Source organism: Phyllostomus discolor, chromosome 8 (genome assembly GCF_004126475.2).
Source record: "Phyllostomus discolor isolate MPI-MPIP mPhyDis1 chromosome 8, mPhyDis1.pri.v3, whole genome shotgun sequence".
In the NCBI taxonomy this organism is placed as follows: Eukaryota; Metazoa; Chordata; class Mammalia; order Chiroptera; family Phyllostomidae; genus Phyllostomus; species Phyllostomus discolor.
This window is the reverse complement of record NC_040910.2, coordinates 27,633,953-27,706,041: the sequence shown is the minus strand read 5'-3', so window position 1 is coordinate 27,706,041 and position 72,089 is coordinate 27,633,953. Positions and strand designations below refer to the sequence as shown.

Genomic DNA, 72,089 nt, shown 5'->3' with positions numbered 1-72,089 from the left:
CTTTTTCATCTCATGTCACATAGTTACTAAAATTCTGCAGCACACCAAAAAAAATATATATTTTTGCCCATCTAACAAAAAATGGTATAATTTTGATTCATTCTCACTGGATGGCTATTGTGTTGGTTGTTGTCATTTTTTATTCGACAATCTATTGGAAAAGAGGTCATTTCCTTTGATTAAATAGTCAGGTATTAACATGTTTTAAAATTCTTGTGGAACATTGGTTAAAAATCACTGACGTACATTGATATTCAATATTTTTAAAGGAAATATAGGGAAACCGTATCCCTTAGATGAATGTATTAAAGAGATTATTACCAGGCTTGATTCTCCCCTTGGGATCTCAAATGGCAAAGATAGTACTATACTTTCACCCAGCTCCCAAAAGTCAGCTTTATTTCCGCTGCAGGAGAAGTTTTCATTCAACTAGATAATTGAATCAGCACTGGTTGCTGTAAACAGAAAATTATATACATACACATACACACACTTTTTTTTTAAATCAAAGTAAGACAAAAATCCCCTTTTGAAGGAAATGAATTGTTTGGTTTTGCAGACATCTTAATTTTCCTTTTCATCCCACCTCATGAGCAATGCTAAGAAATTAGTATTTAGATTTCTTTTTAGGAGGTCTCTAGTACAGGTCACCTCCATATTCTCTTTTGAGTGCCAAGGTCTAGACTGACCAGCAAAGCAGAATTTCTTCTTGTATGCTGAAAATGTGTAATGTCCACCACTATCAGCCACATCTGTGTTAACCTTCTTACCTACACAAAGTGGGGAAGTGGTAGGGCTCATGATAGTAAATAAAAACAATGAACATTTATTAATTCACTGTGTGCCATATGCTTTACATTAATTTCATTCAATTCTGAGAACTAACAGGTGATAATGGTAACCCACTAATTATGATAATAAAGAATGATCAGAAAGTTTAAGTAAATAATGTGAAATCTGTAACACACATTTATGATCTTACAGCCTTTTTTCCTATTTTTCCCTTTACTTCCCTGGAATCACAAATATCATTTTAGCTACAAACAGCTAATTCAATACAGTAAGCAGTTAACAATCTATTCTGGTCAGTACTGTGTTTGGGACTATAGGGGGGTCCCGAGGACGAGTGAGGCTCTACATCCCATGCTGATAATATATGTTGCTGGCAATTATGTCAATTTCATGAAGTACTCTCCTAGTTCAGGCAGCATAGAAAGGCTTCTAGTTGTGTTTATAAAATGTCCTTTACCTATAGCACTGGTGTGACCCTACAAAGGGACCCACGGCACCTTTCCCATCTTGCATGTGCACCTCCAAGGGTAACTCTCAGAGTGTGAACCTCCTAAGTGACTCTGTCAACATGACCCGCTTGGTTTTCTAACATTCTAATACTAGATACAAGGCATTTGACTAACTCCTTAAATATTATTAATTCCCTTTACATTTCATTGCTGTAATGAGGTCCACCATCTCTACTAACAAACAGCTATTTCTTAAGGAAAAAATAACCCGCGGATAATAATACATGGTTGTAGGATCTGAGAGGTAAAATGTGTGTGTGAGATTGATACAGTACCGAGGTCTTGACAGACAATTGTCCGAGGCCACATGAAAGCATGAAACGAGCATGTGAATCTGGACGGAGCCGATTTAACCAGTTCTATCTAATCCTAATTCAGGCATTTGCTAAATGTGTGGCAAGTTATTTGATTTCTCTGAGTCTCAGTATTTCTATCTGCAAAATGAGGCTAATAATACCTACCCTGAATAGTAGTTGTAAAGATGAGAAATAACATTAGTAAAAACCCAGCAGAGAGCATACAACAGGTGCTTAATAAATAGTAACTGCTTATTCTCATCCATCATTGCATTGCACATTGGCCAAAGTAGCATTTTAACTGTGAGAGCATTCACTTGGTCTGTGATAAACTAGCTGACCAGTTCAAGTATGAGTCCAATTACCACAAGGGTATACAGAGATCAAAATAAATAAAACTGTAGAGATGTTTTCCACAAATTTCTTCCCATACAGCTGTCTTCCAAATACAAACTATAAGACTCTGGATTAGGTAAGAGGGCAAAAATTGTATTTTTCACATTTATGGCTTTAGTCTAGAAAATAATAATAGTGATAATGACCTTGAACTCTTGTGGAATTTCCCTAACTAATGCGTAAGTATATCACTAGCATGGAATGGATATTTTTTGGTATCACTGAAATAAAAAGGATTGAATTTAAAAAGGCAAATTTCAGAGGTCTGCTTACTATAAAGTGCCTATGGTTGTCATGTAAGCCTAGAACAGATCAAGGTCATTCATATTAAAACATAAGGCAGCATTATTAAACAAAATATCTCAGGTAGCGTCCTTATGAACTACTGCCTCAATTGACCAAAATGCTAGCTTGCACAGTGGAAACTCAACTGCTTTTAGCTAAAGATCAATTTTAGAATAACACATGCCAGTTCCCAGCAACTGTTCGTTTAAAAGCCTGAATCTAGATGCACAATCATATATACATTCAATTTTTCTTATAATTACTGTACTTAGATGGTTTCTTTACTAGTATTGGGAATAAATATACTTAAATAACACAGAGAGCACAGTGAAAGCGACCACTGATCACCTGACTGTAAGAATCACCAGGGTAAAGGGTTATCTGCTTCCCAGGGAATAGCAATCCGATGATTAGCCTTCATTTCCGGCAGTCGGTCTGCAGTTCAGAACCTGCTTTCAGTGCTTTCACTGATTAAGCTTCCAAGCAGCTTTTTCATGATCAGCAGAAATGACTGGCATTTAATTAAAATAGGCTCTTCTAACTATAAATAACTGAATAAATAGTTTTAAACATATGGCTAACACTGTTGAATCAGTAGCTAACTAATAATGTAAGAAGCAGAATTATCAAAACACTTTTGAGAACACAGTTCTGCTGGGAGGGTTCCACGGAGGAAGTGCCTCGTTTTCAAGAAAGGAGTGATGTTTCTTTCCTCTTCGTTCAATTCTTTCCTGCCTTTCTTTCTTTTCCTAAAGAGAAGAGGGGAAACTATACATTTATATACATGTTTAAACAGAACAAAATAATCCATTATAAGAAATTTAAATGTCATTTCCTAGTTTACTAATAGACAGGCAGCTAGGGAATACTGCTACTTTATAGGTAAACTATCATTAAGTATTAATATACCACTTAATTTTTTAAATATTAAAAGTGATATTTTAAAAAATTATATAACACAGAGAAAAAGACCTATAGTTCCATAACTCAAAGACAGTAATTATTCTAAGTTAGTGATAGTTTTCTGAAAACAGGTTCAGAAAGGTGCAATGGCTGAGCAGGCCATGGCACAAGGAACACTTCAGATTTTTTACAGATGTTTGGACACTGAGACTCATGTTTCTTTGCTTATTATTGAGGTTGAGCACACTTTTATTTCGTTAGCCTCTTTGTGAACTTTTTGCTAATCATTTAGTTCATCTAACTGTATGGTTATCAATCCTTTTTTAGTCCTTGATTTTTACAAAAAATAAGATATTTCAGCCAGAGACAACAGTTTAAAGAGCAACATAAACAAAATGTGTGTAGCCACCACACATGCCCTAAGAAAGAAAACACGGCCACTCCCTCATCACACCTTCCTTCCTCCTCACCCCAATGAGGTAACCATCACTCCGAACTGGAGGCTCACCAGCACCTCTCTTAATACTTTCGTTACAGGTGTATTTATCCCTGAACAACACAACTTTGTTTTGCGTTTTAGGATTTATAACAGAAGGTATTGTGTGATATTTTCTATTGCAACTTTTTTTAGTTCATTATATTTCTAAGATTCATCTACGTGGAGTTTGAACTTTAGTTCCCTGATGTATACAATTCCAGCATATCAACAAATCCCAATTTATGAATCGTTTTTTTTTTTTTGTTGAAGTCATGTTTTCATTTTTCTCATGTAGACAGTGATGCTATAAACATCCCTGTTTATTCCTTGGGCTTATGAGCCAAGGCGTGCTCTCCATCTATATGTACGGGAGTGAACTTGCTCATCTGAAGGGCAAGAATGTCCATCTCTGCTGGAAAACGTATTCTCTGAAGCAGCTGTGGGAATTCACCCTCCAACCAGCACCTATGCTTTTCATTTTGATATATGAATTTTTTAAAATTCAATAGGTTTTCTTGTTATTTCTTATAGCACTTTTAGGTTTTAAAAAGCATCTCATTATTATTCAATTTAATAGATATTACCTTTTATTTTCTTTTGGTTCTATTGTTGGGTATTTTATATTTAATACCTTAATTGTTCTGGAGTTTGTATAGCTATAATTCTGTTAAGTGATTTATGTCCACATGTCACACAAATAATCCCAATTGTTATTTCCTTGCATCCATTAATTAGTGGTACTTTGTTATAGATATAGCGCATCCTTATTGGGACACGTTCTAAGGTGTCCTGTGGTACTATACTGCTTCAATTTGTGTTTATTTGCTTAACTGTTAAGCACTGAGATCCTACTCAGGGTCATTCAGTGTACTGGGTACCATGCATAAACTGAATGTAAAATCCAAACACACAGGATCCCTCTCCCTCAGGCAACTTGTGAAACAGACAGTTAATACACAAATAACAGGCAATCCAAGTTATGTGAATTTTTATAAAATATACAAACAAACTGTTGTGCTTGCTAAAGAAGAAAAGGGAGTACTTTCAAAGATAAGTGGATTCAAGAAAAGTCATTATAAAGTGAGACGTGATGGAGAGAAGCCACTGCGGATAAGCACTGAGAGCATTTCACGCAGAGAGAACAGCAGGTGTGGGGGCTCTGGTGGGGGGAAAAACCTGGGATGAGGGCAAAAACAAGAGACCTAGTGTGAATAAAAACTGGTAAAAAATGGGAGAGGGCTACCAGATGAGAATGAAAGACAGATGAGTAAGATTATGAGGCCTTAAAGGCCATGGAGACAGGTGAGGAAGAACGAGAGAAGTCAACAAGTGCCACTGAGAAGGCAGGCAGAGGAGTGAGAGAGAAACGAGGGGAACCGGCCAGCCAGGGAGACGGTGGCAACAAGGGAAAATCAGCTCTGTAGATGACTAAGAGAGCTGGGAAATGAGGTGGGAAAGAGTCCATGTCTGGCTGGGTGGCCTGGCAAAACTGCCACTTTCGAAGTGTAGTTTCAGTGTAGGGCTGAGAAAGGGCCCACACTGGTGTTGGGGTGGGATGGATCCGGAGAACTAAGAAGGTATGAGCAAAACATCTTAGAAGTTTAACTATAAAAAGAGCAGTGAAATGTGGAACCATATCTGAAGAGAAGTGAGGGAATATTTTAACATTAAATATCCTGGAATATGATGGGTATGATCCAGGAGACAGACAGGCTGGTTCAAAGGAGAGTGGAATGGTTTTTATTTTATCATTTTATAAAAACAGTCCTGCCTTATGTTACTTTAAAAATATTGTCTTCCATATTCTCATTTTATCAGATGAATTTTAGAACCATTTTGTTTTCCTGCACATAATCTTTTCAAAGAAATGACTATTTGACCATGGAAATGAAATCTAAACATTAATCTAGGAAAACTTGAAAAGTTAATAGCATTTGGTCTTTTTATCCTGCAGCTCCGAGGGAGAATTTTTCCTTTTTTTTCAAAAGATTTTTATTAATTTATTTTTAGAGAGAGAGGAAAGGAGAGAGAAGGGGAAATCCATCAATGTGTGGTTGCCCCTCATATACCCCTTTCTGGGGTCCTGGCCTTGCAACCCAGGCATGTGCTGTGACTGGAAATTGAACCGACACTCAATCCACTGAGCCACACCAGCCAGAGCCAGAGAGAGACCTTTTCCAAGCCTCTAGTGACACGGTATAAAGTTTGATGCTTTCTCATATTGGTAATTTCTTCAAAGGGTAGCAGTATCAGGGAACCTTGGACTACCCTGCCTCTGCAGGCTGGATGGCTTGGGAGGCGTGGTATTTTGGTAAAGTATTAGATATTTATACTTCTTTTATCAATATATATATGGGATGCACAAATGTCACAAGGTGAGTGTGATAATGCAAAGTTTCCATTACCATACAATGATTCATGTACAACAGAGGAGTCGAGAGGTGAGCGTTTATTTTAATCTGTCTTACTGTCTTGTTCCACGTCATGCAGATGTTTGCATGCTTGCTACTTCTAGTAAAGCAGAGAACTCTTTATAATTATAAAGAATTACAATTCAAGAAACATTTTTAAACAGCCATGATTGGGTCACTGTTGATCATTTTCGTATTTCAGAGAGAGGGAGACCCTCTAGCTAGATGGGGAAAAAGTGCCCACCTGTGCCCACAGAACCTGACTGAATAAACCAACCTCTCTTTCTCCATTCCATCTGACAAGGAGAGAGAGGAAAGTGAAACAAGTCTAATCTCACCAGTAAGCGCTGAACAGTCAGGGTAGGAAACAAGCAATTAATTATCAACCTCTGTACCAATTAACATGGATCAACAATGCCATCTTGAGTAATAATTTAAAAAATCTTGTTGAAAAGTCCAACTTTCTGACTGTTGTCTGTTGCAGACTGAACCTTTTACTTATTTTCTTACTAAAAATAACTAACTAGGAATTAATCTTGAAACCAGCATGAAGAAGAGAGTCTTACCTAATCTTTGGCTACAACTTCCTGCTCACCAAAAAAATTACCCATCAAATGCTCACTACCCAAGCTAGGCTGTAGATCAAAATTTTGAGATGTTACTTTACATGAAAATTGAAGTTATTAGAATTCCATATAGGGGTATTTTTCTATTCTATCTTAAAACAAATTTCAATAAGAAATTGGCAAGATGGGGAGTGGATCTGTAAGCTGTTGTGTATGGATGATTTTATAGGTAGCACTACATCAGTATAGGTTGTATGTATTACATTTCAAAAAAAATTATTTTGTATTAGGCCTTTGATTAATGAATTTTTGTTCTCCACAGGACTGATCAGAATAAGAAAGTGACTAAACACTAAAATACATAATGTACCTAACTCTGGCTTAGTTATTAAGAAAAGTCTATTTCATTTTTAAGAGTCTGTGAAAATAAAAGTAAAACATTTACATTTAACTACTGTAAGGGATACTAGCAGTCTGTCAGTACAAGTCTCCTTAATATAGGAAGACTTTTAATTTTTCTTAGAACAAAGCATTTTTTAAGAGTTTAATCAGAGGAAATCATAAAACATTACCTTCTTCACTTGCAACATTGAAACCTTATTTCGATTACCTTATTTTATTATTTTTCTGCCTGGCACTGAAGTCAACACATAAACAACAATACATTCCGTTGGTATTTTTATTAGGACTGCATTAAATTTATCAATTACTTCAGGGAAAATCAACATCTTTAAACCATTATTATAACATCGAGTGTTCCTATTTCATAGCAGCTTTGACCCACTTTCTCCAGTCTTCACTTGTGTCCTTCAAGAATACTGTAAACTTTCTTCATATTAGTCTTAAGCATTTCTTCAGTTTATTTCTAAATGTTTCATCTTTCTATTCTACCTTCACATATCCTCTTTGGGTCCTGCATGCCTCTCTAGCTACTGTTGCTTGTAAAGTTTATGTAAAACTTTATATGTAGTGAGAATGTAACAATAAGGGTCAGAAAACTTTGAAAGAAGAGCTATGAAGGAAGATTAGCACAAATATTAAAACATACAAAGGCCTGACAATGAAACTGTGGTACTAGAATGTATATAGTAAGACTGAACAATGAAACAAAAAGTCAGGAAACAGACCCAAACAATCTGGGAATGTATCATGTAATTAAGGCACTACCTCAAATCAGTAATGGGCTTTTTTTTTTTAAATAAAAGATGCATTTAGGAAAAATAAAGTTGGGATCATATTTTCCACCATACACCAGGATGATTTCTAATTATCAAATGTTAAAATGTTAAGATATTAAAATCATAAAGTTATTATAATTAAAATAAGAGCACTTTGTTTAATCTCAAGTTATGGAAATGGTCTTTGCAGCTATGCCTGAATTCAAAACCCAAAAGACTGATATATTTGACACCAGCAAATAAAATACAAATTTTCATGGCCTAAAATACTATATGCAAAGTTGAAAGACCAACGAAAAAATGGGAAAATATTTGAAACTCATATAAAAATGATAGACTAATTTTTCTAGTGCATAAAAAACCTTCTAGAAACCTTCCAGTAAGTAAACCTTCTAAAAACCTTCCAGTAAGTAAAAGACAAATAGAAAAAGGTTGAAAGTCTATGACTTTACAGTTCACAGAAAACTTAGAGAGATGATCTTTATAAAAAAAGGAAAGATGGTCAAACTGAATCTTGACCAGAGAAATAAAACTACAAAATCCCATGGATGATATCTGTTAACTAGCTGATTAGCATGACTCAGAAAAAGTTTGGTGAGAAACCCCAATGGAAAGAAACCCTCCTGAATCCTAACCCCTGTGGAGAAATCTCACACTTCTTGAAACAACTGATGAGTTAACTACTCATACCAATATTTTAGCTACTCATGTAAAGTACCTATTCATATGAATGTATTACTTATTCAAAAATTAATAAAAAATCCTATTTATATTGATACTTTAAGATAGAGAACATTATTTGTTTGACATCAGTGAAAAGTAACCATAAACATAAGTACACTGAAACAAACAAAAATATTAAATATATGTATGTGCGTATATATATTTATGTGTATATATTTGTGTGTCTCTGTATATATGAAGTTGAGCTAGATATTTCCCTCCAAAAATGTATTTGCTCTCTTTTATTAAAAGATACCTAAATAAGATCTTTTCTTTCAGGTCATCAGAAAGATCAAAAGAAAATTTAAAAATGTAATAATGTTTTTGCCACTAAGCTCAGTGTTCGTGTGTGTCACGACCGGGTCCCACCTGAAAGGGTCTGGCAAACCTTCAGAGGCTTAGTTGTCAGCACTCTCTGACTTTAGGTATGAAAACCACTGCAAAGGAGGAAGGGGCGGGGCTGGTTAAGTGACTAATTGTGGGAAGGTGGGTAAAGAGGAATGCCATGACAGAAGTTTCGAGCCTGCCTGCTTTAGGGACTCGTGGAAGCCTTAATAGAGATGAGTAAGTCAAAGAAATATGATATATGTAGGAGAAAAGAATGAATTCAACAGGGCAGCTTCCAGATGGAAATGGTCAGTAGGCAGGAACAAAAAGAACTGAAATTAAAAATAGAAAAATCACAACATAAGTACATTTAAAAAGATACAAGTGCATTAGCAAAAAATACCTACCAGCCATTTTTCATATTCATCAATAGCTTGTCTATCTTTATCTTTTTTCTCAGTTCTTTTCAGTTCTTCTTTTCTTTTCTCACTTATTTTCTCTTTTCTCCTTTCTTTGAAAAAAGCTTCCTTTTTTTCACTCCTATGTAGGATAGCATAAAACACTGAAAAGTTAAAGAACATATAATAAAGATTTCCTAATATATCTTTGCAACAATGAGAATGAGATGCATTAGTAAATTTCAAATGGATGAATTTTAGAAGCCCTAGGGTGTTATCAATTTAAAATCTATCAAAATATTTATTATTTTGGATTACCATTTTTCCACGGCAGTCAGGTTGTCTTTCCTTTTCTCAGCGACACTTTCCGCCTCCTTCTGCTTCTTTGCTCTTTCGTATTCTTTCTCCTTTTTATTTTTCTCTTTAAGATATTCCATCTTTTTTTCCTTCCATCTCTCAAAAGCCTGAAAAAGTTCAGAACAATTTTCTGATTTATTGTGAATATTGTAAAATCAGTAAAAACTCAGTCACTAATTTATATTTTCACGTATTTAAAAATAGTTAAGAAAGCTATTCAAAGTTGTTGAATACTTGTTGTGCTTCTTCTTTTCTTGCGGCACTTTCTTCTTCAGTTTTCTTCTTGTTTATTTCCTCAAGCCTTTTTTTGGCAGCTATTTTCTTAGCTTCCTTTTCTTTCATAGCCTTCCAGGCCTCAAATGATGCTAAGGCCTCTTCTCTCTTAGCAGCTCTTTTCTGTTTTGGAGACACAGCAGACAGTTATATATGTATATGCAAATGGCCAAACACAGATAGATACAGCGCGTATACATTTACCTTTAATTCCCTTGATGTGCATCATATGTATAAATTGTGTTTCAAAGCAGATGATTTACTTAGAATGGTTAATATAAATTAATTGATGAAAAACATATTCTGAATTTTTCATTACATTTTAACATGTCCTTTATGAAAATGCATTTTATCAGCTATTGATCTCTATTACTATTCATGGGAAAGAAGTTGACTGTTTTTTTTGCAAGTGTACTGTACAAATGTTATCAAAAAAAAACTGTAATAGGCTCGGTGGTACTATAAAATGTTCATAGTAAAATATTTAAGTAAAAAAAAAGAAAACATCAGCAAAGTACTAGACTTATAAAGTCTGAGTAAGGGAATTTGGCCACAACAAACAGTAAGCTGCAGATCTTTATGTAGAATGGAGTTTTGAGTGACATCAAAGCATAAAATTCTTACTACGTAAACATATCGCAATTACTGAACAGGTGTGGCAGACTGGAAAATATGCAGGTGAGTGGATAGCAAGTATGTTATTGCTTTCCTCACTTCAATCTAATCCCATCATGTCCTATAACACTCAATGAGATAAAGCCTTATTACAGAGGTAACACAAGTCAGACGCAGAAGGACCACCTACCTCACTGAGTTGTGACGATCAAACGAGATGTGTCTGGCACTGACCGCGGCAGTAAGATGCTGCGAACGTGGGGACAGGCGCGCAGGCAAGCCCCGCAGGGCTGCTCTGCACAGCACTGTGCATCTGGGACACAGGTTTCTTTCTACATCCATTTTAGTACTAGACAGCATCATGAAGAGGTTTTGTTTTGTTTTGTTTTGTTTTGTTTCTCCAGGGCTTTTATTTTAAAAGGTGAGCAAGACCTGAGCATGTTGTAGGCTATCAAGTAGGAGTTCGAGGTAAAGACTGAAGCACCAGAAAACATTAAACAAGAGTTCAGTTCCAGTCACTGGGAAAAATAGGAGCCGAGACCTCAGGCAGGGGTTGATCTTAAATATGCATATAAAATCCGAGTTAAAAAGGGGAAACCTGAATGTTAATACTGCTGACACGTTATATTCTTGGGTAAGTTGTATGAATGAAATCAGTTTTTTAGACTGAAGTAGGTAGGTGGTGACAAGCAATAATAACTTTATAATCAGTAGTGCCAATGCTATTACACACATAAAAATAAAAATCTGTGTCTATATTTTATGTAAAAGTTATAACATATTTATAACAAACTAAAAATGTATAAAGTTCCAGAGAAACAAAATCAGAAATCAATTTTATATGTAAATTATTTTGCCATTTAAAAAATATTTGATTTAGAAATGTTAAATATTCAGAGATATTTTACTAACTTAAAAACCCAGAATATTTTTCACTTCTTTATTTCAGAATACCTGTTCATTTTGGATCCTTAAGTTTTCACTTTCAATCCTTTTAATTCTGTGCTTTTCATGTATATAGGCATTTTTCTTTTCTAACCACTCCTGTGAGAATAAGAATAAAGCTATGACATTCAAAGTTTCTCAAATAAATTTGAATTTTTATCTATTTCTGAAACATTTGTTTAAAAATTTTACATGCAAAACAAAACATTTATAAATTCTATATAAACTAGTATCTTTTTCTCTGATAATATTCTAATATATAATGATCACGAATTAAGAAAATTATATCATTTTTCTTAGTATTAACAATAGGCATCAAAGATTGGATATAATGGCCACATATCAATACTTTGCTCTACAATTCACAGACTATTTTTTAAAATATATTATTCTGTATAACAGAAAAATATAATTGCAAAAATAATAGGAAAGTTTTTTCTCTGTGTAAGCCTAATTCAAATACAAAGTCTCTGGAATAAAAACAAAACTCTTCTTGTTCTAACAATATAAACTTTAAGAGAAAAAAATATAAAAAACATATATAGCCATTGATATTTTTGCTTTATTTTTATAAATTAGCATGGCATATTTCTTTCTTTAAAAACTACAGTGATCGGTTAAGCAAAGCTTGGAAGGGAGTAATTTAGTAAAAATAAAGTTTTGAATTGTTTGGGTATTATAAAGGAAAATCTTTCCCAATAAATTAAGCATTGAATCATCATTTCTGACAGGGTCATTTTATTCCTTGGGAAATAGGTATGCTTATGTAAGTAATTAGGTCTTACAATTATTTTATTTTTCACTTTTTCACCTGATAAACAGCTGCCCGTATGTCATCTGCTCTGTCTGGTTCTATGTTCTGTTTCTGTGAGGGCTTTTGGTCCAAGATTTTCAGAGTGCCTAAATACTGAGAAGAGGTAGTTTTTGATGGAGTCCTCCTTACAGAATTCTTTAAATACTCAGAGGTCATTAATCTGAAAAGATCCAAATACATCAAGATAAAATATGACAGCTGCACTTGGTATAAAAAGATTTGTTAGAATACTATATTTAAAAACTATATTATAACTTAATAAATTATAATTAATTTGAAAATGATGTTAACTCTTTTCTTATTATACAGAGCAACCCATTCAACATAATTTAAATTTTATAACTTCTAGTTATGTAGCTTCAAAGTGATTGCTCTTTTAGGCACTATAATTATAAATATTTTAAAGAAACATGGGCTATATCTCAAGTTACATGCAAAAATATTAACAAAGCAGGTTTTAATAGTTTCTTCTATTACTTTGTTACATAAACCATCCTAAATACTAAAGTTAGAAAACTGTCCTCTATTTCAGGGGTTGGTGGGAAGTCTGATGCACCATCTGTTTTGGTGAATAAAGTTTACTGCATCACAGTTGTATTTATTCATTTCCATACTGTCTGTGGCTGCTTCCCTGCTGTGATAGCAAAACTGAGGGTTATAACTGAGACCTGATGGCCCATGAAGTCTAGACATGAGCTAACTGGCAACTTAGAGACAGCTTGCTGACCCCTGTTCTAGCTGGTTAATGATCATTTGATTACATAATTTAAAAGATTCCAAAGGTTTTGCTTAGCATGTATGAGTTAGTATTTTATTACTGTCATCATCAGTTTTAATGAAGCCAGATAGATTCTTATCATTTAAATAAACAACTTAGCCCACAGAACCTCAAGGCTTGGAGTATAATTTTTCATGTGTTAGTGAAAGACACTTAACAGAGAAGTGTCATGCTGGACCTGAGCTTTATTACCACTTTGTATCTCCTGTCTCTGGAAAAACAGGAGAAAGAAACTATTCTAGAAGCAATGGAGAGTACGGAGAATCCTAATCAATTCCTTTTTATAAAAGGATATAACCAACTAAGGAGTTTTATCATGAAGAAACTAATCCATTTGTCTCATGAGCTGGAAATAAGAGAAAATCAAGTAACACCAAATGCAATTCACTTTACAAAAGTTCAATTAAAACTAGCTTTGTGGAATGTAACCCATAAGTAAGTAACAATGACAGCTTTATTACCTGCCCAAGGCACTGGATGCTCTATTACTTGTTGACTTTTTATTCTTCGTATTTCTATCTTCAATTGTTTTCTATGAAATAGAAAAAGCCATAGATGGATTAGTCACCATAACTGTCACAGAGAGGCCATCACAGAGATCAAACTGTCAGTGGTAAATCAATGCTTTTTAAACCTCTACTGGGAGTCAAGTACAGACTGGAAACAAAGGATATTACACTTTAGAGTGGGCTGACTGACAATAAAAAGATGAGCAAATGTGACTCATGAAAGAGCCCAGTGACAGACTGCCTGGAGTGGAAGGGAGAGCCTCCCTCACCTCCTTCATGTCAGAGCTAAGAAAAATGATGAGCAGAAAGGAGCCACAGGGAGGTCTCTGGAAAGAAAGACATGGTAGGTGCCGAGAGCCTGAGAGGGGGAAGAGCTTGATAATCTGGAGAGACAGGAGAAGGTGCATCCTGATGCAGCACAGTGAACAGCAAGGAGACTGGGGGATACATGGTCAGACAAGAATCTCGTGAAATATTTAGGAAGCGGTAAGTTTACATTCATTCTCATTATGGGAATCTAACCAAGAGACTTTAGCAGAGGAATGAGTTGATTCCGACTTAAGAAAGCTCACTCAACAGTGAGTAAGAATAAAGCCAAGGATAGATTCAATCAGAAGAATATGTTATGATCATACTTGACATATGTAAATTGCCTGTTCTCATTTACAATTACCTATTAGACATTTCTGAGATCCTATCTGTAAATTCCCAAATACCCTTCTTCCTTTTAAGGAATAACCTTTTCTACTCTACAAAGACAGACAGGCACTAGCATTACAGATGTAAACATATCCCTAATTTGATATTAGTTGTTTTTTCCCAAGGAAAGTGGTTAAGGACAATATATCTTAAACAAGGCTTAATGAACTTTCTCTATACTATTTTATAAAAAGTTACTATTCTGTAGTATAATAAATTCCTTTTCAACCACAAGTTTTCGGCTAGCACTGTTATCTTTCTCGATAACAAATACAAGTACTCAGCAGCTAACTGCAGCTATAAGAGATACAGACTAAATTCAGGAGAAATGAAGGCTAAATATGCCATACCAAAAATTGGTTTAAAAGTCTAGTACTTTGGTACAGTACAGATAAAGGCAAGTAATCCTATACAAATCCTAATTTGGTTCTCAAGGTTATAATGAAAATGTTTCTGAGAATGACCCTGTCTATCCACTTTAACAAGCATGAATGTGGACAAATATTTCTTCTTAAAGATTTTGGTTAAAATTTGTAAAATGTTTAAAAATGATATCCAAAGAAATTACTCTCACTAATTAAAACCTTGGGAATTATTCCAGATACCTGCATTTTTAAATGAAGACCTATAGAAACTTAGCCATTTACGATTATGTATTTCTGAGATATTTAAAAGTACATTATGATCATATACTTCTGATAACCTTTTTCAAGATTTATTTATTTATTTTTAGAGAGGGGAAGGGAGGGAGAAAGAGAGGGAGAAAAACTTCAATGTCTTGTTGCCTCTCGTGCACCCCCTACTGGAGACCTGGCCTGCAACCCATGCATGTGCCCTGGCTGGGAACTGAACTGGAGACCACCTGGTTCACAGGCCAGCACTCAATCTACTGAGCCACACCGGCCAGGAATACTTCTGAAAATTTTTAATGAGACAATAGGTTTTATTACATTCATTGCATCCTTCCTTGAAGTTAAAATTCTATTGAAGTAAATAAGAACCACTTGACCTGACTGGTGTGGCTCAGTGGATTGAGTGCTGGCCTGCAAACCAAAGGGTTGCTGGTTTGACTCCCAGTCAGAGCACATGTCTGGGTTGTGGGCCAGGTCCCCAGTAAGGGGCACATGGAAGGCGACCACACGTTGGTGTTTCTCTCCTTCTCTTTCTCTTTTCCTTCCCCTCTCTAAAAATAAAATAATTAAATCTTTAAAAAAATAATAAAAAATAAAATCTGAAAAAAAAAAAAAAAACACTTGACATTACAACTATTAAAAGATGAGTTTTCCACAGATAATCCCTAGGTACCAAACATGGAAGACAAAATATTTAAAAGTTGTATTCTGAGTTTTAAGCTATAGTAAAAAGGTATAATTTTATATAAATACCTGCACAGACTCAGTTGCATTGGTAGATTTTAAGTTACGTTGAGATAGTTGTAGGTCAATTGTTAAGTCATCATTCATAATCAGTTCAGCTTTCTCCTTTTTTTCTTCAAGGTCATCAGCAGTCACTTGCCCTTCCGTGGATTTCTCAAGTGCATTGGTAACAAAGTCTATCAACAATGAATTCTCTTCATTTTCAGCTGATGTCAGGGATTGGTGGTTTTCAGTGTATTCTTCATTCTGATCTATTTTGAGACACAGTAACAGCACTAAAACTCCACTGTAAATTAATAAGGTGGATAAGAGATTCATTTGCTTTCTACTACATGTCATTAATCCCTTTTTCTTGCAAGATAAAATATGAAGAAAACTACCATATTCAACCTGAATAAGCTTTTTTCCCCAAAGTGACCTACAAAAGAAAAAATGATTACTCAATCTACTAAAAGATCTGACATACCTAACACTTAGAAAAGAAAATGGAATAACTGCCCTAAAGACACACCCAAAGCGCTTATTGATGCATAAACCTAGTAAGTCAGAGGGTAACATTTATTCTCTTCAAAAGCCTGTTTCTTAGGTGGCACGGGAGGCTGTGTGAGTAGGAGGCACACATCTCCCTGCTACTACAGTTTCTAGCAGCGCAGGTGTAAATTTGCATAGACATAGGGAGAACCAAGCATCCAGGTAGCTCTAGCTGAGTCCACGACACAGAGAATACAGCTCCCCTCTAACGTGTTTTATTCCCATGGCGATGCTGTCCTGCCTCTGCTAGGGAAGGGCACTCGCGGCACGTCTACTCTTCATCCTCCCAGTGCTCCCAGGGACAGGTCCAAGTTCTGGCAGGAGAGAATTCAGGTCTGCTTTTACAGAATTGCTTCTGCTATTCTCATTCTACCACACTTTGGAATTCTCAACAGAAAAAAAATCAGCACTTTTCATGTTGATTGGCAACTTTCACTTCTACTGGGACCCACCTCTGGCCAAACCTGTATCTTACTGTCAACGTCTTAATTCCGCTGCTTTCTTCAGCCATTTTTTGGATTTGCTTTGAAAAAGTATGCTCAACTTAAAATCACTTTATAATTACAGTTACACATTCACATTTGGAGAGCACTTATGACTCAACGTATCATTAATGGATTCTGTACCTGAGCTAGTCAATCTACAAAGTGAAAAGAACAAGGACTTAGAGCCAGAGTCAAATTATGATTTCACTATTGACCTTGGGTATATTTCCCAATATCCTTGTACTTCAGTTTTTCTCATTAATAAGATGACAAAAATTATACTACATAGTAAGCACTTAATAAATATTGATTACACATCCCAGTTCTGGAAACGTCTATGCCTTTACCTCTCATTAAGCTACAAGTCATAGAACTAAGGAAAGGAGTAACGTTAGCAACTCACAGTCACAGTTAGTATGTGTTTACTAGGTACTGCTCGAAGTACTGTACTCATGATGAAAACACTGAATTATTCCAGCCATCCTATGAGATAAGTTACCCTTATTATCCCCATTTTAAAGATCAATATATACAGAGGGAAAGCAGTCAGCTACTTTATTTGTGTAGTTGTGCCTGGATTCCAGTCCAGCTTAGTCTCACTGTAACAACCCACCTAACCATTACACTGTACTATAGATTACTGCAGGAACACCTAACACCTCACAATGGGAGATCATTCTGCTGTGCCAAGAGCTGGGCTACTGACTAAAAGGCACAGCATCACTTAATTTTCACAATAGCTTTGAATTTGGTCTCATTGTAAGTCAAGAAAGTTAAGGCCCTGAGTTCTACATCTCAAATCACATGATTAATAAATAGCAGAGTTGGTACTGAAACTCAGGCAAACATAAACATGTATTGTTCTACGTAACTACGTAAAGTAGGGGGTGGGCAAAAGTAGGTTTCTGGCTGTGAGCGTGCAAAATAGAGTTTGTTCTTGCATTATTAATTGTTGTATCATTTATCTGGATTATAAGTCTAAAATTAGTTTTACCCACCCATGTATTATTTATTTTACAAATATAATTTGTAAAATTCTAAGTAATAAAGTTCACCAAATAAGTTACAATAATTTGATACAACCTCCTTTTATAGATGTTTTTTCCTCAGATCCTGGTGAAAAGGAATCTCCAAGACTTTCTTTGAGGGACGATGATGATAAACTTGTTAACCATGGATCCTGCTTAAAATTTAACAAGAAAAAAAAAAGTATTATGTAAGTTCAGTCCCCAAGGTTTGTAGAGGACAACATCATTATTAAAACTATTTCGTAACTCTGAAATGTGCGTTATTAGGAGTTTGCTGCTGAAACACCGAAGCGTGTGAACTCGTGGAGGCTCATACACTCTCCCTTCCAGCCCCGATGTCTGGCTCATGAAAAGACGTCGCTGCAGGGCTATTCTAGTTCCTCAGCTGACACCTGCACATTTGTTTTTAGCACTCCGTAAAACTTCCACTAGTCTAAAATGAAACCTCAGAAATAGTTAAGGTGAAGATTTCGTATCTCTCTCCAATCCTCCTTTCTAAGACAGTCTAAAGACAGTAAGTAAAAATCCTCAGTTTTGAACACCTATTACTAGGTGTCCAAATGAAAGCAATTATAAAACCAAGTACACAGCTACTTACAAATATCTGAGACTGAAAAAGTACAGATTTCATGCATTTCAGTTTTCCTCAAAATTCTAAAAATTATGACTAAAGTGGAAATAATAGTTGTGTGCCTAAATTAAATAGTTCTTTATAGAATGGTAATCCAACCCAAAGGTGATGATATGATAATGTCATAATTTGCATAGGACATTTGCAAAGAACATTTTATGTCAAAAACAATAGACAGAAACCATCTGGGAAGATGGCAGAAGGGCTGAAACACTGGAGCCTAATTTAAGAAACAAAGTTTTGCCTGAGGAGGTTTGCAACTTGGAAGCTTTGAGCCTAAGGGCATTCTCCCATCCTGCAGTGTAGCGGAAGAGGCTTCCGGGCTGGCCTGAGAAGGGGGACGGTGTCAAAGGACTGAGTTCAGAACTGGGAGATCAGCCAGGATGTTTGGTTCAATACAGAGGGCATACATCCCAAAATCTGCACAGAAAATCCACTAGATTTCTTGGATCATCTATTCACAGTGTGGGGAGGACCTTTTTAGAGGGTTCTGGAAAATCATAGCAGCTAGAATCTCCAAGAACTAAGCAGAGATTTCAGTCCATATTCACCAATAGCACGACGGATGAGGAAACATATGAAACCTTACCCTTATTAAGTTTCTATATTAAATTTGACTAATACAGTATCAACTCGAAATAGATTGTGATAATTTATAGATGCACATTGTAATCCATAGAGCAACTACTAAAAATACGATGCAAATGGGAATCAAAATGGAAAACTAAAAATAAGCAATCAACTTTTTATAAAAGGCAGTAAAAGGGTTATAGAGGAAAAATAATAGCAGTGACAATTAAAAAGACATAAAATAAAGAAAAAACAAACAGCAACAAATTGGCGCCATATGTACTTGTGTTAAAAGTAAATGGGCTGAACACTCATAAATGTCTAATGGACCCATAAATGGACTACCATTACAAAGCAGATTATCAGACTTGAATAAAACGTGACACCACACTATTACTACTACAAAAGAGTCACTGAAAGGAAAGACACAAACAGTTTGAAAGAACAGATAGCACAAAGATTTACCGTGCAAACACTGGTCATAAAAAAGCTGATGTTATCAGACAAAACAAACGCAAGGTAAGGAGGTCTGCCAGAAGTGGAAATGTTTGCTAATGCTAAGTGGAATCCAGACAAGTGCATCGTATGTCTGTTAACAGAGTCATAAAACACTGGCAAAGTGAATGGGAAGTACAGACAAATTTGCAAGCATAACTGGAAATTTTTAACACGCTTAGATGGTACTTGGTGAATTAACTAGACAAGAAGGCAGTGTGGAGAGAGAAGACATGAATGATGCCACCAGCCGCCTTGACAAAATAAAGTTATAGAACTTCCTATTTAACACCTGCAGAACACAGATTTTTTGACAAATGGAACATTCACAAGACACACTTAGGATGGGTCATAAAAATATCTCATTTTTAAAAATGTGAAATTTTATAAGATGTATTCTCTGATCACAATTAAATTAGAAATCAATACAAAACATTTGATTGGATCTAGAGAAGATCCAGATATTTGGAAATAAAATCATTCAACACAAAATAACCAATTGGTCAGAGATTACAGGGAAATTAGAAAATATATTTTATGAAACGACAATGAAAATAAAAGATATCAAAAAAAACTGGGTGCTGCTGAAGCTGTGCACGGAGAGACTTTTGTAGCTTTCAGTAGCATTATTACATGGGAGGAACAAATAAAACCCAAAGAAAGAAAAAAATAAAGAGTGAAAACTGGTAAAATTGGAAACAAACTATACAGAAAATTAACAAAGTCAAAGCTGGTTTTTGAAAAGTTGAACAAAACTGAGCAATACCTTTCAAGATTTAACCAGAAAGAAATCACAAATTCTATATTAGAAATAAAATAGCATGATAATCCACAAATTTCTTAATGGAAGCTTAGCCAGGCACCATATAATTCCTCCTCCCTGATCTGCTGAAGCACATTATAGAAGAGGAATGTTCTTCCCATACTTATCCCCTCCGAAATGGGAGGCGGAAGTTTGCTAACCACAGTGAGGTGTGAAGAGAGGGGGCCACATGTTCTCCCCTAACAGCGCTGCGGAGGAACTCCCTGATGAAATCCTGAAAGATCACACTTCCATTCTGGGATGTCCCAGAAAATATGGCATGGTGCCATCAACATTCAATAAATAAAAAAACAAATGAATAAAATGACACTGGCCATGACGTCCTTAGCCAGTGTGTATGACAAAGGGGCCACATACCAAACCTGACAAGCTCAGGAGAGGCCTGCACGGTGGGCCATATAAACTCAGAGACCAACAGTAACCACAGAGGATGGCCTGAACACAAAAATTCCTAACTAAAAGTGGGCCATGGCCGGTAGTCACATCCTAGGTTTGTGGTTTCCTTGACAAAGGTCAATCTTTAGGTGAGCCTGTCTTTTGTCTTTTTGCATCTAAGAGAACATGCCTCTGAAATTCCAGAGTAATCTCCTCTTCCAGATCCTCAGGGCACTCCCACCTCACCAGAGCCAGAAGCCATCGAGCTCCTCCATTGCTACTGTTCCTCAATGCCATCTCCACATGCTGTAAAGGTTCATTTGTAACTATCCTGCACCCACCACTGTAAAAGCAGAGATTTCCCTGCTTTGCTTTCTCCCATTCCCTAATCTACCACCACCAGTGGGTTTCAGGTAACTCTTCTAAGTCTCCTCTTTTGATTCTAATGTATAAAATAAGCTACAAAGCTGCCATTCTCCCGAGCATTTTCTCAGTATGTTGAGATTTGCTTCCCAGCAGTTGTCATAGTTTGGCTCAAATAAACTCAAAAATTCTCCATGGGTTTGGACATTTCTTACATCAGCACTATAAGTTATATAGTTCAGATACATAAATAAAAATATAAATCCTTACAATTAAATACAAAATAGTACCAATTCAAAAGGGCAACATTTTTTTTCACATTTTATTTTCTCTGAAATTGAATGCATATTATAATTACTGGTGTGTTATGGCTTAATGGGCAGAGTTCCATTGTCTCTTGGCCCTACACAATATATTGCCATATTTTTGCTGTACCTTACAAATGATGGAGCTTCAGACTCAATGGAATACAGTATATTTTTAAAAAACCCACCCTGGCTGGCATAGCTCAATGGATTGAGCGCGGGCTGCGAACCAAAGTGTCGCAGGTTCAATTCCCAGTCAGGGCACATGCCTGGGTTGCAGGCCACGGCCCCCAGCAACCTCACATTGATGTTTCTCTCTCTCTCTCTCTTTCTCCCTCCCTTCCCTCTCTAAAAATAAATAAATAAAATCTAAAAAAATAAATAAATATAAAAATAGCACAATATTAAAAATAAATAAATAAATAAATAAACCCTTAAAATAATTTCCTTATCAACTACTGAAGAAAACATTAACATGCACATGCATGCACAAAAATTCTCTCTCTCTCTCATGCTTAGAAGCAGAGGCCTGGATTCAAGAACACGGTTCAGCAGTCCAGCAGCAACACTAACCTCAGGATCGAGGTTTTCAGAGATCGCTTTTTTCTCATTTTCTAGTTGTCTGTCGTTTGGCTCTGGGAGGGACAAAGGTGCAGCATGCACCTCTGATTCTTCATGAGGGGCAGTTTCTTTCTCTTCTCCTTGCCCATCTTTTTCCTCCCTGAGGCTGTGCTTTTTCAACATGGTCCTTGGCCGAGGTAAAGGTGTGTAGGGTTTTTCTGCTTCCTGGCTGCTGCTGGTGTCTGCTGAAAAAAAAAAAAGGAAATGTTTTAAGGTGTGTGAACAAAAAAAGGATCATGGCTTCAACCGCACCCCAAGGTACCACCATGCCTCCCTCTGGTGCCCATGCACCTTGGCTGTCTGTCCCAGGGAGTCCCGAGGACGCCCACAATCCTCCTCTTCACAGAGCTCAGGTAGCCACGGATAAACGACTGTTCATGATCAAAATTTTAAAAAATAGTTGTCATCCTGGAAGTATCTAGTTTACTTTAGCTTTGTGAGAAGTTAAGTCTTCAACTTTATGAATTTTCACAGCATTCAGAAAATTGTAAAAAGCAAAACAAAACTGTGCCCTATAAACTGAGGGGGCTCATCTACCAAACCTACTTACTGAATCTCTGAGGCCGGGCCCTGTGCACATTACTTACATTCCTGGACCTCAAAATTGAGACTGTGACAATGGTACCATCCAGGGACTTTACAGGTGGGGAAGAGAGCGGATACTAAAGAAATAAATTACAGGACGAAGGTGAGCACCATCGCAAGCATGGAGATGATGCCGGTACAGGGATGGGACTACCCCTTGCTGGAGGAGGGAATGAAGACCTAGATGACTGAGCTGCTCTTTGAGTTCATGAAACTTCTCTAGCAGTTATGGAAATATCTCAGTTCCTATTTCAATTACTTTTAAGTTTAAAACAATCTAATGCTGGCATACTTCTGGCCCTCAAAGATGATAAGAAAGTTTTTATGTAAACTTTTCACCTGAATTTTACCTGTTATACTTTCTCCATTGTTCTACCAATGCATTCTTCTGACAAAATTTCAAAACTGGACTAATTAACACCTCCCTTCTTTCTGCCTATAAATGGGCTTAAGAATGCTGCTAGGAAATTCTACAACCCTACCAGTTGGTACCAATGCAAACATTACATGGCCTATTTTAGCTATGTCCTAAATGTTCAGTCCAAATTCCAAGGGTCATCCCAGACTCCTCCCTCTGTTCCCCCATTTGCAAGCATCACTATACCCTTTAATTCTACTTCCTGAATCTCTCTCATTTATTTCACTGTCCACATCCCTGCTGTGAGCTCCTCATCCATTCTTAAAATGAAAATCAGATCACATCACTCCTCTCCACAAAATGCAATGGCTCTCCATCATAAAGTCCTACAGAATACAAGCTTACTTGCCTTAGAACAATCCAGAAGCATTCATGGTCTTATCCTTGGCTACCTGCACTTCCTTGTCTACTGAATACCCCCGATTTTGCAATCTGTGTTTCTGACATGCCAGCCAGGTGGCTGTTTTGAGTTGATGTCACAGCCCTTCCTACCACCGCACCTGCACTCCAGCTGAGGCCTCCGCCTAGAATGTCTGCCTCTTGCTGCTTCTCCCGACAGAGGCCTGCATGCCTTTAAACTTAACCACACCTAAGCCAAGGTCTTCTGACATCCAGCTCAGTAAGGTGCTGAACTTTCTACTGAAGTGTGTTTGAGTTCGGTCATTTGCAAGCGAGAGTCCTCATTATGAGTGCAACTATTTGTCACTGTTGCTGCTGTTGTCACGATTTCCTCTAGGAAGCCTTCCTGATGCCCTCAGTAAACTTGGGTATGTACTTCTTGTGTTCTTACTGTACCTTTTGTATGGTTCCCCACTAAACTGCAGTGTTTGTTATGGTCTGAACGTCTATATAACCCCAGATCCTTATGTTGAAATCCTGCCCCAACAGGTGATAGTACTGGGAGGCAGGGCCTTTGAAAGGTGATTAGGTATGAGGGCAGAGCCTTCATGAATGGGGTCAGTGCCCTTATAAAAGCACTCCACAGAGCTGCCTTGTCCCTTAGTCATGGAAAGATACAATGAGATGTCTGCAGTCTGGAAGAGGCCCTATCTGCACTGTGACCTCAGACTCGGGTCTCCAGAACTGTAAGAAGTAGGTTTCTGCTGTTTATAAGACAACTAGTTTGTGGTATTTTGTTACAGCAGCCCAAGTAGACTAATACAGTCTTAGAGGATTGGTACTGTTTTTTTTCAATTAAACTTATTAGGGTGACTATTGGTTGATAAATAGATTCCAAGTGTACAAGTCTATAACACATCACCTGTACACTGCATTGCCTGTTTTCTACCTAAAGCCAAATCTCCTCCCATCACCATGTAACAGTGTATTCACAGTGCTTGGGACATAGTGTTTGCAACACAATTATGTGTGAGTAAAAAAAAAAATGATCTCCTTATCAGCAAATGTTAAATAATAAAATGAATCATAAAAACACAGAGTGTTAGCCCTGGCTGGCGTAGCTCAGTGGATTGAGCACAGGCTGGGAACCAAAGTGTTGCAGGTTCGATTCCCAGCCAGGGTACATGCCTGGGTTGCAGGCCAGAACCCCCAGCAACTGCACATTGATGTCTCTCTTTCTCTCTCTCTCTCTCTCTCTCCCTCCCTCCCTCCTTTCCCTCTCTAAAAATAAATAATAAATAAAATCTTTAAAAAAAAAAAACACAGAGTGTTTATGCCAAGTTTGTTCTAAGCACCTGAAATGTATGAACTCATTTAATTGCCTCAGATCCCTGATGGTGACTTAGCTATTATGCCCATTTATAGATGGAACAAAATTAAACGAGCAGCGAAGAGGTCTTGCCCACACGGTCATCAACCCGGACAGTGCAGTCAAAGCAGCAGCACCCTGCCTCCAAAGCTCATGACTCCAGTCACGTTAATGTTCAAATAAAAGCACACCCTGCAAAAATTACCTTTTACAGTCACTGCCTATGTGGCAGTTGCTCACCAGAATATCCAAGGACAAAGAAAACTTTCACGTTATAACTTATTTATAAAGCATTAATTGCTACTTAGCAATATCTCACCACATTAAAAATGTCAGGTTCCAAACCCTGTAAGGAAAAGTCTAAAAACTAAAAAAAAAGGATAAACCTGAGCTCATGAACCACATTCTTTCTTTCATGAATGAATCATTCATTTTCTATCTACATATTCAAATACTTAATAAATGCCAGACACCATCTTAGGACCATTGGTCTCCAATTTTTGCTTCCGTCTGAAGTACCTGGGAATAATGACTTTAATATATTTCATACTAAAATGCCACTTCCAGCATTGTCAAGTTTTCAGAAAAAATATATATATGTCTATGTGTCTTCAAAATGCAATGTTTTGTAATAAAATGTAAAATATTACCTGTATGGGTAATTATTTTTATATTATATATCCTGAAGAGCAAATGGCTAATGATTATTTAAAAATATAGCACTGCACATTGTGTCTAGCACTTAGAATCCGGGTGCCATCTTGTGGTTAAAATACAGTATTTCTACATCCATTTTAACCTATCAAAGGTTAAAAAATAAAAAAAGTATTAAATAGGTGGATTATTGTTGATTATCATTCAGTTACATACCTCTACCTGAATAAGACCAATTTTTTCTTCTGTATGTTCACATTTTCGTATTAGCCTAATGAAAAGTTTTTATGAATCATGACAAGTAGGATCAATGTAATCCACAAAACAGATTTCTAAGCTCAGATAAGAATAGAAAACACTACCTCCTTTATCCTTCTTGAAGAGTCACTATGCATCTTTATTTACAGCTCCCAGAAGGTCTCTCATAAAGAAATCAGTTTAAATTTTCTGTCCTTCTGTGTTTTCCCCTTAATGCCAACGAATAACCGATGGAAGGGACTTTGGGCAATGGTGAACTACTGGATTATTTACCAAGTTTAATTATGTTCCCTTCTTTCCATTTTTTCAAATTGTATTCCATACACTGGGAAGGTATATTGTAGCAAGTGAATTCTGTTTCATATGCCTTGTGCTCAGAATTTTGTAGCATTTTATAGGGTATGACACATACATCAATTAATACTCAAAACAATTTTGTGGGATGGGAAGAGCAGGTTTCATCCTCTTCTTCCTCATGCACACACTGGGCTAAGGTCACACATACCGAATACAAAGTTTTTTCTTTTTTTTCTGTGTCCAGGACACAACCATAGTATCCATAGCTCTGCTCAAAGCCTTTCTTCATTTGGAAGTGAATGGGCTTGTGTGGGGGGAAATAAGGAGAGGCTCTCTAATGCATGTACAAAATAGTTTTGTCTGATGCTACCAGTGATATCTACTGTGTAAAGTATGTAATGTTTACCAGCACAGTATTTAATGTTGATATAAAGGAGAGCGAGTTTTATGAAAGTTAGTATCAAGTGCTGTTTTTCTTGTAAAACCAAAGAAAGAAGACCAGAAGACACAAAACCATTCCCCTCCTGTGTCCGTGTTTCTGTGTGGTGGCCCAGGGGACTTCGAGGGGTTGGTTCCCAGTTCACTCTTTCTTTGTTCCACTGTGCCTAGAGCTCAGTAGAATTGTGGGAAATTACAGTGATCCCAGATCACACCAGAAATGTACTCAGAGTATTGAGTTTTAGATAGATAAACTGAATGAAGATTCTTCTTTCTAAAGGAAAGCCTGGAAGCTTAAACAACAAGAGAAAAAGACAGAACTCTCTCCCTTCAAATACATAAATCTCAAACAAAGTTCTGGCAAATGGTGGCACAGAAATGATGTTTTAAGACTGGTTCCAGGGCTGCTATAACTTTAATAACCATAGTATGAAATGGATTAGCAGGATCCCACTGCAGTTCCACCCCTAAAAACAAAATCGAGGCTCACAGACTGAGGCGAGGCTGGACCTCGGAGCTCAGGAGGCGCCGCTGTGGATGACTGAAGGTACTCGGGCCTCCTGCCAGGCACCAGCATTGATGCTACACCAAATATACCACTGGACACCGGAACTACAGGTTTTCTCTGTGGTTCCATTATTCTGTGTTTGTAAAACTGAAAACTTAAGTCTGATTTCTTTCTTAAATATTAACTAGCTACCATATGGAGGTATTTTCTGCCTGGTTATCTTAAAACAGATTTTTGAGAAATGCAGTTACCATGATCTCATAATTTACCTGAAGATGGGTTTTTGATGGAAAGAATTCTGGGTTTAGGTTTCACTTGGATTTTCTCTTCTTCAATTTGCTGGTCTTCATTTTGAGATTCAGATATGGGATTTACAACCCCGTGGTCACCACCATTAGGTGCTGTTTCCTCATCATTTCTGATGGAGAGTGAGGGCTCATCTTTCATCATGTCACTGCTGGACTTCTTGGTTTTCAAAAAAGACAATTTTGGAGAATTCTTTTGTTCATCATCTGATATGTGGAAATCATTTATTGTTTTCTTAACTGAATTTTCATCCATGGAAGTGTCCGAAAAATCACCCAAGGAAACTAAAAATGGAAGAAAAAACGTCTTCAGTGGTGCATCTTAAAGTTTGGAAGGTTACACTAATCAACAGATTATCTTTAAGATTAGAAATGAACAATTTAGGCAGTTTTTATTGGTATTTATTAAATAGAAATTCCATTAATTTATCAAGGCATACTTATCAAGTCTGGATAGTGTGCCAAGCACTGTGCCTGCCCTGAGAAGTCATCCAGAGGTTCCTTGAAATAACAGTTGGCCATGGGATAGTTAGATTTTGGATTGTAAAACTTGTCTATATAAACAACCATATTAGATTTTACTGTGAGAAAAATAATACAGAATGTTAACCATATAGCAATGATTAAATGATTGTTCTGATTATTTTAAGAGAACATTAAGAATTATTCACTGAATCTGAAAATATAAAACAATGCATTTCAAGTTTATAATTCTGTATGTTTACACCTAAATGTTACTGTTTGTACATAATCAAAAGAAAACAAATTAAATCATACCAATATTGAGACACTGAGTTTTTAAAATTGAGTCCCTGTTAGAGCCAAAAAAATTATATAAAGCATTATAAAAGTGATTCTAATGTGCACCAAAGTTTGGTTCCATAGACCCTAGTAATTACTCTACTATAAGGTCTCCTAGGGTTGACCTTAAAGATAAATTTGCTTCCCCACTGACAGACATCCTTTACTGCAGACCTACTGTCGGCTAATCTATATTTTCATATTCACATTCACACACAACCAAGGACAATCATGTAACTTCTTGAAAATTAATGGTGACTTTTACTTCACAAAAAGTTGGAAATCTAAAACTAGTGAATTCATAGATATTATTTTCACACAGGTGATTTTTTTTTTTTTGAGGAATGGGCCAAATACAACTAAGAAAACAGAAAGAAGAGCAGTGGTTTACTTTCCATGTTCTCACATACCAATCTCATCGCTGTCAAAGTCATCTGAGTATTCAGAACTCCTTTGTCTGGCTGAGCGAGCTGTAATTGCTTTTATTAGTTCATCCTGAAATAAAGTAATTAAAATCAATTTTTACCCAAAAGTCTCATATTTAGAATTAAGTATTTAAGCAAATATAGTGCTTGGTTAATAATTGCTTTCAAACTCATACTTTATCAGTGAATGCTAATCTTATGCCAGACACCCAAGTCCTCAGTCAGACTCAATGCAGAACATCACAAATAAGATTCCTGTCCTTGGAGGAGACAGACAATACCACTAAGATAACTGTGGAGACTCAGCCAGGATAAATTATGAACTGGCATTCTGGAAGAAACTGGTACTGTTTATGATCTTTTGCTTCTGGAGATTGCAGTAAAGGATATAATTGTTAATACTGCAAATTTAGAGGCTGAGTTCAAAGCTATAGTGCCTGGACAGAGAAAACCTAAATGCTATTAATGTTACAATAGGGAAAAACCATAAAACATTTACATGGAAATTCCAACTTACAATTGCTATTCATGTTCTAAAAGCTGATTTAACTTTTAAGTTAGTAAGACCCGATCACTGAGGCTAGTTTGGTGGTCTTACACACACAGAAGAGTTTGTAATGCTAGAGGCCAAACACAATCACCTGCAAAATGTTAAAAGGAATGTAAGCCTCACTCCAACTTTATATAGGACTCTTCCTAACATCAGTTCAAATCCAGTGTTCCCAATGCAGTGTTTATTTGTAAAGTCATTTGAAATACTTTACCTGGAAAGTAGTTCTTTTGGTGACTTTCGGGCTCTTTGTATATGCCAAAGTTGTGCTAAAAACTTCACCAGACATAATGTTTGGGATTTTTTCTTTCCTCGTTACCTTTGTAAAATGGCTAATAAATGACAGGAAGAATTCAATCACTGATGGTGGCTGAAATACAAAAAAAATTAGACTTTTTTGCATGCTTGAGAATTTCTAATACTAAACTCTATGCAATGCCCCGCCCCCACCCCGTCAAAGCCAAACAAAACCAGAAAAGCACGATGTGAAGGTTGACCTACATGAGCTACATCTACACTTAAAAACGTAGAGTTCTTGTAAAAATGTATCAAATTCTCATAACAAGCATTTAAAAAATATTCAGATTGAAGTCATCCTAAAATAATTTTGCAACATCTTAAGGACGAGCAAAAAAAGATCGCAAATAGGTTAATAGGCAAAAATGTTGCCAATTCAACTACAAACTTTATTTCTTATCTTGCATTAAAAAATTATAACACTGCTAACAAAAATAGTCATATTTATTTAAAAGACTACCAAGAGTGCTATTAGCATAAGGATTATAACTAAGAGAACTACCACCGTAACAAAACAAACCAAAAATTGCTCGCGTACACATCATAATGCTAAACTGCAAACTGCGGTATTTTCCAAGCCACTTTTCCCTCTTTAAAAGGTGTGATCAGGGTAAGATAAAACGAAGCTCCTCGAAGGGCTGCATTCATGTCACCGTATCAATTAGCCCGTGAACGTTTCTCGTACTTGAAGTGGAGGCCTGGGCCTGGTCGCCCGTGCCTGGACACCCAGCTGCCCGTCCACCGCAGCGCGAGCCGGGGGTCAGCTCCGGGCCCGTCCAGGTGGCGCACAGGTCCCCGCCTGCTCCACACCGCGCCGCCCGCAGAGATCGGGGTATTCTGCGGTGCACGCCTGAGCGCTGTCTCCGCCCCGTTCATCCGCAATCCCCCCCCACCCCCCACGAAGTCCCTGTTCTGTACCCACCCTTGCCACTCCTGCGGAGGGCTCCCCGCAACCCTGAAGACAGAGCGGATGGACTCATGCAGGACCTCTTCCCTAGGCCTGGGCTCCGCGATTCTCGGACACAGGGAACTGGACGGAGCAAGGGGGCGGGACTAAAAAAGGAGGTGGTTGGCTGTTGCTAGGAAACAGCGTCTCCGGGAGGAAGTGACTTTCCTACCTGCAGGTCTCTCGGGTACCCAACACCAATTTACGGCCCCACGCGTTGCTGGGGCAACCGTCCAGAGGAAGGAAATGACGTCAGCTCTCTGGGCCTTGGGAGTGGGGTGCACTCAGGCCGCTAGTGCTTCAGTTGTTGCCTAGGAGACAAGATTGGTCCAGCTTCCCTTTGCGCGCCGGGAGCCTTGAGCTTTCCAGTAGAGCGAGGGGCTTCACCCACACCTGCTGTGTGAACCAAAGCACATTCATGGTTTTGCCATAGTTAGGGCCTGAAGTCTGTGACTCGGACTGTCAGAATAGTGTACGGACAAATAGGACGGAACTGAATAATATGGTGGCGATGTTTGCAAACAAACTGCACGTTTGAATATTGGCGTCCCTTCCCTATACCCATGTGTTGTCGTGAAACTTAACGTTTCTGTGCCCCAGTTTCTTCTTCTGAAAAAGGAGATAGATAATAATAGCCACCTTAACGCGCTGTGGCGTGTGTTAAATGAACTAATGCAGGTGGGATATACCTGCAAAAGTGTCTGGTTTTGAATTCAGCCAATATCAGATAGGATTTTTATGCTACTCAGCCGCAGAGGACCTGGACAGAATTTATCCCTGGTTGACAGGGCTGAAAACTCATTTTCAGGTGTTTCTTTAATATAAATCTTCCCCTTTTTTATACGCAAGGGATAATCTGGTTAGAATCAGACCAGTCAACAAAATGATTTAATAGGCTAGAGGACAGTATGCTGCAAAGTAACCAAAATCACCATCAATTAATTAAACAAAAGACAAAATCTATTAATCCTTAAACAAAAGACAAAAACAATTCTTTAAATAACACTTTAAAATAGCATGAATTTCTACTATTATAATTTAAAAGAAGCTTAATCTTAGTTAAATTGTTTGAATAAATTTATTGTCTAGTAATTGAAATGTTCTAGTATTTTCCCATCTCTAAAATTTATTGATTTTCACTTAGTCAACAATGATTTATAAACAAATCAAATTGAGACAGAGATTTAATAAATCAACATTGAAAAACTAAATGTAGCCCTGACTGGCGTAGGTCAGTGGATTGAGCGCGGGCTGTGAACCAAAATGTCGCAGTTTCGATTCCCAGTCAGGGCACATGCCTGGGTTGCAGGCCACGGCCCCCAGCAATCGCACTGATGTTTCTCTCTCTCTCTTTCTCCCTCCCTTCCCTCTCTAAAAATAAATAAATAAAATATTTTTAAAAAGAAAAACTAAATGTGAATAACAAGAAATGTGAAATTTTGTGAGAAATCTATGCTTTTAAACAATATGCACAATGCAACTTTTGAAAAAGTGTGCTCAGTTTTATGCTAACTTGTTTGAAAATCTCAGTTTAATCAACCTTTGCTTAATTTTGATGCTTGTAAACATTTTTGTGTCTCTGCATATAAGAAAGATTTCTCATTCACCAGTTACTTTTAGCTTTCTGATCCATATAAGTTATTAACCAATAAATATGATTCCATCATAGCACTTGTGCCTCCAGTGAGAAAACAGTATCTGCATTTTCCTTATACATGAAGTATTAATTTGCTCATGTAGAAATACTTAGATTCATTCAACATCTCTGCTCTGTTCATTTTTAAATCTGTATGCTTGATTTAATTTTCATTTAGATAAGATTTAAAAAACAAATTTTTTTTAAAGTAAAAAGAGCCTTTAAGACAAAACTATATCTTTTCTACGGAAGTGACTAGATTTTTATTTTCAACTTCAAAATAATTGACAAATACCAAGCTATGTCATACAAGGCTACAGTAAACAAAGATTGTTAAACTGGTTAATTTCTCCACAAAACATAAAGCCTGATGTCTTTTCACTATTCTCTTAGCAGAAAAAACTATTTGTTAATAACATTATGTAATACCTGAATTTATCGTATTTTATCTAATGCATAATTTACAATAAATATACAATTGTTGAAACAACTCATGAAAAAATAGTTTTTTAAACTGAAATAATTTTAAAACATTCAAAAAGAAGCTTATAGCTATTCAGTTTTTAAAAAATGAAAACAACACAAAATTTCAGTAGTTTATGTGACATTTTCTCTATATCCTCTTTTTCATTTTTAAAATATGTATTAAATCTCAGAAGTATTTGCCTAGCAAACTTTTTTTAGTTTAATACCATTTTCATTTCTGAACCTTCTCTTCATTCATTCATCATTTGGTAAGAATGCCCATATCAATTTTATGGGTCATATTTCAGGAGTTCAAAGTTTAAACCAGACTAGGTCCCTGCTTAGGGTTCTTACAGGCTAGAGCCACACAGAGGGGTGACTTTGAATTGATTAATGAGTACAGCGCATAAGGAAGGATCTGAAGTATGTTTAGGCAGAGGAAATGGCCTAAGAACACGGACCCCATTCCATCGTGGGTATAAGTGGCTGAGCAGAGAGATACTGATGGTCCTTGGACTGTGCTACTGTCAGGCAAGGAGGGGAGTGAGAAAATTCATTTCCAGATAAAGAAGCAACTAAGAAGTGACTCTTCTTTATAAGTTTCCTGCTCCCACCTCAGTAGTTAAATTGTTTATGCCTTACGACCTGTCACACAAGTTGACAAAGGATCCTGTACTCACATCCCTGGTTAAAACCATAGAGCACCTGTCTAGCATTTTGAGGAGTGTACTACACAGAGAAAATCCATGGGGGTGTCCATCCACAACCACTATACTTACATTAAACACTGAGTGTTTGTGTCAGAGGAGAATGCAAGTGCAGGTACTAATACCAGTGTTGACTTGTAGGATCAGTACCACAGGAGACCTACAGGAGGGAAATATCAGCATCAGTAGGAAAGACAACCTGATCAACTGTTATCAGCATGTTCTAAGTGAGGGAAACTTGCTGTTAGTCAAATATACCAGTAAGTATTCTTTTTGATTGTCATATAGAATATATGAATTATTATATAACAAGAGAACTATGCTTTCTCACTCAAACTTAGAACTTGTCACTCTGAACAAATTATTTTTGTTATCAGGGTAATGTTCTTGGTTAAATGCTCCCTGAAGATAGTGTTCTAGACAAAGATACATGCCCTGGATGGATACTCCACTCCCTGTATATCGCTAACTGTCCTGTCCCGAGTGTAATTCTCTATACGTTACTCATACCATTTAATTCAGTCTTTCAAACACTCTGTGATATTGCTGTTTTTTACATCTATATTTTACAGGTGAAAAAAAGAGATATGATAACATCTTGATGCAGGTAGATTTGAAAATATATTCTTTTTGCCTGTGAAACGTCCCAGACAAGGCTGGTTTGTTATATAGACTTTATTATTTTATTGTGGTTTTAAGAAATCTTCACTTTAATAATGTTTCACATATACAAAACCACCCTGTCTTTACTTAAAGAGTTGATCTATGTTTCCTCTCTTTCCCACTCCGGTAGCATAACAAGGCCTTATCTGTTGTTTCTCCCATGTGCGTCTCCCCCTTTCATTCACCTGTTCGAGATCGCTGGGTGCCTTCCTGCTTTGGGCACCTTTCCTTTAAAACAACTCTAGTTTCGGAATAGAAAAGAAAAATCACTCATTTACATGTTTTTACACAAAAGCATAATGGATTTTTTTTTTGTGGAATTAAGATATAGCCTTGAAGAAAGCCCCGGCAACACTTAGTGGGAGATTTCCTTGTGAAAGGTCATTTGTTTCAGGATCTTCAAGGGAAGAAGGGCCAGAGCCCAATGATAGTTGATGAGAATAAAACGCACTTTTCAACACCATGAGTAAAAGCTAATTTTGGTGTTGCATTGTACTCATGTTGAAATGCCATTTTTCTTTTTCTTTCCTTTCTCCCCTGCCCTCACCTTTTTGTTTGTTTGTTTGTTTGTCTGTTTGGGGAAATCTTTTTCAGGAGAGGACATCCCATGGCCTGCATTAGTAATGATATTCCAGCAGATGGCAGCAAAGGATTTAGCACCTGGGACTACATAGCAGGAACTACTTAATCATTATTTTCTGGATATTTTACTTTGCTTAGGGTGATTTAAAAAATACATTGAGAAATGAACTACTTTTACAATAATTTCATAAAACTTTTTGAATGATCAGCTTTTTATATTAGAAAGCTGGAAATGCAGTAATGTGACAATAAATATGTTTTTATAAATATTTTTTTTAAACCACACTCAGAGCTTAGCAGCCATCTCTCTTTTTTTTTAAGATTTTATTTATTTATTTTTAGGGAGGGAAGGGAGGGAGAGAGAGAGAGAGAGAGAGAGAGAGAGAGAGAGAGAGAGAGAGAGAGAGAGAGAGAGAGACATCAATGTGCGGTTGCTGGGGGTTCTGGCCTGCAACCCAGGAATGTACCCTGGCTGGGAATCGAACCTGGGACACTTTGGTTCCCAGCCCGCGCTCAATCCACTGAGCTACACCAGCCAGGTTGTTTTTATAAATATTTTTAAAAGACTGTGTAAGCTGCTTACCTGACAGTCCATTCCCTACTCCCAAACCCAGACATAATAATTGCTAATAGTTGGCATTCTTTTCCATACTATTTTTTCTATGCACATAAAAATGTTCACCTTATGTGTATTTTTCTATAACCTTTTTCTTTTACTTGGATATTCTTTCATGTTAACCAACAGCTGAATTGTGCATAACTCTATGGTTATACAAGTATGTATTTTAAAAATCATTATTAATATCCATTTATATTGTTTCAAATTTTGATGAGAAGTCTTGAGTAAATGTTATGGCATACTTATTTATTTTGGATAAAATCCTACGGGTGGAATCATTGAGTATATGCCCATTAACAGTCATTACAGTTATTGTCGAAATGCCTTCCAGAGAAGTTTTTAAAACATAACATTCCAAAGTACATCATAAGAAAACTTTTCACCTGAACTTACTCATTATTTAGCCACACTTATTGCACCCTTATAAGATGCAATTTTGTTTCCTAAATTTTTCTTTTCATTTTAACCTATGCAAGTCTATTTATTGCCTGCTTTAAATGTAATTTAATATATTGGTACAAATAAAAAATGAAATGTCAAATAAAAACACAAACATAAAATATTTTCTTAGTTTTTAAAGGAAACACTAATGGTTAAGGGAGGAGGAATTATTTAAATATAACTAAAAAATGTTCTGTGGGCAAAAATAAAACTTCAAATTTCCTGAATTTTATAACTATCATTTCTAGTATTAGGAAGAAACTATTTAATATAGTTCTCTTAAGGAAATCCATTAGGTCACAGGAACTAAAAATAACATAGTTAAAGCTCTTCATGTTTAGAACAGGCTATGATTAATGTCAAGGCATTCCTAAATATTTTATGTAGCCTCAAAGGCACTGCATTTGCCCAATCATAGGCTCAATTTTTGGCTTTTTATATATATTCATTATAGTTAAAGTTAGAGTGAACTTTGATAAAGGCTTTGTTATGCTAGTTCCTTAACCTTAAAATAAACTTTTGTAATTCCTGAGTAAGTATATAAGGTGATGCTTTTATTTCTTGGCTCAGATTCAAATGCTGACTCATTGTTTTCTGACAGCGTGTTCATGCCGCCCATAGCCGACTCATTTTTTCTTCTCTGGAGATCGAATAAAAGACATACCCTGTAAAATCTGGTACGGACTCTTTCCCTGCATTATACACTACAATGCCTCTTTTTCTTCTATAGTTAAAGCCTACAAAATGTTCCTTTTATTTTTTTCGATATTTATATTTATTTTTATTTTTAAACAAATGTTTTCCTTTTAAAGAGCCAACATTATATCTGTTGGATAAAAATATTTTCCTTATTAACTGTAGGTGAATCTGTTTTGCTCCTGTTTTTGTCATGCTTGTTTTGCTTCAGACTTTGGAGTGATGTATATCTGGGGTTGCTGGTGTTAGGCATCAGTGATATATGTCAAGTTATACACAGGACAGACTTTGTGTATTTTTTGAGAGGGCTTATATTGCATGTTTGAACTCACATTTTCAAAAATGAGATTTTACTGTTTCAGATGAAGGGAGACAATGAAGTAATAAGACACGACTTTGCATACGGCCTAGGAACATCAGTTTTAGAGCTGATGTTCAAGTGTGTGTTTTAGGCTATTTTCTTTTAGACAAACCCATTCAAGAACATTATTATGTCTTGCTTAGAGAGCTCTAGTCTCTTGTGGAAACTGTGCTACCCTTGTGCAAATGCAATTTCAATCCTAGAATGCCATCAAAATAATCATGTCATTCTTGACACATGAATCCCTTTGACAATATTATGGGAAAATGCTTGTTTGAATAATTCCAATATATGTAGAATATGCCAGCATATAAGCGTGTGTTTCACTGTTGGGCACATTTCATTATCACAATTTCATTCTTTATACTCAATTAAATATGCTTTCCCATTTTCTGCATGTTGGGAGCCATCCTGCTTGGTTTCGGGGACTGTGGCCTCATTAACAGAGGCTAAAACATAACTTCTCTATGCACTGGGAAACCAAAAAACTCGGTGACTGCCATTATTGCAACTTTCACTTTATTGTGATGGTCTGAAACCAAACCCAAAACCTGTCAGAGAGAAATATTTTGTTCATGAAGTTGTGTCAGTCTGCTTCCAGGCAAACTGATCTGAAACACTCTCTTAACTGGAGGTGTCTCATGAATACTTAGTGCCCTGTGTTATTATGACTCAGCTGGTTTCTCTGACCTTTTGGCTCCTATTTGTTACATTGATTTAGAGAGAGAGAAGGGAAAGAGAGAGAGAGAGCAATGTATGCTTGTTGTTCCACCTTATTTATGCATTCATTGGTTTATTCTTGTATGAGCCCTGACAGGGGATCAAACCCATAACCTTAGCCTAGTGCAATGGTACTCTAACCAACTGAGCTACTTGGCCAGGGCTTAGCTCCTATTCTTGCCATTAATGACATGTACCACCAAGACTCAATTTTTCACTTCCAAGGAGACAACCATGACCTGAATAGCCAAGTTAAGGAGCATGATCATCCTGGGAAGAATTTAGATACACACAAACTTGTAGGATGTTTACTAGATGCTCTTTATCATGAAATACATTCTATTAAAAACAAAACAACAACAAAAACACTGTTTTACTATTTTATTAAATGTTTAGTGTCTTATGAATTCAGGTGTCCTATATAGTGCCACCGAAGAGGAAATTTTTATATAAAAGTAATCATACTAGATATGAACTAAAAGGCAAGATAAAAAGCAGTGCCATAAGAAGCATAAAATACAAGTTTTATAAAGTTATTATTATTATTCCATAAAAGAAAACACAATAAAAAGAATTTAGAAATAGGCAAATTTTCTAATAATAACATTTTATTCACTAATGCATATTTCAATTTAGGGAAACAGTTCTTTATAGTGTACATTCTGTGATTGCATAAACATTAGAGATTTTACCTAACTGCATGCCATTGGATAAATCTCCTTACGACATTTGTGATTTTGACGTGGGATTTTGCAGCTATGAAGCCTGATTTCTTTGCAAATTCTACAATTTGTTTGAACTTTTTAAATATAAGGAACACCAGATTAGCTTGTTATACTTAGAGGCATTCAAGTATGTCCAATTTGCATTCCCATAATTTGAATTGCACACATTTAATTGAATTCAATTGAATTTTCTTTCCATTGCTTTCTCTGGCTTCCTTCAAAAGATTAAGCATGATATACCTATTTTTGGATGTTTCCTAAGCATATGTTCCATAAAATTTAACTAATCAGAAGATTTTGTCTTTTATTTTAAACCAATTTTTTTTTCTGGAAAATGGGGAAAGTCTGAAGATGTGGGCATGCCTAAGGATTTTATATCTATTCCAAAGTTGAATGTTTCTAGGAATAACTATTATAATGTGCATCCTTTTAATATAAGATCACACTTAGAACATTAGCATAGATATTAGAGTACATTTAAGAGATTTCAATATTTTTATTTTTCCATTTGGATAGTGATATGATTCTTGGATAGTCTTTCATCTACCTCTGTGGGCAGCCCTTCCTATTGTCAGGGAAAACAACTTGATTTTAGTTAACTGCTTAAACATTTACTCCTCTCTATAAAAATTCTAGTAATTTTCAACTTCAAGCCACAGGGCTTCTGTTCTTTGAAGCATTTTTACTTTTAAAAAACTTTAACTTTTTAATCAAAGTAACTAATGTATAACATTACAATGCAGTGGTACTGAAGAGCTTCTAATAAGATAAAATGCTTCCCTCACCCTCCCAAACCATTGGTCCTGGTCAGTCCTTCTAACATCAACCATGGTCAACTGGGGGTTTATTTGTAATCATTTCTCATAAAAGTCATCCATAAGAATAAAACTCAACTACAGTCATCTTGATTTATAGTTTTAAAATGTTTCCTATTCCTCATATAATAAAGATAGTTTAGTGCACTCACACCTTGCCACTAATATGAAATTGTATTAATTTTGGATTATTCAACTGCTTTTCTTTAACTTAAAACAAGAAACAAATAAACAACAAAAGAAATCAACATCTTTCTCTCCATCTCCCTTTCTTTTTGTAGAAACACACATGTTATATAATCTAAAGCCAAAGGAGAAGACATAAAATTATCTTGTTTACCATGGCATCAATGACCTTTACTATGACCTTGTTTATGCTGACCTTGTTTACTAAGGTCACCAGTGTGATTTAGGCAACTGTCCCTTGGGCAACTCCTGAAAATATTTGAACGTTTGACATGTGGGCCAGTTCTTCCCCTCCTCAGGGAAGCTGAAACTTTTTTTTAAAAATGCCTTTGCACTCTGCGTTGAGCCCGGGAGATGCCCGAGGATGAGTGTGCATGCACTAGTTGCAACTGTGACCTTACTCCTTTCTAGTTCATGGGGCCTAGCTTGTGCCAGGCTCCATCAGTGCCCCTGGACAGATGAGTCAAAAGCCAGTTCCTCAGGCAGCACCTGGAAATGTTGAGAGTTGGATATGCAATCAACTCTATTTCCCTTCAGGGCTAAGCTAAGAGCTGGAGCTCTCCTCCTGATCAGATGGCTCTGTGTCTGAGGTGGGGATTGTAATGAGAAGATGTCTCTCATTTTCCTGCTGGTTTTGATGTGCATTGTTTTGCTTCTGCCTGCCTGCAAGAGCCTCTCAACTAGTTTATGGGTTTATCACAGATGAAACTGATCTGTGTGTTACTGTCGAATTGGTAGGTCCATGGAGAAAGGATAGTAAAGAACTTCTATTCTGTCATTGCTGACATTACCTCCAAGAACTTCTTAAAAAGCTCACAGGGTAAATATTGTTAGTCCTTGTATGTAAAAAGAGTTTCACAACTCAATAAAAGAAGCCTACACTATGAGTTTTAAATAAGAAACATTTACGTATGTGAAAGAATTGTATTTATATCTTGTGTTATGTGATCTTGCTATTGAGAAATGTAACTTCTTTTTTTCTAAAAGGTTTTTGGACTTGTGGCTTTATTCCTGCTACTCTGAAATTTATGATGGTATGCAATGGAGTATGTATAATTTTATTTTTGTCTTGAAATTTGGTTTGCTTTCAATGAAGATTCATATCCTTCAGTTCTGGAAAATTATCTTTAGTTATACCTTTGGTAATTTCTTTCTTTCACTTTCCATTCTTCCTTTCTAGAATCTTTCTTATTTAGAAACTAGACATTGTGGATTGATCTTTCAGCTCTTCCTCCCACCCCTCACCTGTTAACAGTCTTCTGTTAGTTTTCTGTTTTATATTTCAAAAAGATTTCTTAAAACATCTTCCTGCCAAACTTTATGTGTATTTCTGTTCATTTCCACTACCCTTGTCTTTTTAAAGTGCTATATCTTCTCATTTCTCCGTGAAACCATTCATTAGCATTCCATGTGGTCTTTTCTGGGTCCACTGCTGTTTTCCCTATTTTTTGTATTTTTAAAATTTCTTTTAGATTGGAGATTCTTCAAATGTTTAGAATTAGTGATCTGCTTCGTTCAGAAGTGAACCAATACAAAGCTGTTTGGAAGCAATGTGGGCACACGTGGAGTTTGCTGACTGGCAGAGTTTCTGTGTAATGTTTTAGACTCTGTGCCAACACTTTAATTTAGGAAACCCACAACTGACAATAACATGTTCTGGGAGGTACTCTTAATATTTTTTTATTTGTGTGTATACCGCTCAACATATGTTTACGTGTCTGTGCAGTGAGTATTCATCCTGAAGACATTGTAATACCAGCAAAGGTCTGCCAAGTTTTATACTCATTTATGTATTTATCTCAAGTGAGTGTGTATTGGTTATTAATTATTTTAACAACAAAATCACTCATTTGTAATACAGCCCAGTTCCTATCACTTCAATACAGCAGAGGCATAGAAAAGAGTTACACTGCAAGTATCCCATAGTCTGAGGTAGAGCCCCAGGCCCCCCAAGACAGCCAGACCGTCTCCCCCAGAGGCCCGTGCCCAGAGCCAAACTGAACGTGCACAAACAGGCAGGCTCCGAGTGAAGTCAGTGCCAGGCTTCAGTAGGATGCATCCTCCCCCAACAGCCCTTTAAGCTTCCTAACTGCAGCCTTCTCCCCCTTCCACCCACTTCCAGGCCAACTCCTAGCCTCTAAGACACCAGGGGCCTTTCTATGTGGAGTAACTAGCAGGGCTGTGCTACATGAAACAAGATGGTACTCTGCAAAATCTAGTGTTCCATGGAAAGGCTACAATGACTCCCCACTACATAATCCTAATCAGCAATGACAGCTCTTCCCCTCTTTCTCTTCACCATTGATGCAGGCAGCTCTTTGATTATTAGTTATTTTCATATGAGGAACAATTAATATAACTATAATTTTTGCATTTAATTTTTTTTAAAAGTGTCAGTTACCTTTGCTTAAATCTACATTAAAATTTTAAATGATATTTAAAAGTTAAAATTTTAATTTATAGTTTTCTTAAAAAATTGGGCTCACTGCTTTTTTTATTTTTGAGCTAGAAGGTACAAAATGAGGTGAGATTGTTTTCTCACTATTTCTGTTGAAGAACTTGATCTCAAGATTGACATGGCAATAAAACTCCTTTTATCACAGAGGAACAATTGTTAAGATGTGAACAGTGAAACTAAAAAGTATGTTTTATTTATGAAGCAAAAAGTGACTGAGTGCTGTTTATGACTATACCTATCCAATCGAGAGCTTTTTTCCTAAATAACCCCAAAGTGTAAGCAATTGAAAATTGGAGAGCACTAGTAAAAATTAGGCTGCTGTTCAAAACTTTGCATAATGAAAACCATAATATATATCCCTATGTTTATTTATAACCATGAGCTCCTTGATTTTGTCTAATCATAAGAAGAAATAATCTCCAGTTCTAACATTAACATAAGGCCTATTGGAACAAATGTGTCATCTTCGTCATTGTCTTTGATTGTTTGTGGAGCATCCATGTAATGTATAATACTGGCTTACGTTTGGGCAGTCCTGGTTCCTCTCACTGGAGAGCTTTTGAACTACGTTGAGGAAATGGAGTTCATAGGGTCAGAATAAGTACATAGAACATGATTGGGGACAGGGATGCTAAATTTGTTGGCTAGGCTTTGTCATACTCTTGCCCATCGCAGAAATGTTCATGCAATGGTTTTAATCCATGGGAAGTTTGGACTTCAGTAGAGGTAGAAGAAATTTTTTAAGCTGTTTCAGATGTGAGAAGCATAGCTTGGATAAAATTTTGGAGCCAGAGAAGGGAAAAATTCATGCAGCAGATAACAAAAATATTAGCCTGACTCAAATGACATTATGTTTATAGGTCATTAGTAGAGTCAAAGAAGACTTTGCCATGGTTGGTAGGATAGCCTGGAAAATTAACCTACAAGATGCCCCAAGAAAAGAAAATAAAACAGAATAACAAAGCACAGAGAGAAATAATTGGCATGGAGGTAGACAGATGAACTCTCTAAGCCAGCATCTATAAAACGAGAATAAAAGACACATTCATTAAAAACACACATACTGAAAATCCACTGTAATTAGAGAAAGAAGAAGGAAACCATATGCAAAAATAAGAAGCAGCATATCTGAACATCTAATATTTTCAGAGGATGCTTTTCAGGGATAACATCAGAAACTGGTTTGAAGTTCAAAGTGGTTGAAGGCAGAGATGAGATTGTGTAACATGCATTGAATGGTTTGGCATAAATTTGTATGTTTCCATTGGCATGTTTATAAAAAGGATCCCACTGAGAGGTAGCCCTGGCAGAGTTGCTAAGCATTTAGACAATGGAACAAGATTGCCGGGGTCAGCTTCCCAGATCTCAGGTATTTGACACAGGGCAAACTGTTTTATCTTTGTGTGTGATTGCATTGTGCCTACTGCACAAGGATTTCAAAGATTAAATGAATAAATATATGTAAAGCACTAGAACAACATCTACTTCCCAGCCTGAGCAGTCATTGTTATTATGACTATTATCATTAATCTTCCTTTTTCTAAGGCTTGTAAAGCATTTTTGTACATTTCTCAATATCTATTTTTCTTGACTTGGCATTATGTATTCACTCAACAAATCAAGAATACCACTAAATGCCTAGCTCTGGGAATACCTAAGATGTGTAAGTCAGTGCCTATGGAGAGTGTACAGTTAGTTAGTAAAAAGAGACATACTAGTGAGGTGCAATTTTGATTTTAAATCATGTGGTTTTCAACGGCTTTTACTACCACCCCAGCCCCTGTCATTCAGGCCTAGTTAATGGCTTTTTATGAGTACTGCCTTCAGTGTAGATTTGTTTCTTCATACATAAAGAACAAAATAAGAGAGTGCACACCCACCTTTGAACTTGAAATTCTTAGCATTGATTAGCAAGATAAAAGTCTGAAGGTTCCAGAAGGCAGGTTTTAATCAGTAAACTGCTCAGTGGAAAAGAACATAAACCAAAGTCAGATGCTTTTATTCTCCCCACATTAACAGAAAAAACCTTTTTTGTTTATTTGTTTGTTAATTTTTTAATAATGTTGGGGATAAGACAGAGCTTGGTGAAAAGAAGAAGAAATGGAATATGTGGATTAATGAGAAACCCCTCCTACTGTGCTTGTCTTAGGCTGTACCCTGTACCTTGGAGGGACTCGAGAGAACAGCAAGAGTTTTTAGGGGATCCCAGAGCATCGAGGATTTTCAACCTCTCGCGGGACGTGGTCTGAGCATCCTCTCAGATGACAGAGCTGGATATGGGTTAGCCAGCAAGGTAAGGAGCCAGTATGGAAAAAGGAGTCTGAGATGGCCTTCTGCAGGCTTTGGGAGAGTTTTCAAAATTGTTCTGTGCTCCCAAGAAGGGCCCAAAAGTGAGAGACAGAGAGCCACAGTATGTCAGTTGAAAACAAAGGCCTGTGAACGTTAGCTGCCCGTGCAGTGGTGAAAGAGGCCAATGGGGAGAACAGGCTGACCCACTGTGGAAACCTGTGGGAGAGAAGAGGGCCGCAGAACCTGTGGAGCCCCTCTCCCTGGCTCCCCGGCCCTACCTCAGTATATCTGTTACCAATGTAGCCCCTCCAAAAACTTGATGTTACTCAGAGAGGAGTGAATGGGGAGATGAAGACAAGGAATCCTGCATTGACTACTGAGAAGTTAAAGACAAGACTGTTTTTTAATCTAGAATTGACATTTTTCTACAATTGTGGGATTAAATAATTTTTATTTTGTTGTGCTACTGAGAGAAAATGAAAAACCACAAATAGTGCAGCTTTCAACTACAGAAAACTATCAGAGCAGTTTTTTGCATCCAATTGTTGCCTGTAACTATCACCCTGGCCTCACTTAGGGCACCTCCACAGCCGTGCCAGGAGTATCATTGGGCCGTGCAATCAGCGACATGGAAACAGGCCATTTGGGGAAAAGGAGACGTGAGCCAGAGTGATGAAGGAAGGGGTGAGGAAGACTGCAGGTCGCAGCAAGTGAATTTTAAATAGACGGCAACAGGAGGGAACCACCATTGAGTTTGAATCAAGGCTTATAGGCAAGGTGTGGGCATGTGTTAGGCTGCACGGTCAAGCCCACTCTGGCCAAAGGGAAACACTTGGGGAGCAGTGGGAAAAGTTTGGAACTAAATTTCGGGCCTCATCACAACTGAGAAAAAATATTAAGGAAATGCAATAGATTTTTCTGCTGGAAATATAATTTTAATTTACAACCCTTGCAGATAATGACCTCAGACTTACCCAAAAATCAGCATTTTTCAGAGAGGTGACCAAAACCCCACTTTTACTCTTTTGTTTTGGAACCTGGTTCAGCCACTGACTGGCTGTGCAACACTGGACACATCAGCTAGGCACACACACATTACCTACTATTGGTATAATGTTTGCTCTAAATCAAGTTTGCTACCCTTGAGAAACTGTGTACTAAAAATTACAGTGCATCTGGTTTTCTGGGTTCAGTGGAGGACACACACATGTTGCAGGGACTGGGTGACCGAGGTTATGTGAATAAGAGATTGGAGGACTTTCTGTGTAATTCTGACCTGTAATTATGAATACTCTTCACTGTTTCCCCTTCTGTGTTACAAATAAGGATTTTGTTTGGCAGGTTTGCTTGTCCCAGGAATCTTCTATTTTGAAGTCCGCCTCCACCACCGCCCTTGGGCTTATGTCCACTTCTGAGTGTCTTTTGGTTAATGTTTTTTCAGACAAGAGGAAGGTTCTTATTGTATAGGATTTTCACTCATTTTAGGGTTCTCTGGCAACTGTGTTTTAAGAAGCCTGTTCAAAAAGCTGGCAACAATGGAATTGTACTTTTTGCTCTTTAGTATTCATACATTTAGAGCCCTTTATATTTTAGTTGTTAAAACAGGAATTTAAGGAGGCCAAATGTTCAAGAGGAGACTTGGAAACTCCTTATGAATTCACAGACTGTGTTGGTTGTCTTCGTTTTGCTATTCACTCGCTGCTGTGGTATTGCTGTCCAAGGGTAGCACAGTGCCCGGCTTGCTAGGAGCTGTTCAGTGAGTGGCACATTCTGTTTCTCTTTCCTTTCCTTTCTGAATGATGATGTATTGTTGATGAATATTGAATTGTTTTTTTCTCTAAGAAATTCTATTGACTCTACTTGCAGAGCCTGGCCAGATTCCACCTTTCCCACTGCTGCCCAAGCCACTGTCTCATCTCAGAACAACAGCAGCCTCCTAAGTGACCCGCCTCGTTCATGCTGGTGCCCTTGCATTCCCTGACTCTGCCAAGTGTCTGGCTTCCTCAGATCCCTTGTACTGGCCATGATCTCTTTCTGAAAAGTACCTTTCCTCCAGATATCCTCAAGGCTTATTTCCTCACTTCCTTTGGGACTCGAATCAATTATCATCTTCTCAACAAACTTTGCCCTCATGATCTTATCTCAAATTACAAGCAGACACCTCTCCATACCCACAGCTCATTCCTCTTATGGTATTCTGAGTTTTTTCTGTAAAGGTTTTATCTTCAAACATACTACACAATTTATTTAATTTTCAGATTTCTTGCTAATGGTCCAACAAAGAAAGAAATCCATTTCTTTCTTATTTCCCCCAAATGTATCCCAAGGGCCTAGAACACTGCCCATGACATAATAATTTCTGAGTAGGTATGCAGAATGAATGAAATATAAATAGATACCATTTGTATTGAAAAAATATGAAGAATTTATTTCAGTCTTTGGATGTTCAAACTAATCCCTTTCTCACAGGTCTCTATTCCCTTATCCTACTTTCTTTTTCTTTATGTACTTTTTGCAGTAGCATATTATGTATTAGTATTTTTTTGTCTCCATTAACAGAATATGCCAGAAGGAGAACACTGTCTTGCTCAGTACTTTAACAAAGCTTAGAGCAATTATGGTTTAGGGTGGACACTCAGTAGAAAGTTGTTAAATGAATGAATGGATGAATGAGTAACTGAGGAGTCTCTGGCTTTATGGGACACCCTGAAAGGAACACTTGCAATATCATTATTCAGACTGTCTGATCATACCCTTTCTCTTTTCTTTCCTGCCTTCTTCTTTCTTTTCTTACTTTATTTTTTAAGTTTTTCTCTGGATATCTGAATGTAGCAACCAAACCCAAACAAAAAATAAATTCTCAAAATATTTTATGAAACTCAAGCAAAGTTCAGGCTTATACATATTGCAAAGAATGGCATCCAATTAAATTGTTATGATCTATTTCAAAGTGCTGAACTAACTCATAATTAAATACATCTGAGTTAAAAACAGGGATATACTGTTTTTTAAAGCGAGATTTTTTCCCAATGTTATTATATGTTTTTTATGAATATAGATATCCTGAAAAGAACAATCAGATCTATTCAAGGGATTTAAAAAGAGTAATAGTAGATTTTTTAAAATATCAAAATGCTAGAGAAACTTTTAAAACTGTATTTCTCATAAGAATATTTATTTGTCATATTTTTTGTCAGTCACCAAATTGATAGCTGTTGATACCAAATTTTAATTTTGCACTTAACTCATCATCTTTTGCTCTTATTTTTGATGAATCTCTGGATGAAGGAAATTGTTCTCATCTATTTATTTAATATATGCAGACTATATAGAATATTGGGGTCAAATTTTTCAAGTCACATGAGCTAAAGAATATTTATTCTAATGGTGTATTCTGTGGTGTTCTGGAAGTGTTGCCCCACACATTAAGATTTATAGTGAATTGAACTACACTATTTTTAGGCTACCAGAGGAAAGATCAGCTACTTGAAACTTTAAAAATGACAACTGTCAGCAGAAATGAACATAATTAACATATGAATAGGTGACTTTTCCAGGCATTGAACTTGAGATACCATAAAAACTAATTGCTCATTGTGCTCTACTTCGAGCAAATGTAGCAGAACATTATGCGAAATCAGACATTGTAGGAAAGAAAAAAGTTTTTCTCAATTTGCTGTGGTTTTGACAGATAAATCTCTTTAAATTAATTTTAAGAAAGTGATTAAATCTGTATGTTGAATTAAAGTTATTTTATAAATAAAAATACTAATGAGAGACTTATAAGCCTCTTTAAAGAAAGCCATTCACTTTTCCATGAGAAAATGTCTCAGGGGAATTTTTGTAATGTCATCAATTTCTTTTGGTAGGCAAATCTTCAAAAAATCACTTAGGAAAATTTTAGGGTAATATCTCTCAATGTATTCTAAAATATGTGAATGTGTTTAACATCAAATTGTTCCATTTTTACCAACATTCATTTGTGAATCTTGTTTCTCTGCACTTCTGGCTGTGAAAATATGACTGCAAAGAAGTTTGATGGTGAAAGTTTGCTCTGGCTTCAGATTTACTCAGAATTTACATGTAACAAGCAACTAATTCAAATTCATGACTCAGCTCTTTCCTGACTGGAGTCAAAATAAAACATTTCTTTAATATTAAAATGTTCCCCTTTTACAATTTATAATTGTTCTGATTTTTAAAGCTTCAATATTAAAGGACAACAAGAATGTTTTTTATGCTAAAATATTATATGAAAAAGTTAAAAAGAAAACGACTGATATGAAAGTATTACTTATGAAGTCAAATTCCTCTTGCTTCACTTGCTACTGAAAGTAACTGTATCACATTTACAGCAGAATCCCAAATCTAGAGGTGTCCTGAGACACTATGTGCTTGTCATGCAGAAAGTGTAGCCTTCCTGAAATCACCCATTTCTCAGTGCTCATCCTCTCTGGAGTTCCTGGGGACAGGGCTAGCTCACACATAATTCAGGTCTGTCTGAAGCTTTTGACTTCCTCTGCTGGGGAATCCATAGCTGTGCCATCCTTCAAGAATTCCCCCCCACACACACCTCCTACTGGCTGCTTGCACTTCAGGGATTTTTATCCCTGTGTTTCAGAATAGCTCCTTTTCTTCACCAACCCTTAGATACATTTCCCATAGCAGGGTGGTTGGACACAGTCCTTCCCTTTGTAATGCAACCCTGAGAGGTGGGGGATGGGACAAGAGATGCTAAGGTTAGGCAAGCCCCCTCTCATCCGCCCCCCACCAGGGAGCAGGCTGGATAGGGTGCTGAATAGGGTGTTGATGAGGCTGGGCAGGTATAGGCTAACTGTTCCTGAAATAAGCCCCCTACCCCTCTCTTGTACATGCTTGCCTCTCAGACCAGCCACTTCCTATGGTAATTTTCCCCCTTTCTCCCTCCTTCTCTCCTCCCCTCTTCCAATGTAATCTAAGCTATGTGCCAGTCACTATGTGAACCTTTCATAGACCCTATTGCCACAAGTGATTCCCCAACCTGAACATAGCTGCACCCAGTTATAATAGTGTCCATGTTTTTATCCAGAAGGGTTGTGTCATCCAGGGCTCTAAACTCACTCTACATTTTAGAAAGAGGAAGCCTCTTATTCTCGCAACAAATATCAGTAATTCTCATCTTTGTCCTTTTAAAATCCCAGTAGGGCATGAAAACAAGAAAACAAATCTTTAACATCAAAAGATGTGTTTCAATAAATGTTTCAGTTGGTGAAACACCCACAACCTTTGCTTGCAGTTTCAGCGAGTCTGTGCATCATCACAAAAGATCTCTAGGGGGCAGCATGGACCAATGCTGTTCCTCTTGGGGGTGTTAAATACTCAAAACCTCAGGATGGTTTTTGTGCATCGTTAATCTCCATCTTGGTAATAAACTGTTTCTAGGGAAAAGATCACTAAAGGAGAAAGCAAGTTGTGTCATTTCACCACTCCCTATTTTTCCTCTTTTTCTGGTGTGAGATAAATGGAAAATGACCCTCAGGACATAGAGTCCTACTTAATTTAGTAGTACCATTTAGAACTGATGGCAGGTGGTATTGGATACAGAAGTGCCTTAATTGGGAGATTTGTTTCCTTGTTTTAAGTCTCATTGGAGAAACGAGGGGAGAGTAGATGGGGATCCCTGATACTGGTTGAGATGTTATATGTTATATACCTCCCATGATGTTTTCTAGTAGAAGTTTGAAAAAAGGTGAAATTAATCAATTCTTTTGTATTAAAAGAAAAGTTTGCCATTTCACGGTCTGGAGTCAAAAGCAGTGAAAGAGCTAAGGGGCCTATAGATAACAGGAGAAGAAATAGTGTCCTTAAGTAAATCATATTATGAAGACACATCAATTAGTAAAAACTTGAGAAAGTTTGACAAAATTACTTTAGGAGCGAAAGCTGAAACCAGTGAAACAATTTTCTTCTTTTACCTTGAGTGGATTACTAGTTGGTGTATCCACTAAGCACAACATCCTCTAGTCCCTGGGGATTTCATTCTGCCTCACTGCAAGGCCTGAGAGGTACTTGTAGTTTCAGATGAGGATATGCTAATTGGTGCAAATACAGGTTTATGGTGAAGCTAACGAAGCTTAAACTCCAGGGTCCCTCCCTTGCCCAAGCCCCAGGGAGAAATGGAAGTTGCCAGGAATTTTAAAGTCTTTTAGGTGAGGAGGGTAATCCTGTCTTCAGCTAGAAAGTATTATTTTTGTGTGTATGTAAGAAATCCTATTAATTACCAAAAGAGACCACATAAGAAAGGGACTTAAATTTCCAAGTCTTTTATAATTCGTTGGAATTTTCAAGTCTCATTCTAAATAAATTTACATTTGTGAATGGTGTATATGTAATTTGTATTCTTTTTCATACAGATGGCCTCTCAAACTAAATAAGCCAAAGGCTGACAAAACCGGACTTAACCCTGAATTTAAAAGAAGATGCAAATGTGTGTGAAAGCTCTAGCACACTGCAGGTGTTCCCTTGCTTCTGTAACACTGAAGGAGAGGGGGCAGCCTGCTGGAGCAGTCCTTCTCCGCACAGGCATGGAGGGACCCAGGGTGATGAATGCTCCGCCCTCCTCAAGGTGGCTTTTAAGGTAATGGCAGGGTCCTCAACTTTCTGGGCAGTCAGAAGGGAAAGAAGCACACACAGGGCATGATTCTGTGGGCCAGCCCTTCACTTTCATTCACATCCCACTAGGTCGTTCCCAGGACATGACTAAATGTGAGTGAGGCGGGGACGTGTTACCCACAGGGATGCTCAGGAAGGGGAGGAGAAGATGGATTTTGGATAAGTCTCTGCAATAAGCAGATTTATTTAATATTTTTTATGGTCCAGGTACACAGTTTTCATAGCTGTGCCATTTCTCTATTTTGCTGAAACATGGAAAAACTTCTTAAAATATATGGAATAAGACTGAATATCTCATTCTGGCACTATAATTACCTAGCCATTGTATAAAGAACACACATAAACTTATGCTCACTTGCAGTCTGATGTAGACTACTAATTAAATTTCCTAAATAGGATTTATGTATTCTAGAATTCAGAATTTAGTGATATGGTTCACAAAAATGTGGCACCAGAACACAGAGAGGAAGATGAGGGGTTAGCTACCCTCTTTCAGTAATTGAGGTCAGGTGAATACCCAGAACAATAGCAGCATTGTGGTTACTTAATGGTCCACATACTATTGAACCAGGGAAAACACTCTCTGAAATGGAACTTAATTGTGTGCTACCTTTAATACATTTGTTAAATGAGTATGCAAACATCATAAGGATTGAGGATACATATGATGAAGTCATCTCAAATGGCATGGGAACTTAGAACACAAAAAATCCTCTGTTAGCAGAGAAAAGGATTTTCAAACTGAAAGCTGATTTCTTAAAATAAGAATTGTATGCTTAATACATCAAAGTTCTTGAGAATCAAATTAAATGAAGGTGGCCTTGCTAATTGTAAAGCACTGTAGAACTATAAGGAACTCTTGCTGATGTTAAATGCTATTCTAAAATCTTTATGATCTCCTTCTAACCTAAATAGTATATGGTAGATGTCTAAAATGTATTCATTCAAAAACACTTTTATACCTTGGGATCTTGTTTTGGCAACAATAAAACCTTTACAAACTATAATTGTCAATGGAAAATATGATATATATATGTATAAAATAATATATACATATTATATGTTTTATGCATAACTTTCCAAAAAAGTAGCTAATGCTTTAAAGTAGTGCAAATTGATCCTGAAAGTTCCATTTACTCTTGAGATATGAAACACTTCTTGAACTGCATGTCATTTCTTCCCCTTTAAAAATTCTCATCAGAGTCAGAGATCCAATTTCATAAATCAGTCTGGTTTCCATTTTTAGTGATGAAAATTTTTACTAGATAAAATAAGTAACCCTTAATGTTTTATTATTTCAACCTGAAAAAATACTCAAACTATAAAAAATGGGTGAGCATATAAAATTTTAAATAATAAACAAAAAATCATCAAATACCAAAAGCAACAAATGAGAGAAGCAGTGTAACAATGGCAAAACTGTTACTAAGAATTCTATATACAGATATAAAGAAACTAATAACATACTATAACAAAATGTTTTGATTATATATTCTATTCACTAGCTATTGGTGTGGTAAGGGAATAATGCATGGTCAGTGTGTCTGGCAGGTAATTATAATGCCCGATCATTTTCTTTTCTAGCTGATTTATCTAAGTCTTTGGATGTTCATCTATAAAATGTAGGGAACCATTTCACATGGCGTGGAAATGTAGCTCAGCACTCACATGGAAAACCAGCGGGGAGCAAGTTGGCACACAGGACCACACATGCAGAGAGGTTTTCCCGTGAACAATCAGGCCTGCATTGTGCCTAGGCTGCTATGAGACTTGCTTTTGCTAAAACTCCCTCACCCTGAATTGAGGCAGCAACGGCTTACTGTAACTTCCTAAAGTCTGTGCTAAACCTCCCAAGTTTGGAGTGTGACCAGTTCAACCACTTTTCCCCCTGATTTGTAACATTCTTCTCTTTGAAGTAATTAGCAACATTCTTTCCTTTGTTATCTGTGAGAGGTAATCACCTGCAGTGAACCTGTGCATAGTAAATGAGGACCATCCCCAGTATAATGTACTCAGAGAAGGAATAAAAGCCTGTCCAGGCAGGGACTGAGCTCTCTGGCCCTCTCACGCTCTCTCTCAGAGAGGGGCCACACTGTCCCCTTTTCTCCACAGGAGTTCTGTTGTCCGTGTGTATTTGTTCATAGCAACCACAACACACACGGATCCTGCCAGCCAGGATCAGCATCATAAAATGAAATCATTATCTAAAAAGCATGTTTTTTTTCTACAGTCACTTTTAAAATACCAATATTTTTGGTTTGTTTTAAAAATTGATGTATGATTACACTCTTTGTATGATGGCTTATCTTTTTTTAAAATAACATAATTGTGGCAGATCCAATTCCATCTTTCTTGCCTGACTTCACATTACTTCTGAGCAGGAAAGGGTGAGTGTGGCCTCGTTCTGCTCAGGAGCTGTGAGGGGAAGACTGCTAATGGCTATGGAGAACGGAGAGTACTTGTACATGCATCTTTGTTCTGTGAAAAGAGCCAGGCATACTGGCAGAACGTCTCTTGCCACCAGGTTTGCTGCTTTGCTCCCGGTCTTGGAATTTGGTTTTGATGTTGCCATAGAAGCCACACTGTGACTATGAGAGAATGAACCAAAAAACGAGCTTCTCAATGTGATACCCGTAGCAGCGCAGAAAATGTGCAGGGGCAGGGTTCTGGATGTCTTTGCTGAGTATTGAACCAAAGCCAGCCAGGAGCCACATACCTCAGAAAAATATTTGGGTGGGAGAACTAACCCAAAATTCGTGGAGTCACTAGTCATTGGGGATCTGTAACTTGGTTCTTGAAGCAAGTGTGGCCCCAAGTACAGCACATGCTGTTCTTGGACAATGTTCATCCATACAATCATAACTGCCAGGGAAGATCTCAGAGAGGACTCACCATGGCTGTGTATTTATTTTGGTTTGCCAGTTATTGCTAGACTGGAAGCCTTTACATTTTATAGATCACCTCAGAGGACCTGTACATATAAGCTTCTTGGCTCTATAACCTTAGGTAAGTTCACTGAAGTGAGTTTACCAGTTGCAAAGACATAATAAATTGTATGGCTTTTAGATACATTTCAGGTTGTTAAGTCATTTTATTTACATATCACTGAGGAAAGAGTGAACAATTTCAGGGATATTATATGGTTTCCCCAAATCCACAAAGAAAATCAGGACTTAAAGCCAGGCTTTCATGTCCTGATTATTTTCACCTGTCCAATATCCTACACCAACTCCCCTGTAAAGCCTGGAGAATAGCACGGGGAAAGACTCGGCTATGGAAAGACTCGGAAAAGGTTAAATATGACAAGCTTTTCTTTTAAGACTGTCTGCTGCTTTTTTCCATCATATCTTCTTCCTTGTCAATCTCTTTACCTCCATCTGTCACATACTTTCTGCTAAGGCTCCCGGAGTCCACGCAGGACCTCTCCACTCAGGGTAAGCTGACAAATGACATCTATCTGAGAGTCTTATACTTGTGGAGGGTTCCCAGTCTTTGACCCCAGAAATTTAGGACCACGGGTCCCTGAGATCATTCTAGCGATCCATGTGGTCAAAACTATTTTTATAGTTCATTTACTTTTTGTGTTGTTTCATCCTCAGCAACAACGTGAAAGTAGACAGGTAAAACTGCTGACATTGTACTAGTCCTCACCATATGTTTCACTGCCACAAATTGGCCGCTTTTATAAAAGAAAAAAGTTCCACTTACAAATGTCCTTGATGAAGCAACAAACATTGCTTATTTTATTAAATTTCAATCCTTGAGAGCAAGTTTTTTTAACATTCCGTGTGACAAAGTGGGAAGTTGGCACAAGGAGCTCCGCTGCGAACCAAGAACAACAGTTGTGTTTAGAAAAAGCTCTCGCGTGATTAAGTTGTGAACTGAACTAGCTGCTTTTTTTTTATTAGAACTATATTTTTACTTGAAAGATAACTGGTAAACTATGATTGTTCACACTTGGGCATTTGACATATTTTTTAAGCAAATAAAGTGAACAAAAGAGTACTGTTATCAATGATAAAATTCAAGCAAAAATTAGCTTTCAAGCCAAAATTAGTTTTCTAAGACTTGTCTGAGCCCCTGAGAGCTTGATTGACAGTTTCTCCATACTGAAAGTCTTTCCTGATGAGACTGATGGTAATATGAGTGAATGTGTTTGATACTGTATATTAATTTGGAAGATCTTTATAGTGCAGCAAACCAATATTTTTCAAATGATCAGTGTACGGTGTTACAAAACAAAGCATGAGAAAACACCATTCGGAGTGCAAGAAGGACAATGGACGTTAATGTGTTGGAATACAAAAGTTGTTGAGGTGGCTTCGGATGCCATATTGCAGCTAATCTTTAAACAATACAACTTGTTAGCTTTTGTTGTAGTATCAAAAAGAATATCCACAATTATGTGAAATAACTATTCAAACACTCCCCCTCCCCCCTTTTCCAACTATATCTGTGAGAGGGCAAATTTTACTCAACTACTTCAACCAAACAACACAGTAAAATAGATTGAATATAGAGCAGTATATGAGAATGCAGCTATAATGTATTCAGCCAGACACTAAAGAAAAATGTAAGACAGTGCCACCCTTCTCTACAATTTTTTTGGTTTTGAAAAATGAACTCTTAATAAAATTTGCTGTTTATGCTAATATTTAACAGATTTGTTATTATTTTAAAATATGTTAATAAGTATTTTAAATTTGCCTCAGTTTTACTTTCTAACACTGTATATATTTTACATAAACAAAAGTCTTTGGCGTCCTCAAAAATTTCTAAGAGTATGTAAGAGCACTGAGTTCAAAAATTAGTTTTTAAAAATTGTTTTGGCATATTTGTTCTCTCAGGTAATGGCTGTATTTTTACTGCCTTTTCGCTTGTTTAATCCAACTAGAGGGTTTTAGTGGTCTTTGAAATAACACTGGGGAAATAATGAAAACATTTTGTTTTCATTAAAGAAAATTTTAGTGCCTCTCTGAAGCATCTTTTTTTTTTTGCAAAAGCATCAAATGATTTCTTGTGAAAAGCAGCCCCTCCTCCTTGAACTAAACCTCAGGTGGGTAAAAGGATCTAACAGGATTTGCCTGTCTCTCTTCTAGCTTCCAGAGAGACAATAGAAAAGCCAGAACTGGACTTATATTTACCAGAAATGCTACTGATGGAAAAAGACTTAGCAGATACCCAATAACTCATTGCTGTTTGAATAAGAGTACTTAGGTCCAGAAGTATTATGTGCATCCTTTAAAGTCACACGGCGAATTGGTATGTCTCCAATAGCACCCAGTCTCCCTGGTCCTTTGTCTCATCCTGTGTATCATATATCTCAAAAATAACTTTGTTTTAAAACTGGATTTTTGCTTTTTGACATTACAATGTGGTTGACCTTTACCTCATCTCAGTTTAATGACTTCATTTTTCACATGATTTCTGGTGGGTAGAATTATCCACAATTACTGGTAATTCAGCTTAAATTCCCAAACTATTGTTAACTCACATGATGAGTAAGTGCCGGATGACCTTTGCTGATCAAACACAGAAACAGAATCCTCCCAGGTTGTGGACTGTGAGAAGTTGCTCCATGTGTCCGCACATCTTAGTGTGTGTGCGGGTTTGCTGCTGCCAGTGAACTCCACAAGCTCTGAGGCGCATTGTGAGTTCACATCCATGGTTAACTCATGCAGCTTTTAGCTCACTTCTTAGCTTTTCCATGTTGTTCTTTGTTTTTATCTATATCACGGTCGAGACCAGAATTTACTTTCTCTTCAGATGCTTTTCACAGAAAGCAAGCAAATTACTCTTTCAAAGTCATGCATTTTTTATCACTGAGAATATTTAATGTGTTGAAGAATAAACTCACTTAATTAAAAAGAGAAAATCACTCCTGTCCAAGATTCCTTTTTATATGAATCATTTTCATTTTTGCTGTCTTGTGGTTATATATTGGAATGCTAGCCTAGAGGAATGTAATTGATCATAAAGTAAATAAAATAAGGAAATGTGAACAAAATAAAATACATACAATGCCACAGATGGAAAAATGGCTCTCCTAAATATATCTCCCAGTGTTCACGTGGCTACAGCAGCAACCCTATACACATGTGAATGAGTGTAACCAGCAGGGAGGTGAGTAGCCGCACTCCATGATGCGAGACTTTGACAATCACCTCTTGCTTTTCTAAGTGTTGACTATTCAATAGTTTAATGCAGAAGACAGACTGACTTTGGAAATTATAATTTCCAGCTTCTTTCCTGACCTGTGTGGCTCAGTTGGTTGAACATCATCACACAAAGCAAAAGATCGCTGGTTGGATCCCTGGTCAGGCCAGTGCCTGGGTTGCGTGTCTGGTCCCCGGTCAGGGTGCAGTGCATCAGTGTTTCTCTCTCACATTGATGTTAATGCCCCTCTTTTTCTTCCTCCCTTCCTCTCTCTCTAAAAATTAATTAAAAAATTAAAACATAAGCCCTGGCTGGCGTGGCTCAGTGGATTGAGCACGGGCTGCGAACCAAAATGTTGCAGGTTCGATTCCCAGCCAGGGCACATGCCTGGTTTGCAGACCATGACCCCCAGGAACCGCACATTGATGTTTCTCTTGCTCTCTCTTTCTCCCTTCCTTCCCTCTCAAAAAAATAAAATATTTAAAAATAAGTAAAAAACTATTTAAAAAAATTAAAACATAAAATAAAATTTCCAGCATCTGGTGTGCCTGCATGTGTGTACAGTGGTGGTGGGTTACATGGTGTGTATGCTGGAAAATTGGCAGGATTTTACCATATGTTCTCCAAACTTAGTTGAAAAGTTGAAAAAAAAATGCTGGAACCTTCAGGTAGTCAAATGGTCTTATACTGCATCTGATAAATCACTTAGTGCTATTGTGGGCCTAACTATATAAAAATAACTGGCACTTCTTCTACACTCCCTTGCCAGCACAGAAATACCCATAGAAACTCAATATTATCCTAGGATAAAAACCAACACATGTTCTCCAAGATATTTATATTACTTATATGGCCAAAATTTATTTTTTTTTGATAACTATCCTTGGTTATTTTTAGTGATCAACAGGCTCATTCTGTTCTCTGCAAGAATTCTCTCTTCCGAGCTCTGCTGTCTCTGTTTGATGGATCCCTCACATGCTGACATGGAGCCGTTAGCACTTTTTCCCCGAAGTGGAGTTCAATGTAAAGTTACTGTCTCTGGACCCCATGTTAGAAGGAGCAGTTACTCAGATGGCAAATAAGACTTTTTATAAGGTAGTGTTCCCCACAGAATTATCACTACAGAGAGAATTATGTGGAGGCTTTGGGTACAAATTATTAATGTCTTTCTTTTTGTCTTTTAACAACAGAATTCTAAAGTCATGAGGACCTTGATGAACACATTTGTTTTATTATCTGGGACAAAAATGATACATAGAAAAGCCTAGCTTGAGTATAGCTTCCTTCCATGGTTTGTTACCTAAACACCTCAATGTATTGCCCATAATTACATGTGTCTATATTCAATATTAATGAAGGCACGTGATTTGTGCAAGAACCAGAAAATGACGAAGCTGCTCTGCCGGACTGTTGTTTCCAAGGCTATGTTCCTTCATTCAGGAACAGTCTTCTCTTGGGTCCTCGAAATTCTCAAACACTTTAATAAACTTGAAGGCAACAGTAACGTTAAAATAACATACAATTTTCTGATGGGCATCTAGGTTGCTTCCAGCACCTAGCTATTGTGAATTGTGCTGCTATGAACATTGGGATGCATAGGTTCTTTCCCATCAGTAAATGAATGGATCAAAGAACTATGGTACATTTATACAATGGAATTCTATGCAGCAAAAAGAAAGAAGGAGCTCATACCCTTTGCAACAGCATGGATAGAGCTGGAAAGCATTATGCTAAGCGAAACAAGCCAGGCAGTGAAAGACAAAATATCACATGATATCACCTTTAACAAGAATCTAAACAACAAAACAAAAAAAAAACTAGCAAAATATAACCAAAGACACTGAAATAGGGAATAGTCTGACAGTGACCAGAGGGGAGAGAAGAGGGAATTTCAGGGGGGAATGGGTAGGGTTTACAGGAACAAATTTAAAGGACACATGGACAAAAACTAGATGTGGGGGTAATGGGGGAGAAGGGGGGAGGGTTGGGTGGGTGGGCTGGAATGGGAGTAGGGGGGAGAAAACTGTACTTGAACAATGATTAAAATAAAATTTAAAAAAATAACATACAATTTTCATCCTTGTTTATTTATTCATTTGATTATGTATTGATCACTTATTTTGAGACAAATGCATTTTTTAGGCACTTAAGATCCAATGTAGATAAAAAAGAAATAAATAACGGTTTCGCCTTTGAGGGGATTACACTTCAGCAAAATCCAGAGGCCACTATGGTTAGCTTCCCAGACGACTTCGGTGGTTCCTAGGTTCATGTACCTGGGATTTGTACTCCGTGTCAAGGCTTGGTTTGGAGGAGAAGCTTGCAACAGTGTGAAGAGGACTGAATGTGGTGGATTTATTTCACCATTTTGTACATTCTGGCCCTAGCACCATTCTCCCTACCATCTACCATAAAAGTTGGGCAGGAGAAACAAAAAGCCAGAGAATAGAAGTACATTTTTTAACTTTAACTAAAAGAAAATTCTCGACAGTTGCTAGAGGATACACTGCTGGAGCACAATTATGAGAGGATAGAATTTCCTTACTAAAACTATTGTCTTCAGAAAAGCAAGACAACACGCGCATTAAAGATCTTGGACGTGAGAAAAACTTTAAGTGCTCTGAGGAAAATTTGGTGTTCTCTAATATTTTTGTTTACTATTTGAAAGCTATTCTATCAGCCTCAAAGAGGTCCCAAAAGTAAGGGACAGCATATATGTATAATCATTACTAAAGCAGAGAGATGTGTGAGTATGATTCATGGAAGATGGTCTTTGCCCTGTGGTGCCCTGTTGCCTCTGGAACCCTGGTGTCTTTATTTGCCCCCTCCCCCACCTCCTGCCCCGTCACCTCTTCCTTGTGGCTGTCAGTCCTCCTTAATGAAACTGTGTAGGTCAAATGTGCTGCTTTGAAGCTTATACGTTGGTGTTTGCAGCTCTTACTGTTCAGGAAGGGGCAAAGGACTCTGCTTGATTGTATACATCAATGATTTTGAAGAAAACAGTAGGCTTCTGACAGGAAATCCCTTGTTTTATGTATGCTAAAATCTTGGTACAGCGTCCGAATTAGATAAGAAGCACATAAACACCAAGGCCTCTATGAAGCTTCTAGTTCTTCTTAAAATCATAGTAGTGGCAGTAGCCAAGAAGAAGGGGAAAAGAAGTATCATCTGGCAGTGTTTTAAAAAGAAGAAAAGTTTTCATGGAAAACACATGCTTTTTTTCTAGGGAAGAATCAGTTTTCAGGTTGGATTCCAAGCAAAACATTTCTCATTCCTCCATAAAATTGTGGAATAGTCCTAAACACCTCCATCCTCATATTGCATCACAATGCAAAAACCCTGTCCCTAGGGACCTAGGGAGTTTATAACATAGATCCCCCAACAGTAGGCTTCAGGGAATGTGGGATCATTTGAAATGATAACTAAAATATTATGTGTGAATGTGCATTTTTTATTTAAAAGGCTTATAGCTTTCATGAACTTCTCAAGGGACCCTCCCTCTGACTCCAAAACATTCCAAACCATTATTGCTGATAAAACACTGTTATCAGAAAACACAGATATAAAACAAAGAATTTTATAATACCACACAACCAGATTTTCAGAATATAATTTCCACAGAAATACTCGCATAAAGAGAAATTGCCTAGAAGCTGCCCTTTGAATGATACAAAGCAACTCTGTGAACTCCACAGGGGGAGCGCCCAAGCAGGAGGCAGGGCCCACAGTCAATGGGCATGAGACTGGAGCCATCTGGAACCTAGCAAGCTACATGAAAGTTACATCAAGTCTCTTAGTCACATTACATTTTGGGGTTTAAACTATCATGTGCTGAGCACCTACTGTATGGCAGTTATGACAGTTCCTGAAGTAGATGCCACACACACGTTAATTTACATGTCATTTTCACATATGTTCAATAAGTTTCTTCTTGTGTTTGAGTATTTTCCACAGGTCTCTGAAGTATCCCTGGGGCACTGGTCATAAGATACAATAATACTAGGTTTGCTCAGGTTGCTGTGACAAAATATCACAGACTGGGTGGCCCTAAAAGCCAGGGACAAGTAACTACTCCATGGCAAGAACTTCCACAACCCAAAGCAAAGTGCTGGGTCACTTCCACAAGGCAGATTATGTGATAATGAAACCAAACCTGCCAGCATCAGCCAATCACTCAGCTCCAGCCTCTGTAAGAGAGCTAAGGAAGCCAGTGAGGTCAGTAAGGGTTGGTTATTTTGCAGAGACTTGCAGATATACTGTGGACCTCCATTGCCTCAACAGCCTCACTCCTGATAGAGGAGGGTAGTGGAGTGCCTCACTCTGACTTCTGCCAAGTGACAGAGGGAAGCTTCCAGAACATTCCTTAGAGAGTTTGGCATGTGTCCCCTAAGGCTGGGGAGAGCCAGGCTGGGGCTGTCCTTGCTAGGAGAAATCTGAGCTCAGAGGCTCTCTGGAGCAAGAAGACCAAGAGAGTGTTTCCTGGTAAGCAAGCTAACTTCTCTCCATAGCGGAGCAAAAACAGGTCTTTGCCATGGACTAGTTATGGACTTCATAGAAGAGATATGGCCAGCAGTTGTTTTGGAAGAGACCCTACCCAAGAGGACTGTCTGGAAGTATGATGGGTCCCACAAAGAGAATAGCCACCTGCAGGTCAAGTGCTGAGTGGGGACAGTCATAATAAACGTCCTGATGAATGAGAGGCATGGCCTGCCCCCTCAGAACCATAGTCTTAAGTCTCTAGTACGGAATCAAAAAGTCTGCTTTGGATTTAGCCTTTGCCTAAAGCATACCAACATCATATCACAACTCTGTCAATTAGGTAAGACATTTTTCCCCTTGCCTTTCCTGTCCTACTTCTATATCCCACCTTATGATATACCAAAGCCATAGCACATAAGTGGAAAAGGAGGTAAAGAAAAGGTGGGGGATACAAGAGCCTCCTATGCTCCTCCTTTTCTGCAGGTTTTCTAAAACAGGTTTGAGTTGGTAGAGGGGGAAGAGAAATTGGGCAAGAATTGAGTTTACATTATATAAAACAATGTGACTATATATCCTGATTTGCACAGGGCAGCCCAGGTTTTCACCCCATATCCTTGTGTAGATAATAGACATCTTTTTCACTGTCAGCTGTGACATGGTTTGCATGATACATTATGTAGTCTCCCAATGCAGAAGTGATCTAAAAATCTTTGGTGTCTAGGTGGGAAGAATAAATGAATCTTTCAAGTACCAAGAGGATATGATGAGAAAAAATTGTTTCTTATAAGTAAATGTAATAGGGCATTGAGTGAGAACAAATAAGAAATATATTCATTATGTATTGTATGAAAATATTCATAGTACACTTTATCTTTCTGGAGTATAAGTTCAGTCATGTTGAAGAAATCACTTTTATAGTTTTGATCTGGTCTTCAGGTATATGTTGCTTTTTTTTATTGTTACATAGAGACATAGAGATCTAAATGGGAACAACTTGACAGTTACAACTGAGATTCTAGTGATTAAAATGGACAAAATCACGTAAGCAGATTGTATTACACAGTTTTTACCCAAAAGAATGGTTTTCATCTCGGTGCATTTCTCATTGCATAAGAGACAAAAGAAACTGGGGGAATCCCACAAAATAATTCTTGCCCAAATAAATTATGCTTAGAAAATATTTCTATCATTTCAACTAAAAATATCTCTTTTTTTGTATGCATGGCCATTTTGTGAAAAATTGCATTCAATTCATTGGTTTTCACATGAGAATATTCATATGATACATGAAAGGGAAATATATATAATTTATTTGAATATTGTATTTTAAAAGTATATTTTATCATAGAAACCATTCACTTTTATAAAAATAGTCTAAGGAAACAGGTGTAGGATAGATTATATTCCATTTGAAACATTGCTTGCTTTACTGTTTTAAATAGGCTTATGTGAAACAGCGCCCACTGGGAAAAATTAAATCAGAATGAATCATACACCCAAAGGTCATTGATCTAAAAATATAGGTCCTGTGAAATGGATAAACATATTCTATTCAGCGAAAGTCATCAAGTGAGAGGATTTTTTAATCCTTCCAAACCATTTAAGCCTCCCAGGCTGTTAATTAATTTATCACTCACAGTGAATGCAGCCACTCCAGGGCCTGTCCTCCTGGGGGAGCTGGGCAGATAAAAAGTGACCCTGCTGAGGAGGGACAGAGATCAAGGGGCTTCGTGTCTCTGCAGGAGGGTGAGGAGCATATGTGCAAACACACAGAAAGCTGAGGCTTAACACCTGATTTCTAACAGGAAAAGTGGACCTAGCAGGTCCTCAGAAAATGTTGTGTCTGGAATGAGCATCCTGTGCCTCTGGCATGGATCAGAGGGCTGACTGAGGGCAGTGTGTAAGAGGGTGAGCACAGTTCTCTAAAGGAATGAGAAACACATTTTTCACATTGACTTTCCACAATTACCATGGGGAAAGAAAATAATATTAAGAGGAGCGGCAGTCTACTAGTAGAGAAGAAGATAACAGGAATGTACTAGTTTGTCTTTTATTTAAAACAAAACAAACAAACAAACAAATAACAGAACCCTTAACCAGCAGACTTCCTTTGATAAGTGTTGGAAGGTTTACTAGATGTGTATTTCGGAGTTTTGCTAGCTTGATGTAAACACCTGCTTTGCCCAGCTATATAGGCTAATTGGGACACATAACTTTCTATAGTGGTGTGATGGTGTGAGGAAAGAGAAAGCAAGAAAAGTATCCTAACTCTCCTGATAACACTGCCTATTAATGAACAAATAAATGTGCATAAATACAGTGGAGTAACCAACAGTGGGGGTGAGGAAATCATTCACGCTGAGTCTAGGCTATTTAGGGACATGTTGTCATTCCAGAATTAAAAACAATAATAAAGCCAATAAAAGTTGGGCTGACATTTATTATTAATATGTTCTGGCAATTATAAACATTATCAATAATTAAATACTCCTCCTCAGCATAAAAAACAAACAAGAAAACCCTCTCCCTCCACTGACACCCTCACGCCAGAGTGTGCATCTGGGACATGGAAATCTGCACACACTCTCGAGTACAAGGGCTCATGGGCATGGAAATCTTGCTTTGGTGAGGAGAAGTATATTCATGCGCAAACTGGTCAAGTGGCTTTCTCAAGTATGGTCTGGTCTAGGGTTCAACACAAGTCTTCCACAAAACCCTGACTGTAATGTCACTGAAAGAATACTTTTGTTTAAAATGGTAGTTGTTTTGAATAGAGGCTCTGTATAGCATTGCTCTCTTAACTCTGTGAAGCAAATTTCCAATTAATAGATGAGAATATCAAGGAGGATTATGGTTGCTAACCAGTTCTCCCAATGTTATAAAGTTAGTAAACCGTAAACTAGAAAGTTTCATTCAAGTCTTCTTAATCTAATACTTCAATTTTCTTTCACTTTCTTTGACTAGAATTAAAGGAAAACTAATTTCAAATTAATTTTATTTAAATATTAATCGAAGTTTTCTTTGCATCATGACATGTAAGGTCTTTCAAATTGCCAATGCCCCAAAATAATCTGTGATTTGTCTTATTTGTTTGTGCACACATAAATACCAAATACTTACAATCTTGAGTATGTACATACACACTTGCATTATGGTTGTGTGTTTATTTGTAGATGTTTCTGTCCCCTAGGTCATACTTAATTAGGCAATAGCACATGGGCTCTGAATTGCTCATTTTTTCAGAACTGGTAATGAGTTGAGCTCAAAAGATTCATTTTCATGCACACTGCCAGGGGTTAATTTCTGAAACACTTAATTGACAAGTACGAATATCTAAAACATTCATCAAATTAATGCAGAGTTGTAATGTTGAAGTCTTCAGCTTTGCCACAACGGATTAAACAATGGCTGGATGGGAAAGGGTTGCATAAGTACAGAGAACTGTGTCATGCAACCAATGATTGAGCAAGAGCCACACAGAGATGTTGGATCAAGAAAGAGATTAATTTTTTTGTTTTGAATTGAGAAACTTTTATCATATTTACACTATGAAAGAAAGATAAGAGCACTTCTGAGATATGGAGGGAGAGATATAGAATGGAGTGAAGTCCTTAAGGATAGGGAGAGGAAGGGTAGATAGATTTAACTTGGGTGGAAATTTATGCAGACAATATAGCAAGACAGTTAAGGGAGAAGTCCTTTCAAACTTTCTCCTTCTGTGATCACAAAAATAACCTGAAGTGAAAATGAAATGATATAGAAAATGAAACCATAGCGAGAATGGAGAGGATGGGGGAGTAGATCTGACATTGAGGTCAGCATTGGGAGTAACCTGCTGAGGGCAATGGGAATGCACACTGACTAAGACATAAAGGGGCTGGCTGGGTTGCACCAAGGCCTCAGACGGGGCTCAGATGAGGCCTCACCACAGCTCTGCAGGGGCATCTGTATCCACTCCTGGGTGACTTTCTCTAGCCTTGCAGGATAGCTGGGATGCACTAACAGAACCATCAGAAGATAAATTCAATCCAGGGTTGAGGCTTGCTGGGCTTTCTATGTGAACAAGGCAGTAAATCATGATGTGGGACCTCTGCTAAAATGTCGTGGATAGATGTGGTTCGCAATTCGTGTCAATAGTGCTTTGGATTGTGTGACACATAGCTTGGAAGGAATGTGTTGGCGCACAGTGGAAAAATTCAGTACCTGAGAGACAGAAATAAAAGCCTGCTTTAATGGCTGACATTGAGTCCATGAAACTTTATTTAAAATATAAAGGAATCTGCAATGTATTTTATTGTGTACTTTAGATGGGTAGACAGTATTTAATTCAACTAACGTTTTTCTGACTAACATCTCTTGCCAAAGATGACAGCTGATTCCATCCTATAGTGTTGGTTTGCCTTCCTATAAAAACAGCTTAAGTTCTTAAACTTGAAATGGTGATAATGTACTTTTCACTTTTCACATGTTACAAGTTTTATTTAGCTCCATTTAGCTGTCAGGAGAGGCCAAGTACCAGAGGGAATATATTTCTATTTGAAAATTTTTCTCTTGGCTTTTTAAGATAATCTACTGCTCATGATGCAAAATCACTCTATCTGATTTTAAATTATCAGAGCGCACAACTTTATAATCAAAAGGAGCATGTTGTTAAATTTATACTGGGAGTGTAAACTGTACATTTGGAGAGAGGTTCTATTTCTTTCTTAGTAGTGATAGAGAGCGACGTGTCTTTGCCACTAGCTAACTTTTCTGTGTCGCCTGTGTTGCCAATAGGTATAGGGTGGTGTGTTGATCCTAATGGATGGTGACGTAGATGGTTAATTATGCTGGCAGGCATGCTCTTGACCACCGCCTTGTGAGTAGGGGGTAGATGGGGGATGTTTCTCATAGTTTTAGTTATGTGCTGAATTAAATATTACATATGTTCTTGGTGATTTATGTGAGAGTCTACTCACATTTTTGGTGTGGGAGTTTAGTGTTTTGGGTGTTTATAAGTGTATTTATATATGTAGGTAGACATGCATGCTATGGGACTAAAAGGTTAATAACAACAAATTACAATCCAGAAAAATAATTGAACAGTTATTGAGCATTTCTGTGACAGATGCAGTGCTAAGTAAGCTTCAAACCATAGAAATTTAGTCCTCAAAATACAGCAAACATTTCAACCTTATTGATGTGGAACTTAAAACTCAGAGGTAATGTATCTTCTCAAAGATATAAAATATTAGGTATATAAGGGCCAGATGATCTTAAAGTGCAAGTTTTAGACATACATTCATTTATTATTTTTAAATTGTTCACAAAACAGCTTGTAAGATTGATCGCAGTTAATTAAGCAAAGAAAATGTATCCCACATGTCAAGCCATATATATTTTAATTTTATAATCTGTGGCATCAGATAGCAAAGCTTTGTTAGCATTTGTCTGTAGCATATTATTTCATTAACTTTTCCTTGGGAAAAAGAGCTCTAAATGTAAGTATAATTTAAAGCTGTGTTCCTCTTCTTTTTTTATAGATTAATTGATATTTAGTTACATGTATCACTTATGTTTGTCTTTTATTCATAAGAAACATGGTCAAAGATTAGGAAATTGTACATGACCATCAAAAGTTAGCAAGAATTGAATATTAACTGGTCAGATTAACTGATATATTGAAGACTGTGGTGTGGGGTTCTAAGATCTTCAAGAGAAAGTTACTTTCTGAAAGGGAAGCTAGTAAGAAAGGTTCATCGATAGAGAAATATTCCATGTTAAACTATGATTTATAACTAAATCGGGAGGTGATCAGGATTAGCCGAGATCATGAAGGTGGAGTCCTTCATGAATGGGATTAGTGCCCTTACAAGGGTCAAGAGAAAGCTTACTTTTTCTTTCTGCTCTCTGCTATGTGAGGATGTCAAAAGAAGTCAAATGCCCTGGCTGGTGCAGCTCAGTGGATTGAACACGGGCTTGTGAACCAAAGGGTTGCCAGTTTGATTCCCAGTCAGGGCACATGCCTGAGTTGAGGGCCAGGTCCCCAGCAGGAGGTGCTTGAGAGGCAACTACACATTGATGCTTCTCTCCCTCTCTTTCTCCTTTCTCCTTCACTTCCCCTCTCTCTAAAAAGAAATAAAGAAAGAAAGGCAACAATCCACAACCCGAATGAAGGCTCTCACCAGAGTTCGGCCGTGCTGGCTCCATACCTGTGAGGGGGAAAAAATCTGTTGTATATAAGCCACACAGTCTTTGGTACTTGTTATAGTACTGAAACTGACCAAGACAAATACATATAGTGTGTTCAGAACAGAGCATGGTACATAGAAAGTATATCTCTAAAGATGCAATTTATGGCTCAGTGGCTTGGACAAAAGGAAAAAGGTATGTATTCTTCTATATCTGTTTTTTTTAATGTTCCGTAGTAACAAGTTCAGAAACTGGAACATGTTTATCAACTTCTGTTAAATTAAATTTAATGTTTTATAATTATAAATATAGATACAGTGAATATTTAATATATGTGAAGCTTTCTCAGTTTTCAATGTAGTATATCATCTGGGCTTCTATTATATTCAGGTGCTGTGCCTTGAGGTTACCAAAATAAGACCAGCTTCTTAAATGCAAACAACTCCCAGCCTAGTTGGGAGACAGACAAATAAAGAAATAATTACAAACAAATGTGAGAATGTCAGATATGCAAAAAGAAAACAGAGAGAGACACTCCCTGGAAGATCAGATATTAACTCAGGCCACAGAGGTACTAGAAATTGCTATCATAGAGGCTATGTCTGATGTGTTTTTGACTGTATATTTCTGATCCCTAAATACTAGATTCTTGATTGACATACACTGCATATTATTAATCTGAAATGTATGTGATATATAATTTTTTAAAAATATTTTATTTACTTATTTTTAGAGAGGGAAGGGAGGGAAAGAGAGAGAGAGAGAGAGAGAGAGAGAGAGAGAAACATCAATGTGCGGTTGCTGGGGGTTATGGCCTGCACCCCAGGCATGTGCCCTGGCTGAGAATCGAACCTGGGACACTTTGGTTCCCAGCCTGAGCTCAATCCACTGAGCTACACCAGCCAGGGCATGTATGTGATATATAATTAAAATTGTAGTGACCATGAAGCTAACTCTTTGAGGTATTTTTCAGCATAAAGGCCTCCATACTTTCTTTTAAAAAACAATTGTATTTGTAATTGTATTTGGCTACATTTTTTATCGATTCTTTGCTGAGATGGTAGGAACACATTTTACATCTTGATGTATTGACTTAATTATCTTCCTCCTTTTAAAAAATAATTGTGCTTTAGAAACAGAGTAGGATTGTTTTTACAATCACAACTCAACCCCCCGAACCAGCCAGCATTCAAGTGTAGGTCCAAGTGGCATGAAACAGCTTTGATGTCTTTCATTCTGATCCTCTGGTAATTATGCCTGTGATGTGGGGAGAGAGCAGTAGCCACTCCTCTCCTGATAAGTATTTAGAATTTTTTCCCATAGGGCCTAAAGGGCATTGAGTTGAACTCAGAGTGGCTGCAGAGTCATGGGAATTGAGGCCTGGCTACTGCTCTATTTTCATATATGACAAGGTTGTCTCCCAGTAATTTATCCCCAACAAGGGTAAACCTTTTTATCTGTGGCTCTCAATCTTACTAGAATCCCTAACCTCTTGATTTTTACTAGATTTTATGATCTCTCTGCTTTTTTCTCTTAAAGCAATCTTCTATTCTCACTGATATAAAGTTCTATTTGGGTTTGGATAACAATAAATACAATAAACTTACCTTGTTTTGAACATTCGCATTAAAGACAAATTTCCCAGGGCACTTAGTAAAGATAGTAGGGAAGACTTTATTTAAGAAGAACTACTGAAATGAGGGTTTTACAGTAGGGGAGAGTGATAGGGCTTATATTCTGAATAAGGAAAAGTGAGAATTTACAAGCCAAGGAACAGGGTGGTGTCAGTGGCTGGAAAATTACCAAGAGGAAACGTCAAGGTGAAGGGGATCCTGGCTAAGGGGACCTGACAGAATTCTTGCTGAAGGCAGACCTGGGTGATCGGGTATCTGTGAAGGGAGATGAGGAATTTGATTAAGTATTAAGGGTGGTCAGATATCCAGGAAGAAGGGTTCTGGCTAAACTGAAAGAAGAATTTGTGTGAAAACTGGACTCTACAAGGACTGTGGAGACAGGATACTAAGTTAGGGTTCAACTGAGCAGAAGGCTCAGAGGAACCGACAAAAGTGTGATCAAGGGGAGGATCTTCTTCTTTGAACATTTATAGGTGCATTTAAAATATCTGGTACAACCTTTCTTCATTCCACCTCTGAAAGGAAGTTGCACTGACGCACACTTACCAAGAGCCACGACTGAGCAGGATATCTCTGATGCACTGCAAGAAGGAGTTGTTGCTCTTCTTATAGTAAAGATGAGAAATCTGGGACTTGGAGAAGTTAAGTAAACTGTCCAAGGTCATGGAGCTAGGAAGTGGTGAAACAAAATTTGGAAAAGAATATTCTTTTTTTTCAATTTTATTTTTCAATTATTGTTTACATTCAATATTATTTTGTTTTAATTTTAGGTGTATAGCATAGTGGTTAGATATCATATGCTTTACGAAGTGTTCCCCCTAATATTTCTACTACCCACCTGACAGCATACATAGTTATTACAGTATTACTGACTGTATTTCCTATGTGTACTTTACATCCCTGTGACTGTTTTGTTACTAGCAACTTGCACTTCTTAATCCCTTCACCTTTTCCATCCAGTCCATCAAACCCCCTCCCCTCTGGCAATCATCTGATGTGTGGGTCACCGGCCAGCAGTGATCATCGAATGCTGCGGAAGGCTCGTCGAAAAACACGCGAGAAAAAAAAAAAAAAACATGCACAAAGACAAACTAGTTTCGGTGGGGAAGTAGGGACGAAATGGCCACCCCCCTAGTGGGGAGCACGCCGATTTACCATCCACACCTGCTTTTATTGGGCTCAGTTTGCATAATAACTCAGGTAAAATACAGTACTCATTAGGGGGAAGTAAGGAACTATAGAAAACAAGGAACTCTGCCGGTCTATTGAGTCCGGGTCAAAGAGCTGTAAGACTTTGAGGAACAAACTAACTTCCTCCTTGGATCCCTCTCATTCAACTGAGAGCATTCTAAACAAAGAAGGTTTCACAGTAATTTACATATTCTTTCTTAGGCCTGATCACCCAGGGAATCCGCCCTTTTAGCACAGAGCTGCACCACCCTGTCATTGTTTCAGGCTTAGGTGGAGCACGGGAACTAAGGCAACGAAGAGATAAGGAGATTTTCTCCCAGACGATGAGAACTCAGGTTATGTCAAAGCCAAGGAGCGAGGGTCCATCACCCCCTTTTGCTGCAGCCCCCCAAGTCCTTCTTTTGCGGGCCTCCCAAAGTGATTGTGCCTGTCTTAGGTTGTTCTCCCCTTGGGGAATCTTACCCATCTTTGGCTAACCGACCAAGCTTTTTGGGGTTCAGTTATGAATAAAGCAGCAGAAGCAGCATTCCTGCCAGGAAGATAAGCTTTTGTCTCCTTGCTGGCTTACGGTTCCAAGGGCGTTCCCTTAGCCTTAGCCTAGGCGGGGATTTCAGCTTCTGATAACAGTCAGGGCGGTTCCCAACAATCATCAATCTCCTGGGAACTAATTTCCCCACTCATCATTTCATTGGCTATCTATTTATTGTATATGTGCTACATATCAGGTACTGTTTTGAATATTAAAAATATAGGGATGGGCAGGAAAGTTATTTTTATTTAAAGAAGTAACAACAGAGTATGGGAAATGGGGACCTTATTCAGGTAACCACATAAATAAATGTTAAATTTCATTTGTAATATCTGTTATGAAAAGAATATGATAATTTGTGTCGTAAGAGACTAAATGTATTCTTAGGAATCATAGAAGGCTGTCTGGGAAAAGCCCATTAGGGTCTATCTATAAGAAAGGGGTACATAATGTGCTCAAGGCTAAGACATTATGGGCTGAATTGTGTCTCCCCAAAGTTCATGTGTTGAACCCCTACACCCTCTCCCAAGTGATGGTATTTGGAGAAGGGGCTTTTGGGAGATAATTTGCTTAGCTGAGGTCACAAGGTTGGGGCCTTCATGATGAATTTCATGCCGTTATAAAAAAGAGTCACAAGAGACTCTCTTCTCTCTCTACCATGTGCACTCAAAGAGAATATGAGCACATGGCAAGATGGAAGTGGCCTACAAGCCATGAGGAAGTTTCGCACTGGAAACAAACCATGCTGGCACCTTGACCTTGACCTTGTTAGCCTCCAGAACTGTGAAAAAGTAAATTCCTGTTGTCCATGATGTTTTATTGTGACAGCCTGAGCCGACTAGACAGGCATATACAAACATTCTGTATGAGAAGATGACGTAGCTTGTTTTAAGAGAAAGAAGGCCAGGGAGGTTCGTGTGCAGACTGTGATAAGGGGTGTGGTGTGAAATGAGGCTGACGACCCAGGGAGGGCCAGTCCATGCACAATCCTGGGAGCCACTTTAGCAACAGGACTCTTTATGCTGGGAGTATTGGGTGATTCCTGAAGATCTGGTGACCTGACACAGTCACATTGTGGAGAGGTCACCCTTCTTGGTGTGCAGATTGGGGATGAGAGATGAAGACGGTGAGGAACTGGGCAAGAGCCGAGAATGATTCCCGGTTTTGGCCTTTCACAGGTCAATTCACTGAAGAGGGAATACTGAGCAGGGAACAAATTGGAGGGAAGGATGAAAGACATGAGATTATAATAAACTTCCCAAACTTACCTTAAGTGTGTCCCCATTCATGAACTCTTACAGGCCAAGCACAGGAACAAATTTCAGGTAACATGTTAGGTTCATTTTTGACATGTTGAGTTTAAGATAACATGAAATCATTAAAAATGATGATTTCAAACAGTTATACTGGTCTGGAGGTTAGAGGAGAAGTCATGGGCAAAGATATATATTTGGATCCTAACTGTTGAGAACTGATGGCAGCTTGAATTTGGGTAATGATAGAGGTGGACACATTTGCTTCCATTTCAGTAGAATAATCAAATCAAATGATTAATTTTTAGGAAAGTTTCCTAGGTCAAAAATCCTGCCATATTCTATCATGCTACTTTTTAAAAGTATTCAATGTTCCTCAGCTATGAATCAGGGTTATATTAATTGTATTTGTGGAAACTGGAAAAAAAAGCAACAGAAACTTCCTCTCTTTGATTACATAGTTGAGAATATATCATTAAAGTTTCCATTAAAGCATTTTTGTTATTTGTTTGTAATTGAAGGAAGGCTTAAAGTTGAAGGAAGAATTAAGGTCATCAGTAAATATCCTTGGAAAGTAATTTTTAATTTATGGAAGATATCTATAAATAATACATTTG

The 72,089-nt window shown here is 37.4% G+C and overlaps 1 protein-coding gene and 1 long non-coding RNA gene across 2 annotated transcripts in view; one reads left to right on the top strand and one right to left on the bottom strand.

Moving 5' to 3' along the window:
* MAP9 (microtubule associated protein 9) overlaps positions 1 to 30,219 on the bottom strand; it is a 31,553-nt gene extending 1,334 nt beyond the window's left edge. Inside the window, exons 1-14 of the mRNA XM_036031980.1 lie at positions 30,022 to 30,219; positions 29,017 to 29,172; positions 28,238 to 28,322; positions 26,991 to 27,311; positions 21,808 to 22,040; positions 17,731 to 17,827; positions 15,638 to 15,879; positions 13,506 to 13,576; positions 12,264 to 12,426; positions 11,462 to 11,551; positions 9,854 to 10,015; positions 9,581 to 9,726; positions 9,272 to 9,404; positions 1 to 3,027 (exon numbers count right to left, since the gene is read on the bottom strand). The exon at positions 1 to 3,027 is cut by the window's left edge and continues 1,334 nt beyond it. Of these exons, the coding sequence (XP_035887873.1) occupies positions 2,905 to 3,027; positions 9,272 to 9,404; positions 9,581 to 9,726; positions 9,854 to 10,015; positions 11,462 to 11,551; positions 12,264 to 12,426; positions 13,506 to 13,576; positions 15,638 to 15,879; positions 17,731 to 17,827; positions 21,808 to 22,040; positions 26,991 to 27,311; positions 28,238 to 28,322; positions 29,017 to 29,091 (1,941 nt within the window). The 5' untranslated portion in view covers positions 29,092 to 29,172; positions 30,022 to 30,219 and the 3' untranslated portion in view covers positions 1 to 2,904. The remainder of the gene's footprint in view (positions 3,028 to 9,271; positions 9,405 to 9,580; positions 9,727 to 9,853; positions 10,016 to 11,461; positions 11,552 to 12,263; positions 12,427 to 13,505; positions 13,577 to 15,637; positions 15,880 to 17,730; positions 17,828 to 21,807; positions 22,041 to 26,990; positions 27,312 to 28,237; positions 28,323 to 29,016; positions 29,173 to 30,021) is intronic.
* A 19,627-nt stretch (positions 30,220 to 49,846) lies between these two features.
* LOC118501956 lies at positions 49,847 to 71,664 on the top strand. The gene is made up of 3 exons (XR_004904614.1): positions 49,847 to 49,986; positions 66,990 to 67,060; positions 71,398 to 71,664. It is a non-coding gene; the product is annotated as an uncharacterized LOC118501956 (long non-coding RNA).
* The last annotated feature ends 425 nt before the right edge of the window (positions 71,665 to 72,089 follow it).